Source organism: Dendrobates tinctorius, unplaced genomic scaffold, assembly GCF_039654945.1.
Source record: "Dendrobates tinctorius isolate UK_male_01 unplaced genomic scaffold, ASM3965494v1 ptg000279l, whole genome shotgun sequence".
Lineage (NCBI taxonomy): Eukaryota > Metazoa > Chordata > Amphibia > Anura > Dendrobatidae > Dendrobates > Dendrobates tinctorius.
The window spans coordinates 1186393-1258481 of NW_027361946.1; the positions used below are offsets into that span (position 1 = coordinate 1186393).

General features: G+C 48.6%; 1 protein-coding gene and 1 pseudogene across 1 annotated transcript; both read left to right on the top strand.

Moving 5' to 3' along the window:
* Positions 1 to 18697: 18697 nt before the first annotated feature.
* LOC141072601 (uncharacterized) lies at positions 18698 to 40292 on the top strand (the record flags this gene model as incomplete). The annotated part of the gene is made up of 5 exons (XM_073559895.1): positions 18698 to 18802; positions 35375 to 35471; positions 35583 to 36924; positions 37334 to 37424; positions 40215 to 40292. Coding segments are annotated over exons 1-5 (1713 nt in total), but the record flags the coding sequence as incomplete, so codon positions are not given.
* Positions 40293 to 40937: 645 nt separating this feature from the next.
* LOC141072602 (uncharacterized) lies at positions 40938 to 49270 on the top strand (annotated as a pseudogene).
* Positions 49271 to 72089: the final 22819 nt, after the last annotated feature.

Sequence of the window (72089 nt, forward strand, 5' to 3'; positions counted from 1 at the left end):
AAAAATTTGCTTCCAAAATTGTGCTGATGTAAAGTAAACATGTGGGAAATGTTATTTAGTAACTATTTTGTGTCACATAACTCTCTGGTTTAACAGAATAAAAATTAAAAATTTGAACATTGCGAAATTTTCAAAATTTTTTACCAAATTTCCAATTTTTTTCACAAACGCAAAAAATATCAACCTAAATTTACCACTAGCATGAAGCCCAATATGTCACGAAAAAACATTCTCAGAATCGCTAGAATCCGTTAAAGCGTTCCTTAGTTATTACCTCATAAATGGACATTGGTCAGAATTGCAAAAAATGGGCCAGGTCATTAAGGTCAAAATAGGCTGGGTCATGTAGGGTTAGGAGGTAGCAGAAAGGAGGTAGCAACAAGCTTAGGAAGCTAACAGTCCATTGAGGCATGTGTCTGGGTCGCCCTCCCAGGGCTGTGGGGTACTCGGTACCGGGCCGGTATCGGCGGGATGTGTCACGGCAGCGGCGACCCGGTCCGTGGCCCTGGGCGCCCAATTAATAGGGAAGAATGAATGGTGAAAATGCAATGGATTAGATAAATAGTTTGTGATGCCACCTGTGGTGTTCAGCAATGAAGATGTTAAGCCAACGCTGCATGCAGATCCTCTGGGACCGGTGGTGTGGTGCAGCAAAGATGTTAAAGCTCCCCACAGGTGGAGCTGTAGTCCCAGGGCAGTGTAAAAAGGAGATAATAGTTGGGAGACGTGGATGGTGCAGCGATGTAGCAGTGTTGAGGATGTTGGCGCCGGAATGAGTGGAGGACACAAGGGCTTGTAGTTCCAAAGCTTTACTCACAGTCTGTAGTACGTACAGGTGCCTGCCTCCGTGCTGTGTCTGCCGGGTCAGGGGCTCAGTCAACCTCCAGGTCAGATGGAATGCTCCTTTCCAACACTCCGCCAACATGTGCCTTTCTGAACGTCTCCTCTATAGCGCCTTTGAGTGAAGTACTCCCAGTACTGAGTTACACTGGAGTTCCTCCTGTCAGATGTTCCCAAGAACTATACTTGTACGGCAGACAGCTGTAGCCTGCTTTGGGGACTCCTTACTCCTAAGTCCCGGCTCACTATCAATGTTGCTGTTTTGCCCTCAAGTCTTAGATGGGAGTAGTGCATTTACAGCCCATTACTCCACCGGTGTCTGCTGTAGGACCCTTAGTATCCATACAACCTCGGGGACCGGGCCCCGGCCCTGCGCTTAAAACTTCTAGGCAGGGTTCTCTTCTAACCCACGTCCTCTGTTCCCTTTTACTCCTACGTTCCGTACTAGTCTTTCCTTCTTATGGAAGATCAGGTTTCTCTTCAATGTCTGTCTCTTTCTTTCCTTTCCCATGCCCGCAGACCCAGGTCAATGTGATCTGCTGCAGCACTTGGGTCGCCCCTCACACCCAGGGCAGCGGGGTACTCGGTACCGGGCCGGTGTCTCAGGGGGATGTGTCACAGCAGTGGTGACCCGGTCCGTGGCCCTGGGTGCCCAATATCAATGGCGGTGATGTCAATAGTGTTATAGCTTAGTTGAATGTTTCGTGATGCCACCTGTGGTGTTTGGCAAGTAAGATGTTGAGCCAACGCTGCATGCAGATCCACTGGGACTGATGGTGTGGTGCAGCAAAGATGGTGCAGCTCCCCACAGGTGGAGCTGTAGTCCTAGGGCAGTGTGGGTGCAATGGATGAGGAGAGGCGCAGAATGGTATAGATGCTGGTACCCAGATGTAGCGGTGCTGAAGGTGTTAGCGACGAATGAATGGAGGACACCAGGGCTTGTAGTTTCAAAGCTTTACTCACAGTTCGTGGTACCCCTGGTGCCCGCCTCCGTGCCGTGTCCTCCGGGGTAGACTAAATCAGCCTCCCGGGTAAGTCAGGGTTCTCCTCTCCAACACTTCACCAACATGTACCTTTCCTGAACGACTCCTCTATTGCGCCTTTTAATGTGAAGAGCTCCAGTACCGTAGTTCTCTGGAATTCCTCCTGTCAGATGTTCCTAGAGCCTTACTTGTATGACAGACAGCTGTAGCCGCTATCGGGGACTCCTCTCAGAGTCCTGGCTCACTATTCAGTTGCTGTTGTGCCCCAAGTCTTAGATGGGAGTAGTGCATTTACAGCCAACTACTCCACCGGTGTCTGCTGCAGAACCATAAGTGTCCATACAACCTCGGGGACCGGGCCCCGACCTTGCACTGAGAACTTATAGGCAGGGTTCCTCTTCCAACCCACAACTCCTCTCTGTTCTCCTACTCCTTCGCTCCGCGCTGTTCCTTCTCTCTCTTATGGAAGCTTAGGTTGCAGGTCTACGTCTTTTTCCTTCTCTTCTCTTTCCCGTGCCAGCTGGCTCAGATCACTGAGGCAGCTGCAGCACTCTTTCTAAACTGAACTCAAACTGAACTCAAAACTAACTTCAGAACTGAACTCCTTCTCGCCTGACCTCCTGTCAGACTGACCTACTATCCTCAACTTTCCCTCTCTTTTATACTAACTCCTCCCACCTCCCAGCACATCTCGTGTTACGAAGCAGGGTTCCACGAAGGGTGCTCTGCTACCCCCAGCCTGAATCTGCTAGGCGGACCTACTGAACTAACCTGTGTGTGGGATGCAGGTGTTGGAGTGTGGAAAGGAGTTCCCAACTTACCTAGTTGGTGGGGCACTACACCTTAGGAGAAGGTGCAGTACCTCTGTGTCGACTGAGGCTCAGGGGCGCCACACACTTCCTTCCTCCATCCCTCTCTCAGGGATCTCCTCTCCTCCACTCCAACTCACACACTCCTCTGAACTGAACACTGAACTGACTGAAATCCTAACCCTTCCCACTCTTTTATGTATTCTAACTCCACCCGCCTCCCAGCACGTTTCGTGTTCCAAGCAGGAAGCCGCAATGTGGCTTTGCTGCACTACTTTGTGATGATGGGTGCAGGTGTTGGAGCGTGGTCAGGAAACTCCAACTTACCTGGATGGTGGGGTACCACACCTCACGAGGAGGCGCAGTACCTCTGTGGCAACTGAACCCTCAGGGGGGCCACACTCCCCCCGTTAAACACAGCACGTCCGCGGGCTGCAAGTTAAACAGAGACAAACAATCCTGGAACATACAAAAATTTTATAATGCTGAATAAACATTTCTTATCTAAACTTCCCAATGTGGGAGGCACGGTTTCTCGAACGTTGCAAACAGTTTTAACTAACTATCTAAATTCAAAATTATGCTACCTAATTTAAAGTGCTATAGGAGCAAACTCAATATCAATTCACATTTTCTAGCAACACATCTCCTTGCTGTTACTTGGCATATTCTCTACTTTCTTCCTTACATGACAACCGCTGGTGTCTGGTTCATCACCTGTAACTTCAATTCTTTATTCACATTTAAGGAGTATACCATTTACTATATATTTCTTTCTCATTATAACTCTATAAAATCTGTTATTAGTACTTTTCAATATACACTATCACTTCTTAATTCCTATTCAAAATAACTTTAAGCATTATCAACAAGTGCAATTGTAGACACTGGTCCAGCCAACATGTCTGGAAATGTCCTTATGGCGAGGTAGGACTCTCTTCATGGAAGAAGAACTATGTAAAACCAAGAGAGAGCACCTAAAGAGGCGCAAACTATATACATTAACAGTTCTGGACCATTCAGCGTTCATGATCTCTGCAGTTCAATATGAAAGCTGCCAATATAACTGGGCAACACTGGAAAAACAAAACTAGAACATGATGCTCAAAAATAGAAAACAGGTACAAAAATAGAAAACAGTAAGCACAACGGTGCAAATACCCTCCTGGGTAACGAGAGTTATTTTACTGCAGGTTACTAGTAGTGGTACCCTCCTGGGGTTCTGGAAACTGGTTGCTGGGGCTGTTTCCAGGGGAGATGCTGTGGGTGTCTTGATGAGTTGGTGGATTCATCAGGAACCTTGGGAGTAACTGCTACCTGAGGTACAACAAGGGTGGCGTCTCTCGGTTGTGGGACTGGTGCTGATGTAGCCTGGCTTGTGGGGACAGGTACAAACACTGTCTTTTCGATGACTGTAGTTGGAGAGGCAGCGGGCTTCTTCTGCTTGTGGACCTCAATGAAATCCTCTGGGATTCGGCTTATGTTCATGGCGTACCATCCTCTTAGCCCCTCATGCCGGGTGAAAGTGACGTGTTCTCCCGGGTGCAGGTCTCTGGCAGGGTGTCCTTTCCTCAAGTGGGACTCCACTCACTCTGGTTAAAGAATAAATCAGAGACTTGGCTGGGATCATGGATAAAGCCGAACCCCCTCTCATGGTTCACATTTAGGATGTGTCCCCAACCTGCTGAGTCCCGGGGACCGTAGTGAACGGCACGGACGTGCTCTTTCCGGTCCAAATCAGGGCCCAGCACAGCCAACCTCCGTTGCTCCCTCTCCCTCTGCTCGGCTGCCAGCTGGCGCAGGGTTTCCTGACAAGAGGCCCATGTTTTATCTTCCTCCTCTTCCTCCCGGGACCTGCTCCTGCCCACCGTGGACTGTGGGACCACTGTCAGGGGTTCCGGTGTTTCCCCCCGGGGACTGATATCCCAGTCCCAAACCAAGTCCAGCACTCTCTGTCCGACTGCAGTAGCCGGCGGGCACCCAGTGGCTTCCCCAACTGCAGGGGCAACGGGCCTACCTGGCACTTCCTGGCGTTGTGGTTTCTGCTCCGGTGCAGGTATGGTGCGGTTCCCGGTGGTAGCAGATGGCGACTCCTGGTCCGCGGGGGTCTCCGGTGGGACCTGCGTGGCCGCGTCAGGTCCAGACGGGAACTCTTCTTCAGCTCCCAAAGCCTCATACAACCCCTCTGGTGATGGCGGCAGAGAGGGGACTATGGGTGCTGCCGGTGGTACGGCATCGGTCGCAGGTTCCATAGAGTCTGCCTGGGGGAGATCCGGTGCAGCAGCGATGGGTACTGGTGTTGCGGGTACCGCCGGTGTAGGCCCCTCCTGGGCGTGCTGCCAGTTCATCCTCCATAACGCCTCCTGCCTCAGCTGCAGATGGTGTGTCAGCAGGTTAATCTCTTCTTCCAGCTGCTGGCGGTTCATCTCGGGAATTGGGTTGGAGCCTTCAGCCACGGCGCCGGGGAGATCCAGCATAACCTCCTCGCGCTCCGCAGGCCTCCTCCCTTCTCCTTCCAAGATGGCGTTCTGGCGTTCTTCTTCCTGTCTGTGCTCTTTTCCCGCCACTTGCTTCCGCTCCTCCTTCTGGGGGCGGCATCTTCTTCCAACTCCTCCATACCAAGCCAGTATACGAACCCCTCGGGGGGTGGGCCATGTTGCCGTCGCATAGTAATTCAGGCAGGGGAGGCCCAGGACAGTTCGCGGTCTCTTCTTATGACCTCCCATGTTATCACGCCCTTCTTCACCGCGCCAGCGGCCATTTTTAGCGTTCATTTTGCAATCTATTAAATTGGGTTTTCTGCACATTTTCAAAAACTTTAAGTCTTAGGCACACAGAACCCGATGGCATCGGGTCTCGTCATCCTGTTCGTGACACCAAGTTGGGTCGCCCTCCCAGGGTTGTGGGGTACTCGGTACCCGGCCGGTATTGGCGGGATGTGTCACGGCAGCGGCGACCCGGTCCGTGGCCCTGGGCGCCCAATTAATAGGGGAGATTGAATGGTGAAAATGCAATGGATTAGATGAATAGTTTGTGACGCCACCTGTGGTGTTCGGCAATGAAGATGTTAAGCCGACACTACATGCAGATCCTCTGGGACCGGTGGTGTGGTGCAGCAAAGATGTTAAAGCTCCCCACAGGTGGAGCTGTAGTCCCAGGGCAGTGTAAAAAGGAGATAATAGTTGGGAGACGTGGATGGTGGAGAAATGTAGCAGTGTTGAGAATGTTGGCGCCGGAATGAGTGGATGACACAAGGGCTTGTAGTTCCAAAGCTTTACTCACAGTCTGTAGTACACACAGGTGCCTGCCTCCATGCTGTGTCCTCCGGGTCAGGAGCTCAGTCGACCTCCAAGCAAGATGGAATGCTCCTTTCCAACACTCCGCCAACATCTGCCTTTCTGAACCTCTATAGCGCCTTTGAGTGAAGTACTCCCAGTACTGAGTTACACTGGAGTTCCTCCTGTCAGATGTTCCCAAGAACTCTACTTGTACGGCAGACAGCTGTAGCCTGCTTCTGGGACTCCTTACTCCTAAGTCCCTGCTCACTATCAATGTTGCTGTTTTGCCCTCAAGTCTTAGATGGGAGTAGTGCATTTACAGCCCACTACTCCACCGGTGTCTGCTGCAGGACCCTTAGTATCCATACAACTTCTGGGACCGGGCCCCGGCCTTGCGCTTAGAACTTCTAGGCAGGGTTCTCTTCTAACCCACGTCCTCTGTTCCCTTTTACTCCTACGTTCCGTACTAGTCTTTCCTTCTTATGGAAGATCAGGTTTCTCTTCAATGACTGTCTCTTTCTTTCCTTTCCCGTGCCAGCAGACCCAGGTCACTGTGATCTGCTGCAGCACTTCCTTCCTCCATCCCTCTCTCAGGGATCTCCTCTCCTCCACTCCAACTCACACACTCCTCTGAACTGAACACTGAACTGACTGAAATCCTAACCCTTCCCACTCTTTTATGTATTCTAACTCCACCCGCCTCCCAGCACGTTTTGTGTTCCAAGCAGGGAGCCGCAATATGGCTTTGCTACACTACTTTGTGATGATGGGTGCAGGTGTTGGAGCGTGGTCAGGAGCCTCCAACTTACCTGGATGGTGGGGTACCACACCTCAGGAGGAGGTGCAGTACCTCTATGGCAACTGAACCCTCAGGGGTACCACATGTCCAAGTGACTGGATGATCCCAACCTGGTTTCTCTGAACGTCTTCATGGAATCAGGTGACCGGATGGTCCCAACCAGGCTTTTCCAAACATATCCAAGGGGGTCAGGTGACCAGAGGGTACTGTGAGGATCTGAGGTTGTGGGTTGGAATAATCACCTAGGCAGGTTAACAAAGCAACTATTTTTTATTCCATACATCCATGGTTTTACAACAAATCCAGGTAGATGGCCAAAATACAATGTCCCCAGTCCACAAGATCTCCTCACTGGGGCCAATAGTCCCACTGCTCCCAAACCAAGAGATATCCACTGTCTCCCAACTTTTGGTTGGCCCACATATTTCGTATCTCCCGCCAGTCTAGTCTGTAGTCACAGTCCAGGCTCTTCCAGATGACAAATAACACAAGCGGCGCCCATGTATCTAAGAGCAACAATCCTTAAGGAAGTTTTTGAAAATCCAGATGACAGATCCCTCAGCTGTAGCAGCAGGAGCCGGCCCAGCCAGCAACCGATCTCCAAACGCCATAGGCCATCCATCCCAACCTGGATACTTTCCCCTCAATGTTACTTCAACAACAACATTTCCTTGTCAGTCCTCAATACCCCAAGCCGCCCCCTGGAATTGAGCCCAGCCCTTGGGAAACACTCCCCTCCAAAGCGAACTGTGCATTGATAGGGTTGTCTCACTCAGGCTAAGCCCCATCATTTGGGATTGCATGTGAGATCCTCTGTGGTGAGGGCTCCCGTGGGTCTACTATCTCCATCCACCCAATGGGCCTAGGCTGGTAGAGCAATGGATTAAGGGGATGATTGCTTTACATTTACCCTTAACAGTCTCCTGTCTGGCCTTAGGTATACATGAGATCCAGCCGGCTCCTCTTCCTCTGCTTCCTGTCATTGAATGTAAACATTGATTCCTGAGGATGAACTGGTGAGAAAGCAAATCAGTAATAAACACAGCAAGAAAATATCTAATAAAACAACAATGTCGGCACAACCGGTGCTCAGTGATAGAAAAAGTCTGTATCTAGTAGAACCGTGGACTCTGCTCTACGTCCATTGGTCCAATAGTCCTTAGTCCCTGGCCAGCTCCTCACAGGTCCCAACCTGGTTTCCCCAAACATCTGCATGGCGCCAGGTGACGTGATGGAACCAACCTGGCTTCTTCAAACATATCCATGGGTTCAGTGATAGTCAGTAATCAGATCTGTATTCTCGCAGCTGGGGCCATGGCACGCTAAGCAGGAATCCTGTAGAGAGTCAAGTCTGTGTCCCTCTCGATGGAGCCATGTTTTCCTGGTACAGTGTTCCTTTATGGAGTCATGGTGTCCTAGCTGCTATTCTGCCACGTATGATACAGCGGCATGTCCCAAAGTTCACAACTGTCCTTCAATCCATCATCCTCAAGTCAAGGGGGAGATGGGATGAGTTTAACTCTCATTGAATACTGTATTTAATCAATCTGCATAGATCGTCCTTCTCTGTTTTGCTCTCCTGGTACAATGCACAATCTACGTAATAACAAACATCTGCTGTTCAGTTACTCTTTTTCCCTGTCCCTCAAAGATAGCAGACAATGAGTTGTAGCAAACAGTAACTCAAAAGTCAATATTCAGGATCAAACGAACAATAGTCTCTGTTTCTTAACCCAACAAAGAAAAACACATAAATTCAAAAGTCAACAAAAAGATAATAGCCTATGTCTCCTGGAAAATACTGACTTCTGGATAATTAAGATTATATGCTGTGTCATCACATAGGCGATGGATAGTCACCAGATACTGATGATGGAGGAGACGGGCAGTCACCAGATACTGATGATGGAGGAGACGGGCAGTCACCAGATACTGATGATGGAGGAGACGGGCAGTCACCAGATACTGATGACGGAGAGGACGGGCGGTCACCAGATACTGATCATGGAGAGGACGGGCGGTCACCAGATACTGATGACGGAGAGGACGGGCAGTCACCAGATACTGATGATGGAGGAGATGGGCGGTCACCAGATACTGATGATGGAGGAGATGGGCGGTCACCAGATACTGATGATGGAGGGGTCAGGGTCACCGGATACTGATGTTGGAGGGGACGGCGGTCACCAGATACTGATGATGGAGGGGACGGGCGTTCACCAGATACTGATGATGGAGGAGACGGGGTCACCAGATACTGATGTTGGAGGGGTCGGGGTCACCAGATACTGATGATGGAGGGGACGGGCATTCACCAGATACTGATGATGGAGGGGACGGGGTCACCAGATGCTGATGATGGAGGGGATGGGCGGTCACCAGATACTGATGATGGAGGGGACGGAGTCACCAGATACTGATGTTGGAGGGGTCGGGGTCACCAGATACTGATGATAGAGGGGACGGGGTCACCAGATTCTGATGATGGATAGAATCATAGAATCGTAGAGTTGGAAGGGACCTCCTGGGGCATCTGGTCCAACCCCCTGCTCAAAGCAGGATTCGCTAAATCATCCCAGTCAGATGTCTGTCCAGCCTCTGTTTGAAGACTTCCATTGAAGGAGAACTCACCACTTCTCGTGGCAGCCTGTTCCACTCATTGATCACTCTAACTGTCAAAAAGTTTTTTCTAATATCTAATCTGTGTCTCCTCCCATTCAGTTTCATCCCATTGCTTCTAGTCTTTCCTTGTGCAAATGAGAATAAAGTTGATCCTTCTACAATGTGACAGCCCTTTAGATATTTGTAGACAGCTATTAAGTCTCCTCTCAGTCTTCTCTTTTGCAAACTAAACATTCCCAAATCCTGCAACCTTTCCTCATAAGACAGGGTTTGCAGACCGGTCACCATTCTGGTCGCTCTTTTCTGAACTTGCTCCAGTTTGTTGATGTCTTTTTTAAAATGTGGTGCCCAAAACTGGACACAGTATTCCAGATGAGGTCTGACCAAAGAGGAGTAGAGGGAAATAATGACTTCACGTGATCTAGACTGTATGCTTCTGTTAATACATCCTAGAATTGGATTTGCCTTTTTTGCTGCTGCATCACACTGTTGACTCATATTCAGTCTGTGATCTATTAGTATACCCAAGTCTTTTTCACATGTGCTGTTGCTTAGCCCTATTCCTCCCATTCTGTATATGCTTTTTTCATTTTTATTGCCCAGATGTAGTACTTTGCATTTCTCCCTGTTAAAAACCATTCTGTTAGTTGCTGCCCACTTCTCCAGTTTATTTATATCTTTTGAATCCTCTCTCTCTCTTCTCTAGTATTAGCTATCCCTCCTAGCTTTGTGTCATCAGCAAATTTAATCAGTTTACCCTCAATTCCTTCATCTAAATCGTTGATAAAGATGTTGAACAATACAGGGCCCAGGACAGAGCCCTGTGGTACCCCACTTGAGACATTCTTCCAACTGGATGTGCAGCCATTTACGACCACTCTTTGGGTCCGATCACTAAGCCAGTTATGAATCCACCTAACAGTTGCCTTGTCCATTCCATACTTAGTCATTTTTTCTATAAGGATTGTATGAGAGACTTTGTCAAATGCTTTGCTGAAGTCAAGATATACTATATCTACAGCATTTCCTTGATCCACCCAATCAGTGATTCCGTCATAGAAGGAAATTAAGTTAGTCTGACATGACTTATTAGTTACAAACCCATGCTGACTCTGTTTAATCACTTCATTCTTATCCAGATACTGACATACATGTTGTTTAATAATTTGTTCAAAGATCTTTCCTGGTATAGAAGTCAGACTCACCGGCCTATAGTTGCCTGGGTCCACCTTCTTCCCCTTTTTGAAGATAGGAACAACATTTGCTCTTCTCCAGTCTTCTGGGACTTCTCCTGTTCTCCAAGAATTTTCAAAGATTATGGAGAGGGGTTCAAAAATTTCTTTTGCTATCTCCTTCAGTACTCTGGGGTGTAATTCATCTGGACCTGGAGACTTGAATTCATTTAGGTTAGCTAAGTGTTTCCTCACTATCTTTCTGTTTATAGATATCCTGGATTCTTCTATTCCCTTAATAGGACAGTGAAGAACAGTTGATGTTACATTTCCTTTCTGAGAGAAAACAGATGCAAAATAGGAATTTAAAAGTTCAGCCTTCTCAACATCCTGTCTTACCATTTCATCATTTTCATCCTGTAAAAATCCTATAGCATCTTTGACTTTTCTTTTACTTTTGACATATCCCCAAAATCCTTTATTATTGCTTTTGACATCTCTTGCAAGCCTCAATTCATTGACAGCTTTAGTAATCTGATTTGTGCCCTGCAGGTTCTGCAGACAGCATTATATTCTTCTTTAGATATGCCTCCCTCTTTCCATTTTATAAATATTTTTTTCTTCCTTTTTAGCATGTGCTTAAGTTCTGTGTTCATCCATCCTGGTTTCCTTAAATGCTTCCTATTCTTCCCTCTTTTTGGAATTGTTAACAATTGTGCTTTGAGAATTTCATTTTTCAAGATTTCCCATCCTTCCTGGACATTTTTGTCTTTAAGGATATCCAGCCATTGGATCCCTCCAATTCTCTTTCTGAATCCCTTAAAATCTGCCTTTCTGAAATCTAACCTTGACGTCTGAGTCTTCACAGGTCTTTCTCCTCTAGTTATCCAAAATTCTAAAATAGCATGGTCGCTACCTCCTAGGGTCCCAGCCACTTTTACCTCCTCAACCATTTCCTCCCTGTTTATAAGGATTAGATCCAAGGTAGCAGTTCCCCTTGTTTTCTCCCCTACCTTTTGGAAGATAAAGTTGTCAGCAAGAGAGGATAAGAATTTCCTTGACCTGTTAGTTTTGCCTGAGAGAGATTCCCAACAAATGTCTGGATAGTTGAAGTCTCCCATGACAACTATGTCATATTTTTTGGAGAACTTGGCCATTTGATGCATAAAGAGTTCATCCATATCTTCAGCTTGCACAGGCGGCCTGTAGTAAATGCCTACAATGGTGTCCTTTCCATTGTTCTGTCCTTGTATTCTTACCCAAACAGTTTCCACAGAACTCCCAGTCTCTGAAGCTTCAATCTCTGTGCAGATATGGGACGGGGTCACCAGATACTGATGATGGAGGAGACGGGGTCATCAGATACTGATGATGGAGGAGACGGGGTCACCAGATACTGATGATGGAGGAGATGGGGTCACCAGATACTGATGATAGAGGGGATGGGCGGTCACCAGATACTGATGATGGAGGAGACGGGCGGTCACCAGATACAGATGATGGAGGGGACGGGGTCACCAGATACTGATGATGGAGGAGACGGGGTCAACAGATACTGACGTTGGAGGGGTCGGGGTCACCAGATAGTGATGATGGAGTGGACAGGGTCACCAGATACTGATGATGGAGGGGATGGGCGGTCACCAGATACTGATGATGGAGGGGACGGGGTCACTAGATACTGATGATGGAGGAGACGGGGTCAACAGATACTGACGTTGGAGGGGTCGGGGTCACCAGATAGTGATGATGGAGTGGACAGGGTCACCAGATACTGATGACGGAGGGGATGGGCGGTCACCAGATACTGATGATGGAGGGGACGGGGTCACTAGATACTGATGATGGAGGTGACAGGTAGAGATGAGCGACTTTGCCTTTTTCCGTGTAGTGTCGGGTTTCATGAAACCCGACTTTCTCAAAAGTGGGGTCGAACGAAATCGTCCGATTATCGTGAAAAGTCGAAGGCCGACTGAAACACGAAACCCAATGTAAGTCAATGGGGAATAAAAGTCGGCAGTGAGAGGAGGACAGGAAACACCTACAGTGCCCATTTTAATGCCAAAAACATCAATTCTTATTCCTTAAGCTTGTCAACCTTAATTTACTTTATAATAATAGTTAGGCATTGAAAACTGGGGGTTATTTGGCTAAAGTTGTGGGGGGGGAGGGCCGGCTCCAGATTTTCGTGGACCCTGGGCCAAAGAGTGTCACTGGGCTCCTTTAACACGTGACACAATTCATGATCCTCTGATATGGCAGAGAAATAGCGGTATAGTACAATGAAAAATACTTCACTTTTTACATCTCATGACTGATATCCATTTTTAATAGCTCCAAAAACGGACAGTATATTACTCCACACAGTATTATGGCCACCGCATAGTGCGCTATACAGAGTAATGAGGCCCATCTATTTCTCCATACAGAATCATTGGTCCCATATAATGTTCCATACAGTATATGATAAGCTCCACATAATGCTACAGTATATGTTGGTCCCCATGGATGAAGCTCCACTGTCTTATGGGCCCAAATAATGCTCCAAACATAATGGGCCCCATTTCTACTGCTCTAGTGTATAATGGGCCCTGTAAATGCTGCTCCAGTGTCTGATGTCCACCTTTGGAATGTTCCAGTGTATGGTGGGCTCCATCTATCATTCTCCAGAGTATAGTGCTCCCCAAAAATTGCTCCCAACATTGAAAACAATCAAATAAGTCTCCTCACTAGGGAATCCCTGTACTTGTCTGGACTCCTCGTCGTCCCCATCTTCCATCTCACTGCACTTGGCTGTTTAGGCAGAGGGCGTACATACGTGATGTTATCACGCTCTCTGACCAGAATGTCACTGTCAGGAAACGCGTAAGACGTCACGGTGGTGGAGCAGGGAGAGGTAAGTATTTCAACTTTGCAAATGCTGTGATGCTGAGCTAGCAAGGGGGGCCCACTCGTGGGCGTCGGTACTGGCACTGGGCCCCTCATAGTACGGCGGTGTGTCTGACGGCGGGTGTGCACCACCACCGTCAGAGACACTTGATTGCACTATGAGGGACCCTGTGCCAGTGCCCGCGCCCAAGAGTCGGCCTACCCACCTGTCCAGGGCAACGGCACTCGCACGGTGTCGTGCGCTAGGTGGTGACCCCGGCCATGGGGGGGGAGGCAGCACAGTTAGGGAGTTTTAGAAAGTGGCATATGTTGATGTTGGACATTCAGCTGATGCAAAAGGCGAAATAGGTGAAGTCCCAGGAAGAGGTGGACCAAAGCAAGCCATTTTTCTGTCACCCTATGTGTCATCAGGGGAAGGTGGGACAAAATCCTTGGAAACCCATGCATGGTTCATTTTAATGAAGGTTAGATCATCCACATTTTGGGTTGACAGACGGGTCCTTTTTTCTGTCAGGATTGATCCAGCTGCACTGAAGACTCTTTCCGATAGCACACTTGCAGCTGGGCAAGCGAGCTCCTGTAAGGCATATTGTGCCAATTCAGGCCAGGTGTCCAGTTTAGCGGCCCAATAGTCAAAGGGGAATGACCTGTGTGGGAGAACATCGATATGGGAGGAAAAGTAGTTTGTAACCATAGTTGACAACTGCTGTCTCCTGTCACTTTCCATCGATGTAGTATTACCAGTTGTGTGAGCGGTACTTGAAAAATCAGTCCACAACATTGTCATGAAACCCCTGTCTTCAACGCCACTTCTGCTGTGTGCACCACGAACACCTCTGCCAAGCTGCCCCCGGCCCGTACGGCTCGTGTGAGAACCATCACCGCTGCTGTGTGCTGGGAATGCCTCAAGCAACCGATTTACCAGAGTTGCTTGTTTATTAGCCAATATTAGGTCAAGGTTCTCCTGTGGCATGATGTTTTGTAATTTGCCTTTATAGCGTGGATCCAGGATGCTGGCCAACCAGTAGTCGTCATCGTTCATCATTTTGGCAATGCGGGGGTCCCTTTTTAGGATCTGCAAGGCATAATCTGACATGTGGGCCAATGTTCCCGGTGTCAATGATGCACTGCGAGTGCTGGTTGGAGGAGCACTTTCTGGCAAATCCACATCCCTCCAGTCACGCACAAACCCTGTACCAGACCTTGCCACGCCAACATTTTCACTTGCCCCACGAGATGCATCCTCCTCCCCTAAGTAATCATCCCCATCATCCTCCTCCTCCTCTTCTTCCTCCACCTCGTCCAGGAGAGGTCCCTGAGCAGACAATGGCTGAATGTCATCAAGGATTCCCTCCTCCTCTTCCTCATCATCCTTGGCTGCAGACGCCTGCTCCTTAAGGTGCGTCAAAGTTTGCATGAGCAGACGCATAAGTGGGATGCTCATGCTTAGGATGGCGTCGTCTGCGCTTACCAGCCGTGTGCATTCCTCAAAACACTGAAGGACTTTACAAAGGTCTTTCAGCTTCGACCACTGCACACCTGTCAACTCCATGTCTGCTCTCAAAGTGCCTGGCCGTGTATCCTCCCACAAATGCATTATGGCCTGCCTCTCCTCGCACAGCCGCTCCACCATGTGCAGGGTGGAGTTCCACCTTGTTGCAATGTCGATAATGAGGCGGTGGTTGGGAAGGTGGAGCAATCGCTGCAGCTTCTGCATACGAACGGAGTGTACAGGCGACCGGCGGATGTGCGCGCACAGTCTTCGCACCTTCTGGAGCAGGGCTGTTAACTCCGGATAATTTTTGAGGAAGCACTGCACCACCAGGTTCAAGGTGTGAGCCAAGCAAGGTATGTGGCTGAGTTTTGAAAGGGCTATGGCTGCCACAAAATTACGGCCGTTATCACTAACTACCTTGCCTGCCTCAAGATGTACACTGCCCAGCCATGACTCAGTTTGTCGCTTCAAGTACTCGGCCAGCACCTCGGCGGTGTGTCTGTCGCCCAAACACATCATCTGCAACACAGCCTGCTGACGCTTTCCACTAGCTGCTCGATAGGGGGACACATCGTGTGCAACAGTGGCAGCTGCAGATGGAGTGCTCGTACGACTGCGCTCTGTGGACGAGCTTTCGCTTCTGGAGGAGGAGGAGGGTCGAACGCCTACAGCCAACTGTTTCCTATACCGTGGGCTAGGCAGCACTGTCCCACCACCGCTGTCCCCTGTGGACCCTGCATCCACCACATTAACCCAGTGCGCAGTGATGGACACGTAACGGCCCTGGCCATGCCGACTGGACCATGCATCAGTTGTGAGGTGCACCTTTCCGCTCACTGACTGCTTGAGTGCATGGACAATGCAGTCTTTCACATGATGGTGGAGGGCTGGGATGGCTTTGCGAGAGAAGAAGTGGCGACTGGGTAGGTCATAGCGTGGTACTGCATAGGCCATGAGTTCGCGGAAAGCTGCGCTTTCCACCAACCGAAAGGGCATCATCTCAAACGAGATTAGTTTGGCAATGTGGGCGTTCAAACCCAGTGTACGCGGATGAGAGACTGAGTACTTTCTTGACCTACTCATAGTGTCTGGGAGGGTGAGCTGGACTTGAGAGCTGCATATGGTGGAAGTAGCGGTGGACAGGGCGGACTGAGAGAGGGTTGATGATGGTGATGGAGTTGGTGTTCTTTCTGATGGCCTAGATTCAGTATTTCGTTGATATAACAGTGGGATTCCCTGACTGCTGTGGTCTTGCAACGACACCTCAACATTTGCTGCTGTGCTAACCGGTGGGCTTACAGTGGGGGAAACAATGTAGCGTTGATGACTACCTTCGTTGTGATCAGTTGCACATGTGGCACTTGAGGTTTGGTGTTGTGTCCACGCTTGCAAGTGCATGCTGGTTAAATGTCTAAGCATGCAACTGGTATTCAAATTTTTCAGATTTTCCCCTCGGCTAAAGGTCTTTGCGCACTTCTTACAGATAACCTTGGCCTGATCATGAGGATTTTGGTCAAAAAAGTGCCACACTGCACTCTTCCTACTTTGGCAGACATTTTGCGGCCTAGCACGCTGTGATCTTTTGACCCTCTGGACAAGCTGTCCAGCAACTCTTTTGATGTTTGGAACCTGTCTTTGGAGTGCTCCGGGCCTGCCAGATAACAGCTGTTGCGATGTCGATGTCTGCTGTGGATGCTCCTCATCTGAGCTATTGGAAGCAGCACCCTCTTCCCCCAATGGATGCCAATCTGGGTCAACAACTGGGTCATCCATCACCTCCTCTTCTATGTCATGTGCACCTTCCTCTGTGTCACCGTGTATGGTGGTATAGTGTGCGGGAAGGGGCACCTGAGTCTCATCAGGGTCAGAATCTGGCTCTGTACACTGCGAGGACAATGTAGTGCTCTGAGTGAATGTACCAGCAGAATCATCCATCAGCGGCTGTGCATCAGTGCACTCCATGTCAGATTCATCTTGGCCTGGGTAATTCACCATTTGACTTGATAATCCAGGCATGGTATGTGAAAACAGCTCCATGGAGTAATCAGTAGTATGGCCTGCGTCATCCTTCAATCTTGGTTGGGGTGAAGGACACAAGGAAAGGTGTGGTTCATGAACATGAGCCTCCAATGACGACTCAGTGCTTTTACTTTTTACAACTGAAGAAGAGGAGGCGATAGAGCTGGAGGCTGAGTCAGCAATGTAAGACAAAACTTTTTCCTGATGCTCTGGCTTTAAAAGCGGTTTGCCAACTCCTAGAAAACTAAGCCTTCGAAGCCTTATGGAGCCAGACGATGACGCAGGGTCAGCACCTCCTGCATTCGGTCCTATTTTGCTCTTGTCACTACCATCAAATCCACCACCAACACCATCATTACCAGCTGCCAACCCCCGCCCAATTCCACGGCCTCTTCCACCAGCCTTCCTCATTTTTGGTAGAAATGTAGACAAAATCCAACAAACTATATAGTAATGTAAAACAAGGTACAAGGTGTCTATAGGACAGGGGAGATTTAGAATTTCTGCAGACACTTGTGGACACTGGACACTTTTGGATTGTGTGAGGCCCACTGATATCTGAGCGCTATGTGACAGGCTCGATGGCACAGCTGTGACCAAAGTGACGAGAGGATAAGGGAGATTGGATTGCTTTTAAAAAAGCAGTTTGCGGAGCAGTGGGTAAACAGCAATGCAGGAATGTCAGGAAGCCTTAGAAGGCAGCCCAACAACCAACACCACTGATACACCACTATATAGCCTCCCCTTGCACTGCACACACAGTGACTGGTGTGTTGTGCAGGCCAAATCGCTAGCAGCAGAAGCAGTTTTTTTGTCTTCTTCCCTGCCTAATGCTCTCCCTACAGAATCATACCCCCTGTGACGCCCACCAAAGCAAGCCAATCACTTGCATGCCCTTCTGAAAGATGGTGGTGACCCCTGCCTATGTCATCACGTTGCCCACAGTGTCCGTGGATCCTGATTGGCTGAAAAAGAGCGCAAAACAAACTTTTGAAACGCGACCTTGGCGCGTAAGTCGCCGACCTCGTGGCCGACCTAATCTTAGGGTCGGGTTTCGTTTCATGAAACACGACTTTGACAAAAGTCGGCGACTTTTGAAATTTTTCGACCCGTTTCGCTCAACTCTAGCGAGCACCACTCTTCCCATGCCTTACCATAGACCTGCCAGGTAGCCGGTGTCACTGAGGCTCAGATCAAGGGCATCAGTGATTGGCCATTGTGTCCCAGAGGGAGGGAGGACACAGTAGGCCCGTTGGTTCTGCGGTGGGAAGGAAGACTTTGAAGGCCTGCCAATCGGAAGACAACAGAGAGTTACCCATCTTATCATCCACAGTAGACGTCACTCTGGCTCGGCACCAGATGTTGTGTCTAATGCATAATAGTGTGAGGCGGCGCAACAGCGCGAGGATCGGTGGCGATGAGGAAGACATACTGTTCAAGCATTTAGCGCTTCCCGGGTTTTTTATAAGAAATCTGATATTTGCGTTTTTTAGTTTTTCACCCCATAGTTCGACTGATGTCACTATGGCAAATATTTCCAACAAAACGGGGTTGCTGACCCAGGTGGTAGAGGTCCATATGTCCGGCCATCTGCTTTTACACCATTGGTTGCAGTAGATTGCAACAAAACCATTTGTGAGATCCGCGCCCACCAGTAGACCAAGGGCGCTGTTTAGCATCTCCTGAGACATGACACATGTATGGCCATTGTAGGATTCCAAGAATGTTCTCCAGACGGCCAAGTCAGCTTTCATTGAGCGATTCATTCTGATTCGGTGGCCCGGCTGGGCGATGCCCTTTGTAGCTAATGATAACCTGCGTGAGAAAGCCCTGCCGACCGGCATAACGCGACAAGCAAAGTTGAGTAAACCTAGTAAGGACTGCATCTGCTGGAGGGTGACTTTCTTTACAACGAGGAAACTTTTTACTATCTGAAGTGTTTTTTCTAATTTATCCGCCGGTAAACGAAAAAGCATCTCATTAGTATCTATTTCGATACCGAGGAAAGGGAGACCGTTACATGGACCGAGCGTTTTCTCCGGTGATAGTGGGACACCGAAACGCCTGGAAATAAATTTAAACTTCTGAAGAAGAAAAGAACAGAGTTTAGATTCCCTAGGTGCGACGAACAAAAAGTCATCGAGGTAGTGGATTGTGGAATTGCTGCCTGTTTCGTGACGTACTACCCAGTCTAAGAAGGTGCTGAAAAGCTCGAAATAGTGACAGGAAATGGAGCAGCCCATTGGCAGGCACATATCGAAATAAAAAAGCTGGTCCACCTTACAACCCAACAAATGGAAGCATTCAGGGTGCACGGGTAAAAGACGGAAAGCTGACTTGATGTCGTTTTTTGCCAGTAGGGCGCCGCGCCCCGCCGCTCGCACTAGTTCAACTGCTCTGTCAAACGAAGCGTAGGTTACCGACGAGTCTTCCGGGGGTATTGCGTCATTGACCGAATCGCCTTTTGGGTAGGAAAGGTGATGAATTAGCCGATATTTACCGGGTTCTTTTTTGGGCACAATACCTAGAGGTGAGATTCTGAAATTTTTGAATGGTAATGATTGAAACGGGCCAGCCATCCTGCCGAGTTCGACCTCTTTATGATTTTTTGCTGTAAAATCTCTGGGAACTCTCGGGCTGATTGTAGATTTTTTGCCGATGTTGGTGTTCGGTTAAATTTAAAGGGGATAAAGAAACCGAACTTAAAACTGTCGTATAATTGCTGAGCAGCTTCTTTATTGGGATAAAGGCTTAGCCAGGGGCCCATGGCGGCTACGCTCACCGGGGTTTTGCCTCGTAGCAGTTCCGCTTGCGAGGCGTGTACACCTGGATGCAGGGTGTCCGCCGCCGCAGGCTGAGCAGTCGTGTCTATATCTGCATGCCGCCTGGAAGCGACAGTTTCCATTATTGTATAACATGCAGCCCCTGGTCTCCGTACGACCACAGAGTTCTACCTGCGGCTGCTGAGAAGCTAGTGGCCGATGATGAAAAGGGGGGGTGTTTTTGTGTAAGCAGTAGTCGTAGCCAAACATCTGTGGCTTTAACTCCCCATCCTAGATCTGGTTGCAGGGCCAGCCTCCTGCGGAACTCCTCGTCATAGCGCCTCCAAGCGACACCACCATGAGACTTATAGGAGTTATATATTAAATCCTGGTATATAAATAACTCAGAGCAGCGTTCAGGATGTTTCTGGCCCATTATACATCCTAGGACAGTGAAGGCCTGAAGTCAGTATTCATTGTATGCGCTACTTTACCTCTGTTTCTATCCTATGACCACTCGCCAGACCTCCTTATCCACCGACTGCTGCTCCGCTGACAACACCGACCATATGTCTACATAGTCACTATTCAGGCAGAGAGGACAGAGAGAGACCCCCACCCCAGCAGCTGGATTTAACCCCGGAGTGTGTGGCCGGACGCCCCTTCCTCTCTTTCCATTGGTCAGTGGGGCGTCCTAAATCATGGCATTACCTGGGGAGGGAGTAGTGGGAGGGGAGGCACTGCACGGAGTTCACTTATCAAATCCATGGGGGCGCTACAGTCAGAGACACCATCCTCATTCAGAATAGTGCCTGCCAATACTGATGATGGAGGTGACGGGCGGTCACCAGATACTGATGATGGAGGTGACGGGCGGTCACCAGATACTGATGATGGAGGAGACGGGCGGTCACCAGATACTGATGATGGAGGTGACGGGCGGTCACCAGATACTGATGATGGAGGTGACGGGCGGTCACCAGATACTGATGATGGAGGTGACGGGCGGTCACCAGATACTGATGATGGAGGTGACGGGCGGTCACCAGATACTGATGATGGAGGTGACGAGCGGTCACCATATACTGATGATGGAGGCGACACTCGGTCACCAGATACTGATGATGGAGGAGACGGACGGTCACCAGATACTGATGATGGAGGAGACGGACGGTCACCAGATACTGATGATGGAGGTGACGGGCGGTCACCAGATACTGATGATGGAGGTGACACTCGGTCACCAGATACTGATGATGGAGGAGACGGGCGGTCACCAGATACTGATGATGGAGGCGACACTCGGTCACCACATACTGATGATGGAGGAGACGGACGGTCACCAGATACTGATGATGGAGGAGACGGACGGTCACCAGATACTGATGATGGAGGCGACACTCGGTCACCAGATACTGAGGATGGAGGAGACGGACGGTCACCAGATACCGATGATGGAGGTGACGGGCGGTCACCAGATACTGATGATGGAGGAGACGGGGGTCACCAGATACTGATGATGGAGGTGACGGGCGGTCACAAGATACTGATGATGGAGGAGACGGGGGTCACCAGATACTGATGATGGAGGTGACGGGCGGTCACCAGATACTGATGATGGAGGTGACGGGCGGTCACCAGATACTGATGATGGAGGAGACGGGCGGTCACCAGATACAGATGATGGAGGAGACGGGCGGTCACCAGATACTGATGATGGAGAAGACGGGCGGTCACCATATACTGATGATGGAGGTGATGGGCGGTCACCAGATACTGATGATGGAGGAGACGGGTGGTCACCAGATACTGATGATGGAGGTGACGGGCGTTCACCAGATACTGATGATGGAGGTGACGGGCGGTCACCATATACTGATGATGGAGGAGACGGGCGGTCACCAGATACTGATGATGGAGGTGACGGGCGGTCACCACATACTGATGATGGAGGAGACGGGCGGTCACCAGATACTGATGATGGAGGCGACACTCGGTCACCAGATACTGATGATGGAGGTGACTGGTGGTCAGCAGATACTGATGGTGGAGGAGACGGGCGGTCACCAGATACAGATGATGGAGGTGACTGGTGGTCACCAGATACTGATGATGGAGGTGACGGGCGGTCACCAGATACTGATGATGGAGGTGACTGGTGGTCAGCAGATACTGATGGTGGAGGAGACGGGCGGTCACCAGATACAGATGATGGAGGTGACGGGCGGTCACCAGATACTGATGATGGAGGTGACGGGCGGTCACCAGATACTGATGATGGAGGTGACGGGCTGTCACCAGATACTGATGATGGAGGTGACGGGCGGTCACCAGATACTGATGATGGAGGTAACGGGCGGTCATCAGATACAGATGATGGAGGTGACGGGCGGTCATCAGATACTGCTGATGGAGGAGACGGGCGGTCACCAGATACTGATGATGGAGGCGACACTCGGTCACCAGATACTGATGATGGAGGTAACGGGCGGTCACCAGATACTGATGATGGAGGTGACGGGCGGTCACCAGATACTGATGATGGAGGAGACGGGCGGTCACCAGATACAGATGATGGAGGTGACGGGCGGTCATCAGATACTGCTGATGGAGGAGACGGGCGGTCACCAGATACTGATGATGGAGGCGACACTCGGTCACCATATACTGATGATGGAGGTGACGGGCAGTCACCAGATACTGATGATGGAGGGGACGGGGGTCACCAGATACTGATGATGGAGGTGACGGGCGGTCACCAGATACTGATGATGGAGGTTGCGGGCGGTCACCAGATACTGATGATGGAGGTGACGGGCGGTCACCATATACTGATGATGGAGGTGACGGGCGGTCACCATATACTGATGATGGAGGTGACGGGCGGTCACCAGATACTGATGATGGAGGAGACGGGCGGTCACCAGATATTGATGATGGAGGAGACGGGCGGTCACTAGATACAGATGATGGAGGTGACTGGTGGTCAGCAGATACTGATGATGGAGGAGAAGGGCGGTCACTAGATACAGATGATGGAGGTGACTGGTGGTCACCAGATACTGATGATGGAGGTAACTTGGTGGTCACCAGATACTGATGATGGAGGTGACTGGGGGTCACCAGATACTGATGATGGAGGTGACTGGGGGTCACCAGATACTGATGATGGAGGTGACTGGGGGTCACCAGATACTGATGATGGAGGAGACGGACGGTCACCAGATACAGATGATGGAGGAGACGGGCGGTCACCATATACTGATGATGGAGGAGACGGGCGGTCACCAGATACTGATGATGGAGGTGACGGGCGGTCACCATATACTGATGATGGAGGTGACGGGCGGTCACCAGATACTGATGATGGAGGAGACGGGCGGTCACCAGATATTGATGATGGAGGAGACGGGCGGTCACTAGATACAGATGATGGAGGTGACTGGTGGTCACCAGATATTGATGATGGAGGAGACGGGCGGTCACTAGATACAGATGATGGAGGTGACTGGTGGTCACCAGATACTGATGATGGAGGTAACTTGGTGGTCACCAGATACTGATGATGGAGGTGACTGGGGGTCACCAGATACTGATGATGGAGGTGACTGGGGGTCACCAGATACTGATGATGGAGGAGACGGACGGTCACCAGATACAGATGATGGAGGAGACGGGCGGTCACCATATACTGATGATGGAGGAGACGGGCGGTCACCAGATACTGATGATGGAGGTGACTGGTGGTCAGCAGATACTGATGATGGAGGCGACACTCGGTCACCAGTTACTGATGATGGAGATGACAGGCGGTCACCAGATACTGATGATGGAGGTGACGGGCGGTCACCAGATACTGATGATGGAGGCGACACTCGGTTACCAGATACTGATGATGGAGGTGACGGGCGGTTGCCAGATACTGATGATGGAGGAGACGGGCGGTCACCATATACTGATGATGGAGGAGACGGGCGGTCACCAGATACTGATGATGGAGGAGATGGGCGGTCACCAGATACTGTTGATGGAGGAGACGGGCGGTCAGCAGATACTGATGATGCAGGTGACGGGCGGTCACCATATACTGATGATGGAGGAGACGGGGGGTCACCAGATACTGATGATGGAGGTGACGGGCGGTCTCCAGATACTGATGATGGAGGCGACACTCGGTCACCATATACTGATGATGGAGGTGACGGGCGGTCACCAGATACTGATGATGGAGGTGACAGGCGGTCTCCAGATACTGATGATGTAGGTGACGGGCAGTCACCAGATACTGATGATGGAGGGGACGGGGGTCACCAGATACTGATGATGGAGGTGACGGGCGGTCACCAGATACTGATGATGGAGGTTACGGGCGGTCACCAGATACTGATGATGGAGGGGACGGGGGTCACCAGATACTGATGATGGAGGTGACAGGCGGTCTCCAGATACTGATGATGGAGGTGACGGGCGGTCACCAGATACTGATGATGGAGGTGACAGGCGGTCACCATATACTGATGATGGAGGGGACGGGGGTCACCAGATACTGATGATGGAGGTGACGGGCGGTCACCAGATACTGATGATGGAGGTTACGGGCGGTCACCAGATACTGATGATGGAGGTGACTGGGGGTCACCAGATACTGATGATGGAGGAGACGGGCGGTCACCAGATACAGATGATGGAGGAGACGGGCGGTCAGCAGATACTGATGATGGAGGAGACGGGCGGTCAGCAGATACTGATGATGGAGGTGACGGGCGGTCAGTAGATACTGATGATGGAGGTGACTGGTGGTCAGCAGATACTGATGATGGAGGTGACGGGCGGTCATCATATACTGATGATGGAGGAGACGGGCGGTCACCAGATACAGATGATGGAGGAGACGGGCGGTCAGTAGATACTGATGATGGAGGTGACTGGTGGTCAGCAGATACTGATGATGGAGGTGACGGGCGGTCATCATATACTGATGATGGAGGAGACGGGCGGTCACCAGATACTGATGATGGAGGCGACACTCGGTCACCAGATACTGATGATGGAGGTGACGGGCGGTCAACAGATACAGAAGATGGAGGAGACGGGCGGTCAGTAGATACTGATGATGGAGGTGACGGTCGGTCACCATATACTGATGATGGAGGAGACGGGCGGTCACCAGATACTGATGATGGAGGTGACGGGCGGACACCAGATACTGATGATGGAGGAGACGGGCGGTCACCAGATTCTGATGATGGAGGCGACACTCGGTCACCAGATACTGATGATGGAGGTGACGGGCGGTCACCAGATACTGATGATGGAGGTGACGGGCGGTCACCAGATACTGATGATGGAGGAGACGGGCGGTCACCAGATACTGATGATGGAGGAGACGGGCGGTCACCAGATACTGATGATGGAGGTGACGGGCGGTCACCAGATACTGATGATGGAGGTGACTGGTGGTCAGCAGATACTGATGATGGAGGAGACGGGCGGTCACCAGATACTGATGATGGAGGTGACGGGCGGTCACCAGATACTGATGATGGAGGTGACTGGTGGTCAGCAGATACTGATGATGGAGGAGACGGGCGGTCACCAGATACAGATGATGGAGGAGACGGGCGGTCAGTAGATACTGATGATGGAGGTGACTGGTGGTCAGCAGATACTGATGATGGAGGTGACGGGCGGTCACCATATACTGATGATGGAGGAGACGGGCGGTCACCAGATACTGATGATGGAGGCGACACTCGGTCACCAGATACTGATGATGGAGGTGACGGGCGGTCACCAGATACTGATGATGGAGGAGACGGGCGGTCACCAGATACTGATGATGGAGGCGACACTCGGTCACAAGATACTGATGATGGAGGAGACGGGCGGTCACCAGATACTGATGATGGAGGAGACGGGCGGTCATCAGATACTGATGATGGAGGAGACGGGCGGTCAGCATATACTGATGATGGAGGTGACGGGCGGTCACCAGATACTGATGATGGAGGAGACGGGCGGTCACCAGATACTGATGATGGAGGCGACTCTCGGTCACCAGATACTGATGATGGAGGTGACGGGCGGTCACCAGATACTGATGATGGAGGAGACGGGCGGTCACCAGATACTGATGATGGAGGCGACACTCGGTCACCAGATACTGATGATGGAGGTGACGGGCGGTCACCAAATACTGATGATGGAGGTGACGGGTGGTCACCAGATACTGATGATGGAGGGGACGGAGGTCACCAGATACTGATTATGGAGGTGACGGGCGGTCACCAGATACTGATGATGGAGGTGACGGACAGTCACCAGATACTGATGATGGAGGGGACGGGGGTCACCAGATACTGATGATGGAGGTGACGGGCGGTCACCAGATACTGATGATGGAGGTGACTGGGGGTCACCAGATACTGATGATGGAGGTGACGGGCGGTCACCAGATACTGATGATGGAGGAGACGGGCGGTCACCAGATACTGATGATGGAGGCGACACTCGGTCACCAGATACTGATGATGGAGGTGACAGGCGGTCACCAGATACTGATGATGGAGGTGACGGGCGGTCACCAGATACTGATGATGGAGGCGACACTCGGTCACCAGATACTGATGATGGAGGTGACGGGCGGTCACCAGATACTGATGATGGAGGAGACGGGCGGTCACCAGATACTGTTGATGGAGGAGACGGGCGGTCACCAGATACTGATGATGGAGGAGACGGGCGGTCACCAGATACTGATGATGGAGGAGACGGGCGGTCAGCAGATACTGATGATGGAGGTGACGGGCGGTCACCAGATACTGATGATGGAGGAGATGGGCGGTCACCAGATACTGATGATGGAGGCGACACTCGGTCACCAGATACTGATGATGGAGGTGACGGGCGGTCACCAGATACTGATGATGGAGGAGACGGGCGGTCACCAGATACTGATGATGGAGGCGACACTCGGTCACCAGATACTGATGATGGAGGAGACGAGCGGTCACCAGATACTGATGATGGAGGTGACGGGCGGTCAGCAGATACTGATGATGGAGGAGACTGGTGGTTAGCAGATACTGATGATGGAGAAGACGGGCGGTCAGTAGATACTGATGATGGAGGTGACTGGTGGTCAGCAGATACTGATGATGGAGGTGACGGGCGGTCACCATATACTGATGATGGAGGAGACGGGCGGTCACCAGATACTGATGATGGAGGCGACACTCGGTCACCAGATACTGATGATGGAGGAGACGGGCGGTCACCAGATACTGATGATGGAGGTGACGAGAGGTCACCAGATACTGATGATGGAGGTGACACTCGGTCACCAGATACTGATGATGGAGGTGACGGGCGGTCACCATATACTGATGATGGAGGTGACGGGCGGTCTCCTGATACTGATGATGGAGGTGACGGGCGGTCACCATATACTGATGATGGAGGTGACGGGCGGTCACCATATACTGATGATGGAGGTGACGGGAGGTCACCATATACTGATGATGGAGGAGACGGGTGGTCACCAGATACTGATGATGGAGGAGAAGGGCGGTCACCATATACTGATGATGGAGGAGACGGGTGGTCACCAGATACTGATGATGGAGGTGACGGGCGGTCACCATATACTGATGATGGAGGTGATGGGCGGTCACCAGATACTGATGATGGAGACGGGTGGTCACCAGATACTGATGATGGAGGTGACGGGCGGTCACCAGATACTGATGATGGAGGTGACAGGCGGTCACCAGATACTGATGATGGAGGTTACGGGTGGTCAGCAGATACTGATGATGGAGGTGACAGGCGGTCACCAGATACTGATGATAGAGGTTACGGGCGGTCACCAGATACTGATGATGGAGGTTACGGGCGGTCACCAGATACTGATGATGGAGGAGACGGGCGGTCACCAGATACTGATGATGGAGGGGACAGGCGGTTACCAGATACTGATGATGGAGGTGACGGGCGGTCACCAGATACTGATGATGGAGGAGACGGGCGGTCACCAGATACTGATGATGGAGGCGACACTCGGTCACCAGATACTGATGATGGAGGAGACGGGCGGTCACCAGATACAGATGATGGAGGAGACGGGCGGTCAGTAGATACTGATGATGGAGGTGACGGGCGGTCATCATATACTGATGATGGAGGAGACGGGCGGTCACCAGATACTGATGATGGAGGCGACACTCGGTCACCAGATACTGATGATGGAGGTGACGGGCGGTCAACAGATACAGAAGATGGAGGAGACGGGCGGTCACCAGATACTGATGATGGAGGAGACGGGCGGTCACCAGATACTGATGATGGAGGAGACGGGCGGTCATCAGATACTGATGATGGAGGAGACGGGCGGTCAGCAGATACTGATGATGGAGGTGACGGGCGGTCACCAGATACTGATGATGGAGGAGACGGGCGGTCACCAGATACTGATGATGGAGGCGACACTCGGTCACCAGATACTGATGATGGAGGTGACGGGCGGTCACCAGATACTGATGATGGAGGAGACGGGCGGTCACCAGATACTGATGATGGAGGTGACGGGTGGTCACCAGATACTGATGATGGAGGGGACGGAGGTCACCAGATACTGATGATGGAGGTGACTGGGGGTCACCAGATACTGATGATGGAGGTGACGGGCGGTCACCATATACTGATGATGGAGGTGACGGGCGGTCACCATATACTGATGATGGAGGAGACGGGCGGTCACCAGATACTGATGATGGAGGAGACGGGCGGTCACTAGATACTGATAATGGAGGTGACTGGTGGTCAGCAGATACTGATGATGGAGGTGACGGACAGTCACCAGATACTGATGATGGAGGGGACGGGGGTCACCAGATACTGATGATGGAGGGGACGGGCGGTCACTAGATACTGATGATGGAGGTGACTGGTGGTCAGCAGATACTGATGATGGAGGTGACGGACAGTCACCATATACTGATGATGGAGGAGACGGGCGGTCACCAGATACTGATGATGGAGGAGACGGGCGGTCACCAGATACTGATGATGGAGGCGACACTCGGTCACCAGATACTGATGATGGAGGTGACGGGTGGTCACCAGATACTGATGATGGAGGTGACGGGTGGTCACCAGATACTGATGATGGAGGTGACTGGGGGTCACCAGATACTGATGATGGAGGAGACGGGCGGTCACCAGATACAGATGATGGAGGAGACGGGCGGTCAGTAGATACTGATGATGGAGGTGACTGGTGGTCAGCAGATACTGATGATGGAGGTGACGGGCGGTCACCATATACTGATGATGGAGGTGACAGGCGGTCACCAGATACTGATGATAGAGGTTACGGGCGGTCACCAGATACTGATGATGGAGGTTACGGGCGGTCACCAGATACTGATGATGGAGGAGACGGGCGGTCACCAGATACTGATGATGGAGGGGACAGGCGGTTACCAGATACTGATGATGGAGGTTATGGGCGGTCACCAGATACTGATGATGGAGGAGACGGGCGGTCACCAGATACTGATGATGGAGGAGACGGGCGGTCACTAGATACTGATGATGGAGGTGACTGGTGGTCAGCAGATACTGATGATGGAGGTGATGGGCGGTCACCAGATACTGATGATGGAGGTGACGGGCGGTCACCAGATACTGATGATGGAGGTGACTGGGGGTCACCAGATACTGATGATGGAGGTGATTGGTTGTCAGCAGATACTGATGATGGAGGAGACGGGCGGTCAGTAGATACTGATGATGGAGGTGACTGGTGGTCAGCAGATACTGATGATGGAGGAGAAGGGCGGTCACCAGATACTGATGATGGAGGTGACGGGCGGTCACCAGATACTGATGATGGAGGTGACTGGGGGTCACCAGATACAGATGATGGAGAAGACGGGCGGTCAGTAGATACTGATGATGGAGGTGACTGGTGGTCAGCAGATACTGATGATGGAGGTGACGGGCGGTCACCATATACTGATGATGGAGGAGACGGGCGGTCACCAGATACTGATGATGGAGGTGACTGGTGGTCAGCAGATACTGATGATGGAGGTGACGGGCGGTCACCATATACTGATGATGGAGGAGACGGGCGGTCACCAGATACTGATGATGGAGGTGACTGGTGGTCAGCAGATACTGATGATGGAGGTGACGGGCGGTCACCATATACTGATGATGGAGGAGACGGGCGGTCACCAGATACTGATGATGGAGGTGACTGGTGGTCAGCAGATACTGATGATGGAGGTGACGGGCGGTCACCATATACTGATGATGGAGGTGACTGGGGGTCACCAGATACTGATGATGGAGGTGACGGGCGGTCACCAGATACTGATGATGGAGGTGACTGGGGGTCACCAGATACTGATGATGGAGGAGACGGGCGGTCACCAGATACAGATGATGGAGGAGACGGGCGGTCAGTAGATACTGATGATGGAGGTGACTGGTGGTCAGCAGATACTGATGATGGAGGTGACGGGCGGTCACCATATACTGATGATGGAGGAGACGGGCGGTCACCAGATACTGATGATGGAGGTGACTGGTGGTCAGCAGATACTGATGATGGAGGTGACGGGCGGTCACCATATACTGATGATGGAGGAGACGGGCGGTCACCAGATACTGATGATGGAGGTGACTGGTGGTCAGCAGATACTGATGATGGAGGTGACGGGCGGTCACCATATACTGATGATGGAGGTGACTGGGGGTCACCAGATACTGATGATGGAGGTGACGGGCGGTCACCAGATACTGATGATGGAGGTGACTGGGGGTCACCAGATACTGATGATGGAGGTGACTGGTGGTCACCAGATACTGATGATGGAGGAGTCGGGCGGTTACCAGATACTGATGATGGAGGTGCCATTTTTAGATGTCTCCACAGGTGTTCTATGGGATTCAGGTCTGGACTCATTGCTGGCCACCTTAGAAGTCTCCAGTGCTTTCTCTCAAACCATTTTCTAGTGCTTTTTGAAGTGTCTTTTGGGTCATTGTCCTGCTGGAAGACCCATGACCTCTGAGGGAGACCCAGCTTTCTCACACTGGGCCCTACATTATGCTGCAAAATTTGTTGGTAGTCTTCTGACTTCATAATGCCATGCACACGGTCAAGCAGTCCAGTGTCAGTGGCAGCAAAGCAACCCCAAAACATCAGGGAACCTCCGCCATGTTTGACTGTAGGGACCGTGTTTTTTTTTTTTTTTTGAATGCCTCTTTTTTTCTCCTGTAAACTCTATGTTGTTGCCTTTGCCCAAAAAGCTCTACTTTTGTCTCATCTGACCAGAGAACATTCTTCCAAAACGTTTTAGGCTTTTTCAGGTAAGTTTTGGCAAACTCCAGCCTGTTTTTTTATGTCTCGGGGTAAGAAGTGGGGTCTTCCTGGGTCTCCTACCATACAGTCCCTTTTCATTCAGATGCCGACGGATAGTACGGGTTGACACTGTTGTACCCTCGGACTGCAGGGCAGCTTGAACTTGTTTGGATGTTAGTCGAGGTTCTTTATCCAACATCCGCACAATCTTGCGTTGAAATCTCTTGTCAATTTTTCTTTTCCATCCACATCTAGGGAGGTTAGCCACAGTGCCATGGGCTTTACACTTCTTGATGACACAGCGCACGGTAGACACAGGAACATTCAGGTCTTTGGAGATGGACTTGTAGCCTTGAGATTGCTCATGCTTCCTCACAATTTGGTTTCTCAAGTCCTCAGACAGTTCTTTGGTCTTCTTTCTTTTCTCCATGCTCAGTGTGGTACACACAAGGACACAGGACAGAGGTTGAGTCAACTTTACTCCATGTCAGCTGGCTGCAAGTGTGATTTAGTTATTGCCAACACCTGTTAGGTGCCACAGGTAAGTTACAGGTGCTGTTAATTACACAAATTAGAGAAGCATCACAGGATTTTTCGAACAGTGCCAATACTTTTGTCCACCCTCTTTTTTATGTTTGGTGTGGAATTATATCCAATTTGGATTTAGGACAATTCTTTTTGTGTTTTTTCATTTAAGACAAATGAAATGAAGGTAATAATAACAAAGAATTTGTGTTTGCAATAATTTTCAGGAAGAAACTGAGTATTATCTGACAGAATTGCAGGGGTGTCAATACTTTTGGCCACAACTGTATATACTGGCAGCTGACGATATCTCTGGAACAATAATACATTAGGTGTCTCTGTTTCTTGTGTCTGCAGTACTCTTTATTGTCCTTTAGGTGGCGCTCCAGGCAAACACTTTGTCCCTTTCCTTGCATTTCTCACTTCTGCTCCTTTGGATGTTTTTTACCTTTTATTTTTTGGTTTTCACTATTTTCGGAGACTTTTGTATTTTATTCTTTATATTTATCTTCTTCAGGGTCAGATCCACGGCCGCTGGCTCCGGGGCGCACCGCGAGTATCGTGCTGTGATCTGGACCTTATAGGGCAAATATAAAGATGCCGGACCGAGAAAGAGAGAGAACGAGACAGAAAGAGACAGAGAAAGAACGAGAGAAAGAGACAGAGAAAGAGAGAACGAGACAGAAAGAGACAGAGAAAGAACGAGAGAACGAGACAGAAAGAGAGAACGAGACAGAAAGAGACAGAGAAAGAGAGAACGAGGCAGAAAGAGACAGAGAAAGAGAGAACGAGACAGAAAGAGACAGAGAAAGAGAGAACGAGGCAGAAAGAGACAGAGAAAGAGAGAACGAGACAGAAAGAGACAGAGAAAGAACGAGAGAAAGAGACAGAGAAAGAGAGAACGAGACAGAAAGAGACAGAGAAAGAGAGAGAACGAGGCAGAAAGAGACAGAGAAAGAGAGAACGAGGCAGAAAGAGACAGAGAAAGAGAGAACGAGGCAGAAAGAGACAGAGAAAGAGAGAGCGAGGCAGAAAGAGACAGAGAAAGAGAGAGAGCGAGGCAGAAAGAAACAGAGAACGAGAGAACAAGACAGAAAGAGACAGAGAAAGAGAGAACGAGGCAGAAAGAGACAGAGAAAGAGAGAAAGAGACAGAAAGAGACAGAGAAAGAGAGAACGAGGCAGAAAGAGACAGAGAAAGAGAGAACGAGACAGAAAGAGACAGAGAAAGAGAGAACGAGACAGAAAGAGACAGAGAAAGAGAGAACGAGGCAGAAAGAGACAGAGAAAGAGAGAACGAGACAGAAAGAGACAGAGAAAGAGAGAACGAGACAGAAAGAGACAGAGAAAGAGAGAACGAGGCAGAAAGAGACAGAGAAAGAGAGAACGAGACAGAAAGAGACAGAGAAAGAGAGAACGAGGCAGAAAGAGACAGAGAAAGAGAGAACGAGACAGAAAGAGACAGAGAAAGAGAGAACGAGGCAGAAAGAGACAGAGAAAGAGAGAACGAGGCAGAAAGAGACAGAGAAAGAGAGAAAGAGACAGAAAGAGACAGAGAAAGAGAGAACGAGGCAGAAAGAGACAGAGAAAGAAAGAGACAGAGAAAGAGAGAGAACGAGGCAGAAAGAGACAGAGAAAGAAAGAGACAGAGAAAGAAAGAGACAGAGAAAGAGAGAGAACGAGACAGAAAAAGACAGAGAAAGAGAGAACGAGACAGAGAAAGAGACAGAGAAAGAGAGAACGAGACAGAAAGAGACAGAGAAAGAGAGAACGAGACAGAGAAAGAGAGAACGAGACAGAAAGAGACAGAGAAAGAGAGAGCGAGGCAGAAAGAGACAGAAAAAGAGAGAACGAGGCAGAAAGAGACAGAGAAAGAGAGAACGAGGCAGAAAGAGACAGAGAAAGAGAGAACGAGACAGAAAGAGACAGAGAAAGAGAGAACGAGACAGAAAGAGACAGAGAAAGAGAGAACGAGACAGAAAAAGACAGAGAAAGAACGAGAGAAAGAGACAGAGAAAGAGAGAACGAGACAGAAAGAGACAGAGAAAGAGAGAACGATTTAGAGAAAGAGAACGAGACAGAAAGAGACAGAGAAAGAGAGAGCGAGGCAGAAAGAGACAGAGAAAGAGAGAACGAGACAGAAAGCGACAGAGAAAGAGAGAACGAGACAGAAAAAGAGACAGAGAAAGAGAGAGAACGAGGCAGAAAGAGACAGAGAAAGAGAGAGAACGAGGCAGAAAGAGACAAAGAGAGAACGAGACAGAGAAAGAGAGAACGAGACAGAAATAGACAGAGAAAGAGAGAGAACGAGACAGAAAGAGACAGAGAAATAACGAGAGAAAGAGACAGAGAAAGAGAGAACGAGACAGAGAAAGAGACAGAGAAAGAGAGAGACAGAGAAAGGGAGAACGAGACAGAAAGAGACAGAGAAAGAGAGAACGAGACAGAAAGAGACAGAGAAAGAGAGAACGAGGCAGAAAGAGACAGAGAAAGAGAGAACAAGACAGAAAGAGACAGCGAAAGAGAGAACGAGGCAGAAAGAGACAGAGAAAGAGAGAACGAGGCAGAAAGAGACAGAGAAAGAGAGAACGAGGCAGAAAGAGACAGAGAAAGAGAGAACGAGACAGAAAGAGACAGAGAAAGAGAGAACGAGGCAGAAAGAGACAGAGAAAGAGAGAACGAGGCAGAAAGAGACAGAGAAAGAGAGAACGAGGCAGAAAGAGACAGAGAAAGAGAGAACGAGGCAGAAAGAGACAGAGAAAGAGAGAATGAGACAGAAAGAGACAGAGAAAGAGAGAGAACGAGGCAGAAAGAGACAGAGAAAGATAGAACGAGGCAGAAAGAGACAGAGAAAGAGAGAACGAGGCAGAAAGAGACAGAGAAAGAGAGAACGAGACAGAAAGAGACAGAGAAAGAGAGAGAACGAGGCAGAAAGAGACAGAGAAAGAGAGAGAACGAGGCAGAAAGAGACAGAGAAAGATAGAACGAGGCAGAAAGAGACAGAGAAAGAAAGAGACAGAGAAAGAGAGAGAACGAGGCAGAAAGAGACAGAGAAAGATAGAACGAGGCAGAAAGAGACAGAGAAAGAGAGAACGAGGCAGAAAGAGACAGAGAAAGAGAGAACGAGACAGAAAGAGACAGAGAAAGAGAGAGAACGAGGCAGAAAGAGACAGAGAAAGATAGAACGAGGCAGAAAGAGACAGAGAAAGAGAGAACGAGGCAGAAAGAGACAGAGAAAGAGAGAACGAGGCAGAAAGAGACAGAGAAAGAGAGAACGAGGCAGAAAGAGACAGAGAAAGAGAGAACGAGACAGAAAGAGACAGAGAAAGAGAGAGAACGAGGCAGAAAGAGACAGAGAAAGAGAGAACGAGGCAGAGAAAGAGACAGAGAGAGAACGAGACAGAAAGAGACAGAGAAAGAACGAGAGAAATAGACAGAGAAAGAGAGAACGAGACAGAAAGAGACAGAGAAAGAGAGAACGAGACAGAAAGAGACAGAGAAAGAGAGAACGAGGCAGAAAGAGACAGAGAAAGAGAGAACGAGGCAGAAAGAGACAGAGAAAGAGAAAACGAGACAGAAAGAGACAGAGAAAGAGAGAACGAGGCAGAAAGAGACAGAGAAAGAGAGAACGAGGCAGAAAGAGACAGAGAAAGAGAGAACGAGACAGAAAGAGACAGAGAAAGAACGAGAGAAAGAGACAGAGAAAGAGAGAACGAGACAGAAAGAGACAGAGAAAGAGAGAACGAGACAGAAAGAGACAGAGAAAGAGAGAACGAGACAGAAAGAGACAGAGAAAGAGAGAACGAGGCAGAAAGAGACAGAGAAAGAGAGAACGAGGCAGAAAGAGACAGAGAAAGAGAAAACGAGGCAGAAAGAGACAGAGAAAGAGAACGAGACAGAAAGAGACAGTGAAAGATAGAACGAGGCAGAAAGAGACAGAGAAAGAGAACGAGACAGAAAGAGACAGAGAAAGAGAGAACGAGACAGAAAGACAGAGAAAGAGAGAACGAGGCAGAAAGAGACAGAGAAAGAGAGAACGAGGCAGAAAGAGACAGAGAAAGAGAGAACGAGACAGAAAGAGACAGAGAAAGAGAGAACGAGACAGAAAGAGACAGAGAAAGAGAGAACGAGGCAGAAAGAGACAGAGAAAGAGGGAACGAGGCAGAAAGAGACAGAGAAAGAGAGAACGAGACAGAAAGAGACAGAGAAAGAGAGAACGAGGCAGAAAGAGACAGAGAAAGAGAAAACGAGGCAGAAAGAGACAGAGAAAGAGAGAACGAGGCAGAAAGAGACAGAGAAAGAGAGAACGAGGCAGAAAGAGACAGAGAAAGAGAGAACGAGACAGAAAGAGACAGAGAAAGAGAGAACGAGACAGAAAGAGACAGAGAAAGAAAGAACGAGGCAGAAAGAGACAGAGAAAGAGAGAACGAGACAGAAAGAGACAGAGAAAGAGAGAACGAGGCAGAAAGAGACAGAGAAAGAGAGAACGAGGCAGAAAGAGACAGAGAAAGAGAGAACGAGACAGAAAGAGACAGAGAAAGAGAGAACGAGACAGAAAGAGACAGAGAAAGAGAGAACGAGACAGAAAGAGACAGAGAAAGAAAGAACGAGGCAGAAAGAGACAGAGAAAGAGAGAACGAGACAGAAAGAGACAGAGAAAGAGAGAACGAGGCAGAAAGAGACAGAGAAAGAGAGAACGAGGCAGAAAGAGACAGAGAAAGAGAGAACGAGGCAGAAAGAGACAGAGAAAGAGAGAACGAGGCAGAAAGAGACAGAGAAAGAGAGAACGAGACAGAAAGAGACAGAGAAAGAGAGAACGAGACAGAAAGAGACAGAGAAAGAGAGAACGAGGCAGAAAGAGACAGAGAAAGAGAGAACGAGACAGAAAGAGACAGAGAAAGAGAGAACGAGACAGAAAGAGACAGAGAAAGAGAGAACGAGACAGAAAGAGACAGAGAAAGAGAGAACGAGACAGAAAGAGACAGAGAAAGAAAGAACGAGGCAGAAAGAGACAGAGAAAGAGAGAACGAGGCAGAAAGAGACAGAGAAAGAGAGAACGAGACAGAAAGAGACAGAGAAAGAGAGAACGAGACAGAAAGAGACAGAGAAAGAGAGAACGAGGCAGAAAGAGACAGAGAAAGAGAGAACGAGGCAGAAAGAGACAGAGAAAGAGAGAACGAGGCAGAAAGAGACAGAGAAAGAGAGAACGAGGCAGAAAGAGACAGAGAAAGAGAGAACGAGACAGAAAGAGACAGAGAAAGAGAGAACGAGACAGAAAGAGACAGAGAAAGAGAGAACGAGGCAGAAAGAGACAGAGAAAGAGAGAACGAGACAGAAAGAGACAGAGAAAGAGAGAACGAGGCAGAAAGAGACAGAGAAAGAGAGAACGAGACAGAAAGAGACAGAGAAAGAGAGAACGAGGCAGAAAGAGACAGAGAGAGAGAACGAGACAGAAAGAGACAGAGAAAGAGAGAACGAGACAGAAAGAGACAGAGAAAGAGAGAACGAGACAGAAAGAGACAGAGAAAGAGAGAACGAGGCAGAAAGAGACAGAGAAAGAGAGAACGAGACAGAAAGAGACAGAGAAAGAGAGAATGAGACAGAAAGAGACAGAGAAAGAGAGAACGAGGCAGAAAGAGACAGAGAAAGAGAGAACGAGACAGAAAGAGACAGAGAAAGAGAGAACGAGACAGAAAGAGACAGAGAAAGAGAGAACGAGGCAGAAAGAGACAGAGAAAGAGAGAACGAGACAGAAAGAGACAGAGAAAGAGAGAACGAGGCAGAAAGAGACAGAGAAAGAGAGAACGAGACAGAAAGAGACAGAGAAAGAGAGAATGAGACAGAAAGAGACAGAGAAAGAGAGAACGAGGCAGAAAGAGACAGAGAAAGAGAGAACGAGACAGAAAGAGACAGAGAAAGAGAGAACGAGACAGAAAGAGACAGAGAAAGAGAGAACGAGGCAGAAAGAGACAGAGAAAGAGAGAACGAGACAGAAAGAGACAGAGAAAGAGAGAACGAGGCAGAAAGAGACAGAGAAAGAGAGAACGAGGCAGAAAGAGACAGAGAAAGAGAGAACAAGACAGAAAGAGACAGAGAAAGAGAGAACGAGACAGAAAGAGACAGAGAAAGAGAGAACGAGACAGAAAGAGACAGAGAAAGAGAGAACGAGGCAGAAAGAGACAGAGAAAGAGAGAATGAGACAGAAAGAGACAGAGAAAGAGAGAATGAGACAGAAAGAGACAGAGAAAGAGAGAACGAGGCAGAAAGAGAAAGAGAAAGAGAGAACGAGACAGAAAGAGACAGAGAAAGAGAGAACGAGGCAGAAAGAGACAGAGAAAGAGAGAACGAGACAGAAAGAGACAGAGAAAGAGAGAATGAGATAGAAAGAGACAGAGAAAGAGAGAATGAGACAGAAAGAGACAGAGAAAGAGAGAACGAGGCAGAAAGAGACAGAGAAAGAGAGAATGAGACAGAAAGAGACAGAGAAAGAGAGAACGAGGCAGAAAGAGACAGAGAAAGAGAGAACGAGACAGAAAGAGACAGAGAAAGAGAGAACGAGACAGAAAGAGACAGAGAAAGAGAGAACGAGGCAGAAAGAGACAGAGAAAGAGAGAACGAGGCAGAAAGAGACAGAGAAAGAGAGAATGAGACAGAAAGAGACAGAGAAAGAGAGAACGAGACAGAAAGAGACAGAGAAAGAGAGAACGAGGCAGAAAGAGACAGAGAAAGAGAGAACGAGGCAGAAAGAGACAGAGACAGAGAAAGAGAGAACGAGACAGAAAGAGACAGAGAAAGAGAGAACGAGGCAGAAAGAGACAGAGAAAGAGAGAACGAGGCAGAAAGAGACAGAGAAAGAGAGAACGAGACAGAAAGAGACAGAGAAAGAGAGAACGAGACAGAAAGAGACAGAGAAAGAGAGAACGAGGCAGAAAGAGACAGAGAAAGAGAGAACGAGACAGAAAGAGACAGAGAAAGAGAGAACGAGGCAGAAAGAGACAGAGAAAGAGAGAATGAGACAGAAAGAGACAGAGAAAGAGAGAACGAGACAGAAAGAGACAGAGAAAGAGAGAACGAGGCAGAAAGAGACAGAGAAAGAGAGAACGAGGCAGAAAGAGACAGAGAAAGAGAGAACAAGACAGAAAGAGACAGAGAAAGAGAGAACGAGACAGAAAGAGACAGAGAAAGAGAGAACGAGACAGAAAGAGACAGAGAAAGAGAGAACGAGGCAGAAAGAGACAGAGAAAGAGAGAATGAGACAGAAAGAGACAGAGAAAGAGAGAATGAGACAAAGAGACAGAGAAAGAGAGAACGAGGCAGAAAGAGAAAGAGAAAGAGAAAGAGAGAACGAGACAGAAAGAGACAGAGAAAGAGAGAACGAGGCAGAAAGAGACAGAGAAAGAGAGAACGAGACAGAAAGAGACAGAGAAAGAGAGAACGAGGCAGAAAGAGACAGAGAAAGAGAGAATGAGATAGAAAGAGACAGAGAAAGAGAGAATGAGACAGAAAGAGACAGAGAAAGAGAGAACGAGGCAGAAAGAGAAAGAGAAAGAGAGAACGAGACAGAAAGAGACAGAGAAAGAGAGAACGAGACAGAAAGAGACAGAGAAAGAGAGAACGAGGCAGAAAGAGACAGAGAAAGAGAGAACGAGACAGAAAGAGACAGAGAAAGAGAGAACGAGGCAGAAAGAGACAGAGAAAGAGAGAACGAGGCAGAAAGAGACAGAGAAAGAGAGAATGAGACAGAAAGAGACAGAGAAAGAGAGAACGAGACAGAAAGAGACAGAGAAAGAGAGAACGAGGCAGAAAGAGACAGAGAAAGAGAGAACGAGACAGAAAGAGACAGAGAAAGAGAGAACGAGACAGAAAGAGACAGAGAAAGAGAGAACGAGACAGAAAGAGACAGAGAAAGAGAGAACGAGGCAGAAAGAGACAGAGAAAGAGAGAACGAGGCAGAAAGAGACAGAGAAAGAGAGAATGAGACAGAAAGAGACAGAAAAAGAGAGAACGAGACAGAAAGAGACAGAGAAAGAGAGAACGAGGCAGAAAGAGACAGAGAAAGAGAGAACGAGACAGAAAGAGACAGAGAAAGAGAGAACGAGGCAGAAAGAGACAGAGAAAGAGAGAACGAGGCAGAAAGAGACAGAGAAAGAGAGAACAAGACAGAAAGAGACAGAGAAAGAGAGAACGAGACAGAAAGAGACAGAGAAAGAGAGAACGAGACAGAAAGAGACAGAGAAAGAGAGAACGAGGCAGAAAGAGACAGAGAAAGAGAGAATGAGACAGAAAGAGACAGAGAAAGAGAGAACGAGGCAGAAAGAGACAGAGAAAGAGAGAACGAGGCAGAAAGAGACAGAGAAAGAGAGAACGAGACAGAAAGAGACAGAGAAAGAGAGAACGAGACAGAAAGAGACAGAGAAAGAGAGAACGAGACAGAAAGAGACAGAGAAAGAGAGAACGAGACAGAAAGAGACAGAGAAAGAGAGAACGAGACAGAAAGAGACAGAGAAAGAGAGAACGAGACAGAAAGAGACAGAGAAAGAGAGAACGAGGCAGAAAGAGAAAGAGAAAGAGAGAACGAGACAGAAAGAGACAGAGAAAGAGAGAACGAGACAGAAAGAGACAGAGAAAGAGAGAATGAGACAGAAAGAGACAGAGAAAGAGAGAACGAGGCAGAAAGAGACAGAGAAAGAGAGAACGAGACAGAAAGAGACAGAGAAAGAGAGAACGAGACAGAAAGAGACAGAGAAAGAGAGAACGAGACAGAAAGAGACAGAGAAAGAGAGAACGAGGCAGAAAGAGAAAGAGAACGAGAGAACGAGACAGAAAGAGACAGAGAAAGAGAGAACGAGGCAGAAAGAGACAGAGAAAGAGAGAACGAGACAGAAAGAGACAGAGAAAGAGAGAATGAGGCAGAAAGAGACAGAGAGAGAATGAGACAGAAAGAGACAGAGAAAGAGAGAACGAGACAGAAAGAGACAGAGAAAGAGAGAACGAGACAGAAAGAGACAGAGAAAGAGAGAACGAGGCAGAAAGAGAAAGAGAGAACGAGGCAGAAAGAGACAGAGAAAGAGAGAATGAGACAGAAAGAGACAGAAAAAGAGAGAACGAGACAGAAAGAGACAGAGAAAGAGAGAACGAGGCAGAAAGAGACAGAGAAAGAGAGAACGAGACAGAAAGAGACAGAGAAAGAGAGAACGAGGCAGAAAGAGACAGAGAAAGAGAGAACGAGGCAGAAAGAGACAGAGAAAGAGAGAACAAGACAGAAAGAGACAGAGAAAGAGAGAACGAGACAGAAAGAGACAGAGAAAGAGAGAACGAGACAGAAAGAGACAGAGAAAGAGAGAACGAGGCAGAAAGAGACAGAGAAAGAGAGAATGAGACAGAAAGAGACAGAGAAAGAGAGAACGAGGCAGAAAGAGACAGAGAAAGAGAGAACGAGACAGAAAGAGACAGAGAAAGAGAGAACGAGACAGAAAGAGACAGAGAAAGAGAGAACGAGACAGAAAGAGACAGAGAAAGAGAGAACGAGACAGAAAGAGACAGAGAAAGAGAGAACGAGACAGAAAGAGACAGAGAAAGAGAGAACGAGGCAGAAAGAGAAAGAGAGAACGAGACAGAAAGAGACAGAGAAAGAGAGAACGAGACAGAAAGAGACAGAGAAAGAGAGAATGAGACAGAAAGAGACAGAGAAAGAGAGAACGAGGCAGAAAGAGACAGAGAAAGAGAGAACGAGACAGAAAGAGACAGAGAAAGAGAGAACGAGACAGAAAGAGACAGAGAAATAGAGAACGAGACAGAAAGAGACAGAGAAAGAGAGAACGAGACAGAAAGAGACAGAGAAAGAGAGAACGAGGCAGAAAGAGACAGAGAAAGAGAGAACGAGGCAGAAAGAGAAAGAGAACGAGAGAACGAGACAGAAAGAGACAGAGAAAGAGAGAACGAGGCAGAAAGAGACAGAGAAAGGGAGAACGAGACAGAAAGAGACAGAGAAAGAGAGAATGAGGCAGAAAGAGACAGAGAAAGAGAGAACGAGACAGAAAGAGACAGAGAAAGAGAGAACGAGACAGAAAGAGACAGAGAAAGAGAGAACGAGGCAGAAAGAGAAAGAGAGAACGAGGCAGAAAGAGACAGAGAAAGAGAGAATGGAAAGAGACAGAGAAAGAGAGAACGAGGCAGAAAGAGACAGAGAAAGAGAGAACGAGGCAGAAAGAGAAAGAGAACGAGAGAACGAGACAGAAAGAGACAGAGAAAGAGAGAACGAGGCAGAAAGAGACAGAGAAAGAGAGAACGAGACAGAAAGAGACAGAGAAAGAGAGAATGAGGCAGAAAGAGACAGAGAAAGAGAGAACGAGACAGAAAGAGACAGAGAAAGAGAGAACGAGACAGAAAGAGACAGAGAAAGAGAGAACGAGACAGAAAGAGACAGAGAAAGAGAGAACGAGGCAGAAAGAGAAAGAGAGAACGAGACAGAAAGAGACAGAGAAAGAGAGAACGAGACAGAAAGAGACAGAGAAAGAGAGAATGAGACAGAAAGAGACAGAGAAAGAGAGAACGAGGCAGAAAGAGACAGAGAAAGAGAGAACGAGACAGAAAGAGACAGAGAAAGAGAGAACGAGACAGAAAGAGACAGAGAAATAGAGAACGAGACAGAAAGAGACAGAGAAAGAGAGAACGAGACAGAAAGAGACAGAGAAAGAGAGAACGAGGCAGAAAGAGACAGAGAAAGAGAGAACGAGGCAGAAAGAGAAAGAGAACGAGAGAACGAGACAGAAAGAGACAGAGAAAGAGAGAACGAGGCAGAAAGAGACAGAGAAAGGGAGAACGAGACAGAAAGAGACAGAGAAAGAGAGAATGAGGCAGAAAGAGACAGAGAAAGAGAGAACGAGACAGAAAGAGACAGAGAAAGAGAGAACGAGACAGAAAGAGACAGAGAAAGAGAGAACGAGGCAGAAAGAGAAAGAGAGAACGAGGCAGAAAGAGACAGAGAAAGAGAGAATGGAAAGAGACAGAGAAAGAGAGAACGAGGCAGAAAGAGACAGAGAAAGAGAGAACGAGGCAGAAAGAGAAAGAGAACGAGAGAACGAGACAGAAAGAGACAGAGAAAGAGAGAACGAGGCAGAAAGAGACAGAGAAAGAGAGAACGAGACAGAAAGAGACAGAGAAAGAGAGAATGAGGCAGAAAGAGACAGAGAAAGAGAGAACGAGACAGAAAGAGACAGAGAAAGAGAGAACGAGACAGAAAGAGACAGAGAAAGAGAGAACGAGGCAGAAAGAGACAGAGAAAGAGAGAATGGAAAGAGGACGGCCTTCTTCCGGCAGTGCCGTGGGGTAAGACAGGGCTGCAGCCTGAGCCCAACTCTATTTAACATCTACATAAATGGACTGGCAGCGGCCCTGGAATCCTCCTCTGCCCCAGGTCTCAGCCTGCACGACCGAGAGGTGAAGATCCTGCTGTATGCAGATGACCTCCTGCTGCTTTCCCCAACCGAGAGAGGCCTCCAAGATAGCTTGGCCTTGCTGGAAACATTCAGCACCACATGGGCGCTGCCCATCAACCAAAAGAAGACCAAAGTCATGGTGTTTCAAAAGAGGAGTTCTAAAGAAACCTGCACTTCCTCCCTCACACTAAATGGTGCCACGCTAGAGAAGACAAGCAGCTATACCTACCTCGGTCTGGAGCTAAGCCAAACCGGGAGCCTCCAGCAAGCAGCAGAGACCCTGAAAGGGAAATCATGCAGAACCTTCTATGCCATCAGAAGACAAATGTACCACCTCAAACCACCGGTGAGAGTCTGGCTCAAGATATTCGACAGCGTCATCACACCTATACTGCTATATGGCAGCGAGGTATGGGGTCCAGCAACCTATCCAGACCAGAAAAAGTGGTATTGCAGCCCAACCGAAGTCTTCCATCTGGAGTTCTGCAAATATCTCCTCCAGGTACATCGCAGCACCTCAAACATAGCCTGTCGGGCAGAGCTGGGCCGATTCCCCTTATGGCTCACTATACACAAGAGGGCGCTATCACACCAGGCGCATATACAGAACAGCAACCCCAGCTCCTACCATCATAAAGCCCTGCTGAGCCAGAGCCAAGAGCAAGCCAGGAACCTCGGCAGCCAGCTCAACCAAAGTCAGCAACACACCACAACTAAAGCCCAAATAAAAGAGATCTCAGAGAGCTGCAAGATGCAATACATAGAGGGTTGGAAGAGTGAATTGGAGAACTCCCAGAAACTCACCATCTACCGGTCACTGCGGAGGGACTACACTCTGGCTCCATACCTGGAAAGGCTACGCCACCCCAAAGACAGGCAGACCCTGAGTATATACAGATTAAGCGCCCACAACCTAGAGGTGGAAACAGGGCGGCACCGACAGACATACAAGCCACGAGAGAACAGACTGTGCCAGCACTGCCAGCAGGGGGCTCTGGAAGATGAGGCGCATTTCCTGCTGCACTGCAACAAATACTCAGCAGTGAGGGACTCCCACTTCCAGAAACTTACCACCCATACCCCAGACTTCCCATCCATGGACGAGGAGAGGAAACTCTGCATCCTGCTGGGGGAAGAAGAATCAATGGTGGAGGTCGCCGCCCAATATGTCACCACATGTCATAAGATGAGAGCAACTAAAGACCTCCAAATGGACAATCACTCCCCATCCCCACTACCCTAATCCACTCACCTGCCACACTTGTTTTCTTGCTTTGGCAACACTAATTGTATTTTGGTCCTGCCAATAAAGCCTATTTGAATTGAGAACGAGACAGAAAGAGACAGAGAAGGAGAGAACGAGGCAGAAAGAGACAGAGAAAGAGAGAACGAGGCAGAAAGAGACAGAGAAAGAGAGAACGAGGCAGAAAGAGACAGAGAAAGAGAGAGAACGAGGCAGAAAGAGACAGCGAAAGAGAGAACGAGGCAGAAAGAGACAGTGAAAGATAGAACGAGACAGAAAGAGAGAACGAGGCAGAAAGAGACAGAGAAAGAGAGAATGAGGCAGAAAGAGACAGAGAAAGAGAGAACGAGGCAGAAAGAGACAGAGAAAGAACGAGAGAAAGAGAGAAAACGAGACAGAACGAGAGAGAAAACGAGACAGAGAAAGAACGAGAGAAAGAGAGAACGAGAGAGAGAGAATGAGACAGAAAGAACGAGAGAAAGAGAGAGAACGAGACAGAGAACGAGACAGAAAGAGACAGAGAAAGAACGAGAGAGAGAACGAGACAGAAAGAGACAGAGAAAGAGAGAGAACGAGAGAGAGAATGAGACAGAAAGAGACAGAGAAAGAACGAGAGAAAGAGAGAACGAGAGAGAATGAGAGAGACAGAATGAGACAGAAAGAACGAGAGAAAGAGAGAGAACGAGACAGAGAACGAGAGAGAACGAGACAGAAAGAAACAGAGAAAGAGAGAACGAGGCAGAAAGAGACAGAGAAAGAACGAGAAAGAGAACGAGAGAGAGGACAAGACAGAAAGAGACAGAGAATGAACAAGAGAAAGAGAGAGAACGAGAGAAAGAGAGAATGAGAGAGACAGAATGAGACAGAAAGAACAAGAGAAAGAGAGAGAACGAGACAGAAAGAAACAGAAAGAGAGAACGAGGCAGAAAGAGACAGAGAAAGAACGAGAAAGAGAACGAGAGAGAGGACAAGACAGAAAGAGACAGAGAATGAACAAGAGAACGAGAAAAAGAGAGAGAACGAGAGAGAGAATGAGACAGAAAGAACGAGAGAAAGAACGAGAGAGCGAGAAAACGAGACAGAGAGAAAGAGAGAATGAGGCAGAAAGAGACAGAGAAAGAACGAGAGAGAGAGAAAACGAGACAGAGAAAGAGAGAATGAGGCAGAAAGAGACAGAAAGAACAATGAGATAAAGAGAGGAAACGAGACAGAGAGAAAGAGAGAACGAGATAGAACGAGACAGAAAGAGACAGAAAGAACGAGAGAAAGCGAGAGAACGAGACAGAGAAAGAACAAGAGAAAGAGAGAATGAGAGAGAACGAGACAGAAAGAACGAGAGAAAGAGAGAGAACGAGACAGAGAACGAGACAGAACGAGACAGAAAGAGACAGAGAAAGAACGAGAGAAAGAGAGAGAACAAGAGAGAGAACGAGACAGAAAGAGACAGAGAAAGAACGAGAGAAAGAGAGAGAATGAGAGCGAGAATGAGACAGAAAGAACGAGAGAAAGCGAGAGAACGAGGCAGAAAGAGACAGAGAAAGAACGAGAGAGAGGACGAGACAGAAAGAATGAGAGAACGAGAGAGAATGAGAGAGAGAGAAGGAGAGAGAACGAGGCAGAAAGAGACAGAGAAAGAACAAGAGAACGAGAGAAAGAGAGAGAACGAGAGAGAGAATGAGACAGAAAGAGAGAGAATGAGACAGAAAGAGAGAGAATGAGACAGAAAGAGACAGAGAAAGAACGAGAGAGAGAGAAAACGAGACAGAGAGAACGAGAGAGAGAAAATGAGGCAGAAAGAGACAGAGAAAGAACCAGAGAGAGAGAACGAGAGAGAAAGAACGAAAGAGAGAACGCGAGAGAACGAGGCAGAAAGAGACAGAGAAAGAACGAGAGAGAACGAGTGAGAACGAGAGAGAGAACGAAAGAGAATGAGACAGAAAGAACGAGAGAAAGAGCGAGAGAAAGAGAGAACGAGGCAGAATGAGACAGAGAAGGAAAGAACGAGACAGAAAGAGACAGAGAAAGAACAAGAGAGAGAACGAGAGAGAGAATGAGACAGAAAGAACGAGAGAAAGAGCGAACAAGAGAGAGCGAGGCAGAATGAGACAGAGAAAGAACGAGAGAGGACGAGAGAGAATGAGAGAAAGAGACAGAGAGAGAACAAGAGAAAGAGAGAGAATGAGACATAGAACGAGAGAAAGAGAAAGAATGAGACAGTGAAAGAAAGAGAAAACGAGAGAAGGAACGAGAGAAATAGAGAAAACGAGAGAACGAAAGAGAGAGAGAACGAGGCAGAGAAAGAATGAGAGAAAACAAGAAAGAGAGAGAACGAGAGAAAGAGAGAGAACGAGAGAAAGAGAGAGAACGAGAGAAAGAGAGAGAACGAGAGAGAGAACGAGAGAAAGAGACAGAGAAAGAATGAGAGAGAGAACAAGAGAAAGAATGAGACAGAGAAAGAAAGAGAGAAAATGAGAGAAAGAGAGAACGAGGCAGAGAAAGAGAGAGAAGGAGAAAAAGAGAGAGAGAGAAGGAGAGAAAGAGATAATGAGACAGAGAGCACGAGAGAGAGAACGAGAGAAAGAGACAGAGAAAGAACGAGAGAATGAGAGAGAGAACAAGAGAAAGAATGAGACAGAGAAAGAAAAAGAAAACGAGAGAAAGAACGAGAGAGAGAGAGAAAGAGAGAGAACGAGAGAGGGAGAACGAGAGAAAGAGAGAGAACGAGAGAGGGAGAACGAGAGAAAGAGAGAGAACGAGAGAGGGAGAACGAGAGAAAGAGAGAGAACAAGAGAAAGAGATAATGAGACAGAGAGCACAAGAGAGAGAACAAGAGAAAGAGAGAAAATGAGAGAAAGAGAGAGCGAGACAGAAAGAATGAGAGAAAGAGAGAGAATGAGACAGGAAGAGAGAGAATGAGAGAAAGAGACAGAGAAAGAGCGAGAGAGAGAACAAGAGAACGAGAGAGAGAATGAGAGAAAGAGACAGAGAAAGAGCGAGAGAGAGAACAAGAGAACGAGAGAGAGAATGAGACAGAGAAAGAACGAGAGAGAATGAGACAGAGAAAACGAGAGAAAGAATGAGAGAGAGAACGAGAGAAAATGAGAGAAAGAGAGAACGAGACAGAAAAAATCAGAGAAAGAGAGAATGAGACAGAGAAAGAACGAGAGAGAGAGAAAGAGAGAGAATGAGGTGGAGAAAGAACGAGAGAAAACAAGAAAGAGAGAAAACGAGACAGAAAGAACGAGAGAAAGAGAGAGAGTGAGAGAAAGAGACAGAGAAAGAATGAGAGAAAGAGACAGAACGAGAGAGAACGAGAGAAAGAGAGAACGAGAGGGAGAACGAGAGAGAGAGAATGAGACAGCAAGAACGGGAGAGAACAAGACAGAAAGAGACAGAGAAAGAACGAGAGAGAGAACGAGAGAGAGAATGAGACAGAAAGAACGAGAGAAAGAGCGAACAAGAGAGAGCGAGGCAGAATGAGACAGAGAAAGAACGAGAAAGAACGAGAGAGAATGAGAGAAAGAGACAGAGAGAGAACAAGAGAAAGAGAGAGAATGAGACATAGAACGAGAGAAAGAGAAAGAATGAGACAGTGAAAGAAAGAAAACGAGAGAAGGAACGAGAGAAATAGAGAAAACGAGAGAACGAAAGAGAGAGAGAACGAGGCAGAGAAAGAATGAGAGAAAACAAGAAAGAGAGAGAACGAGAGAAAGAGAGAGAACGAGAGAAAGAGACAGAGAAAGAACGAGAGAATGAGAGAGAGAACAAGAGAAAGAATGAGACAGAGAAAGAAAGAAAGAGAGAAAATGAGAGAAAGAGAGAATGAGACAGAGAAAGAGAGAGAACGAGACAGAGAACGAGAGAGAACGAGACAGAAAGAAACAGAGAAAGAGAGAACGAGGCAGAAAGAGACAGAGAAAGAACGAGAAAGAGAACGAGAGAGAGGACAAGACAGAAAGAGACAGAGAATGAACAAGAGAAAGAGAGAGAGAATGAGACAGAAAGAGACAGAGAAAGAACGAGAGAAAGAGAGAATGAGAGAGACAGAATGAGACAGAAAGAACGAGAGAAAGAGAGAGAACGAGAGAGAACGAGACAGAAAGAAACAGAGAAAGAGAGAACGAGGCAGAAAGAGACAGAGAAAGAAAGAGAACGAGAGAGAGGACAAGACAGAAAGAGACAGAGAATGAACAAGAGAACGAGAAAAAGAGAGAGAACGAGAGAGAGAATGAGACAGAAAGAACGAGAGAAAGAACGAGAGAGAGAGAAAACGAGACAGAGAGAACGAGAGAAAGAGAGAATGAGGCAGAAAGAGACAGAGAAAGAACGAGAGAGAGAGAAAACGAGACAGAGAGAAAGCGAGAATGAGGCAGAAAGAGACAGAGAAAGAACAATGAGATAAAGAGAGGAAACGAGACAGAGAACGAGATAGAACGAGACAGAAAGAGACAGAAAGAACGAGAGAAAGCGAGAGAACGAGAACAAGAGAAAGAGAGAATGAGAGAGAACGAGAGAGAACGAGACAGAAAGAACGAGAGAAAGAGAGAGAACAAGACAGAGAACGAGAGAGAACGAGACAGAAAGAGACAGAGAAAGAACGAGAGAAAGAGAGAGAATGAGAGCGAGAATGAGACAGAAAGAACGAGAGAAAGCGAGAGAACGAGGCAGAAAGAGACAGAGAAAGAACGAGAGAGAGGACGAGACAGAAAGAATGAGAGAACGAGAGAGAATGAGAGAGAGAGAAGGAGAGAGAACGAGGCAGAAAGAGACAGAGAAAGAACAAGAGAACGAGAGAAAGAGAGAGAACGAGAGAGAGAATGAGACAGAAAGAGAGAGAATGAGACAGAAAGAGAGAGAATGAGACAGAAAGAGACAGAGAAAGAACGAGAGAGAGAGAAAACGAGACAGAGAGAACGAGAGAGAGAGAAAATGAGGCAGAAAGAGACAGAGAAAGAACCAGAGAGAGAGAACGAGAGAGAAAGAACGAGAGAAAGAGAGAATGCGAGAGAACGAGGCAGAAAGAGACAGAGAAAGAACGAGAGAAAGAGAGAACGAGAGAGAACGAGGCAGAAAGAGACAGAGAAAGAACGAGAGAGAACGAGAGAGAACGAGTGAGAACGAGAGAGAGAACGAAAGAGAATGAGACAGAAAGAACGAGAGAGAACGAGAGAGAACGAGTGAGAACGAGAGAGAGAACGAAAGAGAATGAGACAGAAAGAACGAGAGAAAGAGCGAGAGAAAGAGCGAGAGAAAGAGAGAACGAGGCAGAATGAGACAGAGAAGGAAAGAACGAGACAGAAAGAGACAGAGAAAGAACAAGAGAGAGAACGAGAGAGAGAATGAGACAGAAAGAACGAGAGAAAGAGCGAACAAGAGAGAGCGAGGCAGAATGAGACAGAAAGAACGAGAGAGGACGAGAGAGAATGAGAGAAAGAGACAGAGAGAGAACAAGAGAAAGAGAGAGAATGAGACATAGAACGAGAGAAAGAGAAAGAATGAGACAGTGAAAGAAAGAGAAAACGAGAGAAGGAACGAGAGAAATAGAGAAAACGAGAGAACGAAAGAAAGAGAGAACGAGGCAGAGAAAGAATGAGAGAAAACAAGAAAGAGAGAGAACGAGAGAAAGAGAGAGAACGAGAGAAAGAGACAGAGAAAGAACGAGAGAATGAGAGAGAGAACAAGAGAAAGAATGAGACAGAGAAAGAAAGAAAGAAAGAAAGAGAGAAAATGAGAGAAAGAGAGAACGAGGCAGAGAAAGAGAGAGAACGAGAGAAAGAGAGAGAGAAAGAGATAATGAGACAGAGAGCACGAGAGAGAGAAAGAGAGAGAACGAGAGAAAGAGACAGAGAAAGAACGAGAGAATGAGAGAGAGAACAAGAGAAAGAATGAGACAGAGAAAGAAAGAGAAAACGAGAGAAAGAACGAGAGAGAGAGAGAAATGAGAGAAAGAGAGAATGAGACAGAGAAAGAGAGAAAGAGAGAGAACGAGAGAGAGAGAACGAGGCAGAGAAAGAACAAGAGAGAGAGAACGAGAGAAAGAGAACGAGAGAAAGAGATAATGAGACAGAGAGCACAAGAGAGAGAAAGAGAGAGAACGAGAGAGAACGAGAGAAAGAGACAATGAGACAGAGAGCACGAGAGAGAGAACGAGAGAAAGAGAGAAAATGAGAGAAAGAGAGAGCGAGACAGAAAGAATGAGAGAAAGAGAGAAAACTAGACAGAGAAAACAAGAAAGAAAGAACGAGAGAAAGCGAGAGAATGAGACAGGAAGAGAGAGAATGAGAGAAAGAGACAGAGAATGAGAGAGAGACCGAGGCAGAGAAAGAGCGAGAGAGAGAACAAGAGAACGAGAGAGAGAATGAGACAGAGAAAACGAGAGAAAGAATGAGAGAGAGAACGAGAGAAAACGAGAGAAAGAGAGAGCGAGACAGAAAAAATCAGAGAAAGAGAGAATGAGACAGAGAAAGAACGAGAGAGAGAGAAAGAGAGAGAATGAGGTGGAGAAAGAATGAGAGAAAACAAGAAAGAGAGAGCACAAGACAGAAAGAATGAGAGAAAGCAAGAGAACAAGAGAAAGAGAGAACGAGAGTGAGAACGAGGCAAAGAAAGAACGAGAGAAAACAAGAAAGAGAGAAAACGAGACAGAGAGAACGAGACAGAAAGAGAGAGAGAGAAAGAGACAGAGAAAGAACGAGAGAATGAGAGAGAATGAAACAAAGACAGAACGAGAGAGAGAGCGAGAGAGAGAACTGATTCACACTGTAGGAACGGAGAAAGCGCAAATAGGGTCTTATCTGATAAGCAGGGTATGAACAGTACTAGATTTCTACCTGATATAGGAGAGGTATAGCGCATGGAATTGTCAGTCAGCTGCCGCACATCCACATATCAAACCAGTGACTGCAGAAACATATGAGGACGTTGTGACCAGATACAGTCTTCCTGTCAGTGGATGTGGTTCCCAGGTCCAGTCCTCCAGTCTGTGGATATGGTTGTCAGGTCCAGTCCTCCAGTCTGGATGTGGTGTCCAGGTATAGTCATCCTGTCAGTGGATGTGGTGCCCAGGTATAGTCCTCCAGTCAGTGGATATGGTTCTCAGGTCCAGTCCTCCAGTCTGGATGTGGTGTCCAGGTACAGTCCTCCAGTCTGTGGATATGGTTCTCAGGTCCAGTCCTCCAGTCTGGATGTGGTGTCCAGGTATAGTCATCCTGTCAGTGGATGTGGTGCCCAGGTATAGTCCTCCAGTCAGTGGATATGGTTCTCAGGTCCAGTCCTCCAGTCTGGATGTGGTGTCCAGGTACAGTCCTCCAGTCTGTGGATATGGTTCTCAGGTCCAGTCCTCCTGTCTGGATGTGGTGTCCAGGTATAGTCATCCTGTCAGTGGATGTGGTGCCCAGGTCCAGTCCTCCAGTCTGTGGATATGGTTGTCAGGTCCAGTCCTCCAGTCTGGATGTGGTGTCCAGGTACAGTCCTCCTATCTGTGGATATGGTTCTCAGGTCCAGTCCTCCAGTCTGGATGTGGTGTCCAGGCATAGTCATCCTGTCAGTGGATGTGGTGCCCAGGTATAGTCCTCCAGTCAGTGGATATGGTTCTCAGGTCCAGTCCTCCAGTCTGGATGTGGTGTCCAGGTATAGTCATCCTGTCAGTGGATGTGGTGCCCAGGTATAGTCCTCCAGTCAGTGGATATGGTTCTCAGGTCCAGTCCTCCAGTCTGGATGTGGTGTCCAGGCATAGTCATCCTGTCAGTGGATGTGGTGCCCAGGTATAGTCCTCCAGTCAGTGGATATGGTTCTCAGGTCCAGTCCTCCAGTCTGGATGTGGTGTCCAGGTATAGTCATCCTGTCAGTGGATGTGGCGCCTAGGTACAGCATTCCAGTCAGAGAATGTGGTACTCAGGTATAGTCCTCCAGTCTGTGGATGTGCCCAGGTACAGTGTTCCAGACTGTGGACGTGGTGTCCAGCTACAGCCCTAAAGTCTATGGACATTTCGCCCAGGTACAATCCTCTAGTACACGAATGTGGTGCATTGCCCAGGTCCAGTCCTCCAGTCTGTGGATGTAGATCCCAGGTATAGTCTGTGGATCTGGTGCCCAGATTTAGTACACCAGATTGTGGATGTGGTGTCCAGGTGCAGTCCTCCAGTCTGTCCATGTTATGCCCAGGTACAGTCCCCCAGTGTGTCAATGTTGTGCCCATGGCCAATCCTCCAGTCTATGGATGTGGTGCTGTCATGGAATATGATGTAAGTCTTATTGTTCAATCACGCACACTGAGCAATGCTACAGATCCGCGGTTTTGTTAGACACAAAAAGCGCTGCGAGCAAGGCAATGCAGATGGGCTGTCCCGCTGGGGCAAGACTGCCGAGATGCACATAGGAGAGTACCAAGAGGTCCTGCCTCCGTAGCGCAGTCCAAAAGGGGAGGTGTCATGGAATATGACATAAGTCTTATTGTTCAATCACGCACACTGAGTACTGCTACAGATCCGCGGTTTTGTGTTCTGACATGCTACAGTCCTGACCCTCCTTGCAGCTTCCCCCGTCACGATCCCAACGCTGACATCGGTATGTCACGGACGGAGGGACGCGACGCACTGCCGACACACGGCTATTACATGCACCAGGGGAAGAGTCTTGAGGAGATCATTTGCATATTCCCAGTGCCTTCTGGGATAAGTGAAGAGTCTCCGCGAGCTCAACGATCACTGGGTTTTGGCCGCTGCAGGTGAAAAGAGGAAATCGGAAAACCAAAAAATTTTGGCTCATATTTCATCGTTTTCAAGAAATCTCAAGATGGAAGAGGCCAGGAGCCATCTGGTGAGCTGCATTTCTTGCTACATGTTCACAGATTTACCAGTGGAAAAGCCAAACTTCACATGCCACAAATGCAAGCTTGTGTCCCTGTTGGAGGAAAAGTTGCAAAATCTCGAAGAGAGGTTAGCTACGTTGAAGATCATTAAGGAAGGTGAAGAGTTCTTGGACAGAGCAGAATTATCTCTTCATGTTACAGAAAGAGAAGAAATTCGAAGTGCACCTGAAGAAACAGAGGAATGGAGACATGTGACCCAGAGAAGCAGGAGGATCAGGAGGCAGTCAGCACCCATACTGCTCAGGAACCAGTACCAGGCTCTCACGCAGGAAAACGATGAAGAAATACATCAGGAGAAGACTTTGCCCACAAACAGCAACCTTGTACGCCTTCAGAGTCCTCCTGGATGGAGAAAGAAAAATGTTGTGAAGAAGAAACGGAGAGTGGTGGTCATGGGGGATTCCCTGTTGAGAGGAACAGAGGCCGCTATCTGCAGACCGGATGTAACCTCAAGAGAAATGTGCTGTCTTCCAGGTGCAAAAATTAAAGATGTGTCTGACAGGATATCAGGACTCTTCAGACCTACAGATGACTACCCATTCCTGCTACTACATGTGGGGACAAATGGCACCGCAAGAAACGACCTGGAAACCATCTGCAGAGACTTTGAAGACTTAGGCAAGAAAGTGAAAGAACTGGGAGCGCAGGTGGTCTTCTCTTCCATCCTCCCAGTGGATGGCCATGGAACAAGGAGGTGGAATAAGATTCTGCAGGTGAACAACTGGCTACGTCGATGGTGCCGTCAGCAAGGATTTGGATTTCTGGATCACGGAGTGAATTACCTATACGATGGACTACTTGCTAGAGATGGGGTGCACCTTACGAAGACTGGAAAACATGTATTTGGAAGTCGCCTTGCTACACTTGTAAGGAGAGCTTTAAACTAGAACAACAAGGGAAGGGAAGCAAAAGACCAGAAAAAGCCATACACCTGACAAATGCTATTGAGAACTCTGCTATTAGAAGTGGAAAGGAAGAACAAAGACAAAAGAATCTAATTAATAAAAATATTGGAGAAAGAGAAACCAATCACAAACTAAAATGTTTCTATACTAATGCACAAAGCATGGGCAACAAACAAGGAGAATTGGAACTACTAACACAGGAAAAGAAATATGATGTCATTGGAATCACTGAAACTTGGTGGGACAATACACATGATTGGAATACAAGACTAGAAGGATACAACTTATTTGCAAGAAATAGACTTGATAAACGAGGAGGAGGTGTCGCATTGTATGTTAGAAACGCGTATATCTGCACAGAGATCCAAGCTTCAGAGACTGGGAGTTCTGTGGAAACTGTTTGGGTAAGAATACAAGGACAGAACAATGGAAAGGACACCATTGTAGGCATTTACTACAGGCCGCCTGTGCAAGCTGAAGATATGGATGAACTCTTTATGCATCAAATGGCCAAGTTCTCCAAAAAATATGACATAGTTGTCATGGGAGATTTCAACTATCCAGACATTTGTTGGGAATCTCTCTCAGGCAAAACTAACAGGTCAAGGAAATTCTTATCCTCTCTTGCTGACAACTTTATCTTCCAAAAGGCAGGGGAGAAAACAAGGGGAACTGCTACCTTGGATCTAATCCTTATAAACAGGGAGGAAATGGTTGAGGAGGTAAAAGTGGCTGGGACCCTAGGAGGTAGCGACCATGCTATTATAGAATTTTGGATAACTAGAGGAGGAAGACCTGTGAAGACTCAGACGTCAAGGTTAGATTTCAGAAAGGCATATTTTAAGGGATTCAGAAAGAGAATTGGAGGGATCCAATGGCTGGATATCCTTAAAGACAAAAATGTCCAGGAAGGATGGGAAATCTTGAAAAATGAAATTCTCAAAGCACAATTGTTAACAATTCTGAAAAGAGGGAAGAATAGGAAGCATTTAAGGAAGCCAGGTTGGATGAACACAGAACTTAAGCACATGCTAAAAAGGAAGAAGAAAATGTTTATAAAATGGAAAGAGGGAGGCATATCTAAAGAAGAATATAATGCAGTCTGCAGAACCTGCAGGGTACAAATCAGATTACAAAAGCTGACAATGAATTGAGGCTTGCAAGAGATGTCAAAAGCAATAATAAAGGATTTTAGGGATATGTCAAAAGTAAAAGAAAAGTCAAAGATGCTATAGGATTTTTACAGGATGAAAATGATGAAATGGCAAGACAGGATGTTGAGAAGGCTGAACTTTTAAATTCCTATTTTGCATCTGTTTTCTCTCAGAAAGGAAATGTAACATCAACTGTTCTTCACTGTCCTATTAAGGGAATAGAAGAATCCAGGATATCTATAAACAGAAAGATAGTGAGGAAACACTTAGCTAACCTAAATGAATTCAAGTCTCCAGGTCCAGATGAATTACACCCCAGAGTACTGAAGGAGATAGCAGAAGAAATTTTTGAACCCCTCTCCATAATCTTTGAAAATTCTTGGAGAACAGGAGAAGTGCCAGAAGACTGGAGAAGAGCAAATGTTGTTCCTATCTTCAAAAAGGGGAAGAAGGTGGACCCAGGCAACTATAGGCCGGTGAGTCTGACTTCTATACCAGGAAAGATCTTTGAACAAATTATTAAACAACATGTATGTCAGTATCTGGATAAGAATGAAGTGATTAAACAGAGTCAGCATGGGTTTGTAACTAATAAGTCATGTCAGACTAACTTAATTTCCTTCTATGATGGAATCACTGATTGGGTGGATCAAGGAAATGCTGTAGATATAGTATATCTTGACTTCAGCAAAGCATTTGACAAAGTATCTCATACAATCCTTATTGAAAAAATGACTAAGTATGGAATGGACAAGGCAACTGTTAGGTGGATTCATAACTGGCTTAGTGATCGGACCCAAAGAGTGGTCGTAAATGGCTGCACATCCAGTTGGAAGAATGTCTCAAGTGGGGTACCACAGGGCTCTGTCCTGGGCCCTGTATTGTTCAACATCTTTATCAATGATTTAGATGAAGGAATTGAGGGTAAACTGATTAAATTTGCTGATGACACAAAGCTAGGAGGGATAGCTAATACTAGAGAAGAGAGAGAGAGGATTCAAAAAGATATAAATAAACTGGAGAAGTGGGCAGCAACTAACAGAATGGTTATTAACAGGGAAAAATGCAAAGTACTACATCCGGGCAATAAAAATGAAAAAAGCATATACAGAATGGGAGGAATAGGGCTAAGCAACAGCACATGTGAAAAAGACTTGGGTATACTAATAGATCACAGACTGAATATGAGTCAACAGTGTGATGCAGCAGCAAAAAAGGCAAATGCAATTCTAGGATGTATTAACAGAAGCATACAAAAATCTTGTAAGGTCCAATAAATCTAGGCTTAAACTTAGGAGAAGCCACCTTCATAGCGATATTTTTTGATGATAACCAAACCATATCACCAACCTTAAACTGGGGACCAATGGTCCTATGTCGGTTGGAAAACCGCTGGGCCTTTTCCTGGGAGAGAGATAACTTATCCACCACTTGGTCCCAGATCTGGTGCATTCTCTCCACCACAGTGTCAACACCTGGGCAGGCAGAGGGCTCCACCTGCCGTGAAGAAAATCGAGGATGAAACCCAAGTTAAAAAAAAGGTGACATCAAAGTGGCAGAACTAGCTCTATTATTTAAAGCAAATTCGGCCAAGGGCAAAAATGAAACCCAATCATCCTGATCGGCGGAAATAAAACATCTCAAATACGACTCCAAGGTCTGGTTTGTTCTCTCCGTCTGCCCATTGGTCTGAGGGTGAAAAGCAGAGGAGAAGGACAACTGAATTCCCAGCTTGGAACAGAAAGTGCTCCAAAATCTAGACACAAATTGAACTCCTCTGTCGGATACAATGTTCTCAGAAATCCCGTGCAAGCGAACCACCTGTTGCAAAAACAGGGGCACCAACTCAGAGGAAGATGGCAACTTAGGGAGTGGTACAAGATGAAACATCTTAGAGAACCTATCACAAATCACCCAAATAACAGTCATTCTCTGAGAGACAGGCATATCAGAGATGAAATCCATTGAAATATGGGTCCATGGCCTCCTGGGGACCGTCAAAGGCATCAACAACCCACTAGAGCGAGAACAAGGTTTAGACCGGGAGCAAGTCCCACAGGACTGCACAAAATTCCTGACATCACGAGACAAGGCGGGCCACCAAAAAGACCGACTCACCAGATCTCTAGTACCAAAAATACCTGGATGACCAGCTAATGCAGAGCAATGAACTTCAGACATCACTCTCTTCTTCCACTGGTCAGGAACATACAACTTTCCACTGGGACAACGCTCAGGTTTGTCCTCCTGGAACTCTTCCAGAGCACGTCTCAAATCGAGCGAGATGGCAGAAAGAACTACCCCTTCGCCTAAGATGGTAGCAGGCTTGGTCACCACAGGAGAATCAGTAAAGAAGCTCCTAGAGAGGGCGTCTGCCTTGACATTCTTAGTGCCAGGAAGAAAAGAGACCACAAAATCAAAACGTGTAAAAAACAAGGCCCACCTAGCCTGTCTAGGGTTCAAGCATTTGGCCGACTCCAGGTAAATCAAATTCTTGTGGTCAGTGAGGACCACGACTTGGTGTTTAGCTCCCTCCAACCAATGTCTCCACTCCTCAAATGCCCATTTCATGGCTAACAGTTCCCGATTCCCCACATCATAGTTACGTTCAGATGGGGAGAACTTTCGGGAAAAGAAAGCACAGGGATTCATATTAGATGTTACAGGATCCTTTTGGGACAAAACAGCTCCTGCACCAATCTCAGAAGCGTCCACCTCTACCTGGAATGGGAGTGAGACATCAGGTTGCCGCAAAACCGGGGCAGAAGTGAATCTTCGCTTCAGCTCCTGAAAGGAAGAAACAGCCTCCGGAGGCCAATTCAATAGATCAGCACCCTTTTTAGTCAGATCAGTCAATGGCTTGGCAATACTAGAAAATTTTGCTATAAATTTCCGATAAAAATTAGCAAAACCCAAAAACTTCTGGAGGGCCTTCAAAGAAGTGGGCTGAACCCAATCATAAATGGCCTGTACCTTGGCCGGGTCCATTTCAATAGTTGACGGAGACAAAATAAATCCCAAAAATGAAATTCTCTGTACCCCAAAAAGGCATTGCGATCCTTTGACATACAGGGAATTCTCCCTCAAGATCCGGAACACAGTCCGAATATGTTCCACATGAGAATCCCAATCCTTGGAGAAGATCAAAATATCATCCAGATAGATAATCAAAAATTTATCCGCAAAGTCTCGGAAAATGTCTTTCTTGAAGCACTGGAAGACAGAAGGGGCATTAGTGAGCCCAAAAGGCATCACCATGTACTCAAAATGTCCCTCCGGAGTATTAAACGCCGCTTCCATTCATCCCCATGCTTAATGCGGATAAGATTATACGCCCCCCTGAGGTCAAGCTTGGTAAACCAGCAAGCACCTTTAACTCTGGAGAATAGATCCGAAATCAGGGGTAACGGATACTGATATTTAATAGTAATTTTGTTGAGGGCACGATAATCAATACAAGGCCTTAATGAACCATCCTTTTTGGCCATGAAAAAAAAACCGGCACCTAAGGGTGAAGAGGATGGTCTAATATGACCCTTCTCCAACGCCTCCTTAATATAGGATCGCATAGCCTCATGCTCGGGTACAGATAAATTGAAGAGCCGACCCTTAGGAAATTTACACCCCGGGCTCAGTTCAATTGCACAGTCATAACTCCTATGAGGAGGCAAAGACGCAGACTCATTCTTACTAAATACATCATAAAAGTCCGCCAAATAGTCAGGAACATCATGCGACTGAAGAGAGATGGAAAAAACCGGAGCCTCACTAAGGGCACACCGACAACCCCAACTCGCCACAGACACAGATTTCCAATCCAAAACTGGATTATGAATTTGCAACCAGGGAAACCCCAGAACAATGGTATCATGCAAATTATGCAACACCAAAAATCTGCAATTTTCTTGATGGTCTGGGGCGACCCGCATTACCATCTGGGTCCAAAACTGAGGTTTATTTTTTGCCAAAGGAGTAGCATCAATCCCCCTCAAAGGGATAGGCGTCCGCAGAGGTGTCATCGGAAATCCACAACGTTTAGCAAAATCCAAGTCCATTAGATTCAGGGCTGCTCCCGAATCCACAAAAGCCTTGGCGGAAAATGTGGACAGGGAGCAGATCAGAGTAATTGCCAGAAGAAACTTAGGTTGAACACCACCCACAGAAAACGTGTGTGCAAAACGTTTCTCTCGTTTAGGACAGACAGAAATAATATGCAAGGCATCTCCACAAAAAAAACACAGCTTATTACGCCTTCTGAACTCCTGATGTTGCTCCCTGGACAAAACTCTATCACATTGCATAGGTTCAGACACTTGTGCAACAGGTGGCAACACCTCTCGTGCAGTCCTGCGTTCACGTAAACGCCGATCAACCTGAATGGCTAATGACATAGAATCGTCAAGACCAGAGGGAACAGGAAATCCCACCTTAGTATCTTTTACGGTTTCTGACAAACCCTTCTGAAAGAGAGCTGCCAAGGCATTATCATTCCAGGTAGTAAGGACCGCCCACTTTCAGAATTTTTGACAGTACAATTCTGCAGAATCTCGACCTTGGCTCAATGCCAACAGGGTCTTTTCAGCCTGATCAATAGCATTAGGTTCGTCATACAACAACCCCAAGGCTTGAAAAAATGCGTTCACATTAGCTAGAATAGGATCATCTGGTTTCAAAGAAAATGCCCAATCCTGGGGATCGCCACGCAGCAAAGAGATGACAATTTTAACCTGCTGCGCGGAGCTCCCTGACGAGTTAGGCTTCAAGGCAAAAAATAATTTACAATTATTTTTAAAGTTCAAAAATTTAGACCGATCCCCAAAAAACACATCAGGAGTAGGGATCTTTGGTTCAGCAACATGTGAATGAGCAAGGTAGGCGGAAATTCCCCCCACTTCCGCAGCAAGCTGCTCCACACGATCAGACAATTGCTTTATCTCCATTGAGAGAAAAAAATCCCCTTACCTGGGACCCAGACCACACTTCGCCGCCACCAGCTCCCGATTTCTCTTATTAATTTATTAACTTAATAGAGGGGTTCAAAGCCAACCCAATTCAGTAGCATAATTATCTTAAAGGCACGTAAATTCGCTTTTAGAGCATGGAGACAGAGCTAATAAGTTGTATAGTTTATTCCCAAAGATGGGCAGTGTTACAAAGATGAAAAGGTTTTACAAAGTTGAGACATCAGATATGTACAATGCAAATATAAAATAAACGGGATTAAAAAAAAACAGAGATTAACAGTTACATTTGCTTAGATAGACTTAGGCTAACCATGTGGGGAGGTGGGTACAGATGTTTCCCTGCATCTGGGATCCTAGCAGCACGGGATCTCCAGCAAGAATGACCTCCCGACTGAGTGAGTGTACTCTATAGTTCTGGGTCATGACATCATAAAAGGGCCATCTAGTGATGGTCCTCCCCCTGCTCTTGGAGTTAGAATCTGACTACTAAACTTATCATAACTATATCTCGCAGAGGGTACCCCTTATAAACATGCATATAGTATCATTTTCTTTAGCCTGTCGAAGGCAATAATTCAAAACCAAACATGCAGTTATTATGTCACACCGTTTAGGAGAAATCCATTTCTCGGATTTTGTAGGGGCTAGAACTTAGCAAGAACCACCATAGTGAAGCCGTATCGGAGCACGTCGCAGAAATGTCCGTTTCATTTTTCTGTCGCAAATGGGGTCCGAGCTATGGCTTTGCTAATATCTCCCATACTTGATTTCACCGCATGGTGAAGACAAAGAACATTCTTTCCACTTAGCTAATTAACATTACTTAGCTGAGGAGGGAGAATGTTGGCACAGGAAGTGTCTGGTGTCCTTTTACAGATGCAGGCGCAGAGCTGCAATGTGTGTGAGCTGTGGGTGAGGAAGGGGGGTTGCAGCTGTGTGACAGGCAAAGTCTCATCTGTAGTTTAAAGAATGGAAGATTCTGGAATGTTCTGGAGAAGTCATATCTTCTATTATCCTTACACCCCCCTTTACAGCTATACTATAATTGTTTCATTTTGTGACATCTTTTTCTACTTTTGTAAACACTGACTATTCTTTTTGGAGTAAAATATAAAAATTTACTAGCTTTGTTCTCCTTGCTCTAATAACTTACGGCCACGTCCTTCGACTAAGCAAACTCTACTGATTTGGTTTTGCTCCTGACCCGATATTAAGTCAAATCAGGGGCTGGTGGCAGCAAAGTGTGTTCTGGGGTAGTGGTGAGACCCTGGCAGTGACAGACAGAGTTTGATAAGTGTATATCCCGCCTGGGACCGGGAATAGTCTTTTCGCACTTACTGCAGTGTGTCCAATAGCCAGTGCGCAGCAAGGCAGCCTTTCTGGTGACTACTTATCCTAGGTGCAGTTCCCTGACTGATCTGAGGGTAAGTGAGGTGCCAGAGAGCTGCAAGTTCCAAACCAGAACTGGAAAGAGGGATCTACATAAATCCCTCCTGAAGAAGAACTGGGAGCAACCAAACACCACCAGTTCATGACATGTGCACAGGCACATTCCTCCAGACTGTGGATGTGGTGCCCTGGTCCAGTCTGTGGATATTTTGCCCAGTTTCAGCCATCAAATATGTAGATGTGGTGATCAGTTACAGTCTTCCAGTCTGTGGATGTGGTACCCAAGTACAATCCTCCAGCCTGTGGATGTGGTGCCAGGTACAGTCCTCCAGTCTGTGGATGTGAGGTCCAGTCCTCCAGCCATTGGTTGTGGTACACAGGCCCAGGTCCAGTCGTTTAGTCTGTGGATGTGATGTCCAGTTCCAGTCCGTGCAAGTGGTCCAGTCTTCCAGTTTGTAGATGTGGTGCATAGGTCCAGTCCTCCAGTCTGTGAATGTGTTGCCCAGGTCTAGTCCTCCAGTCTGTGGATGTGGTGACCAGGTTCAGTCCTCCCGTCTGTGGATGTGGTGCCCAGGTCCAATCTGCGGATGCTGTGCCCAGTTCGAGTCCTGAAGTCTGTGGATGTGGTGCCCAGGTGCAATCCTCCAGACTGTGGATGTGGTTCCAGGTACAGTACTCCAGTCTGTGGATGTGGTGTCCAGGTCAAATCCTTCAGTCTGTGGATCTGGTGCCCATCCAGCCTCTGGATGTGGAGCACAGTTCATTCCTCCAGTCTGTGAATGTGGTGCCAAGTTACATTCCTCTAGTTTGTGGATGTGTGGTTCCCATATACAGTCCTCCAGTCTGTAGATGTGGTGCAGGGGTCTAGTTCTCCAGTCCATAGATGTGGTGCTCAGGTACAGTCCTCCACACTGTTGATGTGGTGCCCAGGCTCAGACCTCCAGTTTGTGGATGTGGTTCTAGGTGCAACCCTTCAGTCTGTGGATGTGGTGCCCAGATCCAGCCCTCTAGTCTGTGTATGTGGTGCCCAAGTAAAATCCCCCAGCCTGTATATCTGGTGACCAGGTTAGTACTCTAGTCTATAAATGTGGTGCCAATGTCCAGTCCTCCAGTGTGTAGATGTGGTGCCCAGGTACAGTCTTCCAGTCTGGAAATGTAGTGCCCATGTACAGTCCACCAGTCTGTAGATATGGTACTCAGGTCAAGTCCTCCAGTGTGTGGATGCGTTGCCCAGGTCAAGTCCTCCAGTCTGTAAATGTGGTGCCCGGGTCAAGTCCTCAGTCTGTGGATGTGATGTCCAGGTCCAGTCCTCCAGACTGTGGATGTGGGGTGCAGGTCCAGTCCTACAGTCTGTGGATGTGGTGTCCAGATACAGCCCTCTAGTCTATGAATGTGGTTCCCAGGTACTGTCCCCAAGTCTGAGGATGTCGTGCCCAGGCACAGTCCTCTAGTCTATGAATGTGGTGCCCAGGTACAGTCCTCCGGTCCGTAGATGTGATGCCTATGTCCAGTCTTCCAGTCTGTGGATGTGGTGCCTAGGTCAAGTCCTCCAGTCTGTGGATATGGTGCCCAGGTCTAGTTCTCCAGTTTGTGGATGTGGTGCCCAAGTCTAATCCTTCAGTCTGTGGATGTATTGCCCATGTGTAGTCCTCCAGTCTATGGATGTGGTGCCCAAGTCTAGTCCTTCAGTCTGTGGATGTGGTGTCCACGCCCAGTTCTCCAGTCTGTGGTGCCCAGGGCCAGTCCTCCAGACCCTGGATGTGGTGTCCACGCCCAGTCCTCCAGTGTGTGGATGTGGTGCAAACGACCAGTCCACCAGTCTGTGGATGTGGTGTCCAGTTCCAGTCCGTGGAAGTGGTATCTAGGTCTAGTCTTTCAGTGTGTAGATGTGGTGACTAGGTCCAGTCCTCCAGTTTGGAGACGTGTTGCCCAAGTCAAGTTTTGCAGTCTGTAGATCTGGTGGCCAGGTCCAGTCCTCCAGTCTGTGGATGTGGTGCCCAGGTCCAGTCCTCCAGTCTGTGGATGTGGTGCCCAGGCCCACTCTTGCAGTCCATGGATGTGGTGCCCAGGTCAAGTCAACCAGTCTGTAGATGTGCTGCCCAGGTCTAGTCCTCCAGTCTGTGGATGTGTTGCCCATGCCCACTCCACCAATCTGTGAATGTGGTGTCCATGTCCAGTCCACCAGAATGTGGATGTGATGCCCAGGTCCAGTCCTCAAGTCTGTGGATGTGGTGTCCAGTTCCAGTCCATGGATGTGGTGCTTAGGTCCGTCGTGCACTCTGTGGATGTGGTGCCTAGGTCCAGTCCTCCAGTCTGTGGATGTGTTGCCCAGGTCTAGTACGCCTCCAGTCTGTGGATGTGGTTCCCAGGCCTAGTCCTCCAGTCCATGGATGTGGTGTCCATGCCCAGTCCTCCAGTCTGTGGATGTGGTACCCAGGTCCAGTCCTCCAGACCCTGGATGTGGTGTCCATGCCCAGTCCTCCAGTCTGTGGATGTGGTGCCCACATTCAGTCTTCCAGTCTGTGGATGTGGTGTCCACTTCTAGTCCATGGAAGTGGTGTCTAGGTCATGTCCTCCAGTCTGTGGATGTGGTGCTAAGGTCCAGTCCTTCAGTCTGTGGATATGTTGCCCAGGTCTAGTCCTCCAGTCTGTGGATGTGGTTCCTAGGTCCAGTCCTCAAGTCTGTAGATGTGGTGATCTGGTCTAGTCCATTAGTCTGTGGATGTGGTGTCCATGCCCAGTCCTTCAAACTGTGGATGTGGTGCCCAGATCTAATCCTCCAGTCTGTGGATATGATGCTTAGGTACAGTCCTCTAGTTTATGAATGTGGTGCTTAGGTAGACACTTCCACTCTGTAGATCTGGTGCCCAGGTACAGTCCTCCAGTCTGGCATGTTGTGCCCAGGTATAGTCCTCTAGTCTAGTCTATATTTGTGGTGCCCAGCTCCAGTTTTACAGTCTATGAGTGTGGTTCCCAGGACCAGTCCTCCTGTGTGTAGATGTGGTTTTCAGGTACAGTCCTCAAGACTGTGAATGTGGTGCCCAGGTACAGTCCTCAATTATGTGGATGTGGTGCCCAGATGCAGTCCTCCAGTCTGTGGATGTGGTGTTCATGCCCAGTTCTCCACTCCATGGATGTGGTGCCCATGCTCAGTCCAGTCTATGAATCTGGTGCCTAGATCCAGTCATCCAGTCATTGGTTGTGGTACATAGGTCCAGTCCTCCAGTCTATGGATGTGGTGCCCAGGTCTAGTTCTTCAGTGTGTGGAAGTGGTGACAAGGTCTATTTCACTAGTCTGTGGATGTGATGCCCATGCTCAGTCCTCCAGTCTGTGGATTTGGTGCCCAAGTCCAGTCCTCCAGTCTGTGGATGTGGTGCCCAAGTCCTGTCTTCCAGTCTGTGGATGTGGTGCCCAGATCCAATCTTCCAGTCTGTGGATGTGTTGCTCACGTACATTATTATAGGTTATGAATGTGGTGCTTAGATCCTGACATCCACTGTGTAGATCTGGTGCCCAGATACAGTCCTCCAGTCTGTGGATGTGGTGCCCAGGTGCAGTACTCCAGTCTGTGGATGTGGTGCCCACAGCTGGACAGACATCTAACTGGGATGATTTAGCGAATCCTGCTTTGAGCAGGGGGTTGGACCAGATGGCCCAGGAGGTCCCTTCCAACTCTACCATTCTATGATTCTATGATTCTGGTGCCCAAGTCCAGTCATCCAATCTGTGGATGTGGTGCAGATATCCAATCCTCCAGTCTGTGGATGTGGTGCTCAGGCACAGTCTTCTAGGTTATGAATAAGGTGCTTAGGTGCAGACTTCCACTCTGTACATCTGGTGCCCAGAAACAGTCCTCCTTTCTGTGCATGTGGTGCCAAGGCCCAGTCCTCTAGTCCATGGATGTGGTGCCCAGGCCTAGTCCTCCAGTCTGTAGATGTGTTGCCCAGATCCTGTACTTCAGTCTGTAAATGTGTTGCCCAGGTCTAGTCCTCCAGTCTGTGGATGTGGTGTCCAGGTCCAATCCTTCAGTCTGTAGATGTGTTGCCGAGGTCTAGTCCTCCAGTCTGTGGATGTGATGCCAAGGCCCAGTCTTCCAGTCTGTGGATGTGTTGCCCAGGTCTAGTCCTCCAGTCTGTGGATGTGGTTCCTAGGTCCAGTCCTCAAGTCTGTAGATGTGGTGATCTGGTCTAGTCCTTCAAACTGTGGATGTGGTGCCCAGATCTAATCCTCCAGTCTGTGGATATGATGCTTAGGTACAGTCCTCTAGTTTATGAATGTGGTGCTTAGGTAGACACTTCCACTCTGTAGATCTGGTGCCCAGGTACAGTCCTCCAGTCTGGCATGTTGTGCCCAGGTATAGTCCTCTAGTCTAGTCTATATTTGTGGTGCCCAGCTCCAGTTTTACAGTCTATGAGTGTGGTTCCCAGGACCAGTCCTCCTGTGTGTAGATGTGGTTTTCAGGTACAGTCCTCAAGACTGTGAATGTGGTGCCCAGGTACAGTCCTCAATTATGTAGATGTGGTGCCCAGATGCAGTCCTCCAGTCTGTGGATGTGGTGTTTATGCCCAGTTCTCCAGTCCATGGATGTGGTGCCCATGCTCAGTCCAGTCTATGAATCTGGTGCCTAGATCCAGTCATCCAGTCATTGGTTGTGGTGCATAGGTCCAGTCCTCCAGTCTATGGATGTGGTGCCCAGGTCTAGTTCTTCAGTGTGTGGAAGTGGTGACAAGGTCTATTTCTCCAGTCTGTGGATGTGATGCCCATGCTCAGTCCTCCAGTCTGTGGATTTGGTGCCCAAGTCCAGTCCTCCAGTCTGTGGATGTGGTGCCCAAGTCCTGTCTTCCAGTCTGTGGATGTGGTGCCCAGATCAAATCTTCCAGTCTGTGGATGTGTTGCTCACGTACAGTATTATAGGTTATGAATGTGGTGCTTAGATCCTGACATCCACTCTGTAGATCTGGTGCCCAGATACAGTCCTCCAGTCTGTGGATGTGGTGCCCAGGTGCAGTACTCCAGTCTGTGGATGTGGTGCGCACGTATAATCCTCCAGTCTGTGGATCTGGTGCCTAGGTCCAGTCCTCCAGTCTGTGGATGTGGTGTCCAGGCCCATTCCTCAATTTTTAGGATGTGCTGCCCAGATTCAGTCCTCCAGTTTGTGGATGTGGTGCCCAGGTACAGTCCTCCAATCTAACAATGTGGTGTCCAGGCACCTATCTCCAGTTTGTGGATGTGGTGCCTAGGTGCAGTCCTCCAGTCTCTAGATGTGGTGCCCAGGTCCAGTCCTCCAGTCTTTGGATGTGGGGCCCAGGTCCAGTCCCCAGTCTGTGGATGTGGTGCCCAGGCCCAGTCCTCCAGTCTGTGGATGTTGTGTACAGTTCCAGTCCGTGAATGTGGTGCCTATGTCCAGTCTTCCAATTTATGGATGTGTTGCCCAGGTCTAGTCCTCCAGTCTGTGAATGTGGTGCCCCGGTCCAGCCCTTAAGTCTGTGGATGTGGTGCCCAGGTCCAGTCCTCCAGTCTGTGGATGTTGTGTACAGTTCCAGTCCATAGATGTGGTTCCTATGTCCAGTCTTTCAGTTTGTGGATGTGGCGCCTAGGTCCAGTCCTCCAGTCTGTGGATATGGTGCCCAGGTCTAGTTCTCCAGTTTGTGGACGTGGTACCCAGGTCCAGTTCTTCAGTCTGTGGATGTATTGCCCATGTCTAGTCGTCCAGTCTGTGGATGTGGTGCCCATGTCTAGTGCTCCAGTCTGCGGATGTGGTGTCCATGCCCAGTCCTCCAGTCTGTGGTGCCCAGGTCCAGTCCTCCAGACCCTGCATGTGGTGTCCATGCCCAGTCCTCCAGTCTGCGGGTGTGGTGCCCATGACCAGTCCACCAGTCTGTGGATGAGGTGTGCAATTCCAGTCTGTGGAAGTGGTGTCTAGTCTTCCAGTGTGTAGATGTGGTGCCTAGGTCCAGTGTTCTAGTTTGTGGATGTGTTGCCTGTGTCCACTCCACCAATATGTGGATGTGGTGTCCAGGTCCAGTCCTCCAGTCTGTGGATGTGGTGTCCAGTTCCAGTCCATGGATGTGGTGCTTAGGTCCGTCGTGCACTCTGTGGATGTGGTGCCTAGTTCTAGTCCTCCAGTCTGTGGATGTGTTACCCACGTCTAGTCCTCCTCCAGTCTGTGGATGTGGTGCCCAGGTCTAGTCCTTCAGTCCATGGATGTGGTGTCCATGCCCAGTCCTCCAGTCTGTGGATGTGGTGTCCTCGCCCAATCCTCCAGTCTGTGGATGTGGTGCCCACATCCAGTCTTCCAGTCTGTGGATGTGGTGTTCAGTTCCAGTCCATGGAAGTGGTGTCTAGTTCATGTCCTCCAGTCTGTGGATGTACTGCTAAGGTCCAGTCCTTCAGTCTGTGGATATGTTGCCCAGGTCTCCCAGGTCTAGTCCTCCAGTCTGTGGATGTGGTTCCTAGGTCCAGTCCTCAAGTCTGTGGATGTGGTGCCCTAGTCTAGTCCATCAGTCTGTGGATCTGGTGTCCATGACCAGTCCACCAGTCTGTGGATTTGGTGCCCAAGTCCAGTCCTCCAGTCTGTGGATGTGGTGCCCAGATCCAATCTTCCAGTTTGTGGATGTGTTGCTCACGTACAGTATTATAGGTTATGAATGTGGTGCTTAGATCCTGACATCCACTCTGTAGATCTGGTGCCCACATACAGTCCTCCAGTCTGTGGATGCGGTGCCCAGGTGCAGTACTCCAGTCTGTTGATGTGGTGCGCATGTATAATCCTCTAGTCTAATCTATTAATGTGGTTTCCAGGTACAGTCCTCTAGTCTGTAAGATGTGGTGCTCAGTTCCAGTCTCCCACCAGTCTGTGGATGTGGTGTGCAGGCATAGTCCTCTATTCTATTATTGTGGTGCCCAAGTGAAGTCCTCCCTTCTGTGGATGTGGTGCCCAGGTCCATTCCTTCAGTCTGTGGATATAGTGCCCAGGTACAGTCCTCTAGTCTGATAATGTGGAGATCAGGTATAGTCCTCCAGTCTGTGGATGTGGTGCCTAGGTCCAGTCCCCCAGTCTGTGGGTGTGGTGTCCAGGCCCATTCCTCAATTTTTAGGATGTGCTGCCCAGATGCAGTCCTCCAGTTTGTGGATGTGGTGCCCAGGTACAGTCCTTCAATGTAACAATGTGGTGTCCAGGCACCAACCTCTAGTCTGTGGATGTGGTGCCCAGGTGCAGTCCTCCAGTTTGTGGATGAAGTGCCTAGGTGCAGTCCTCCAGTCTCTAGGTGTGGTGCCCAGGTACAGTCCTCCAGTCTTTGGATGTGGTGCCCAGGTCCAGTCCCCTGTCTGTGGATGTGGTGCCCATGTTCAGTCGTCCAGTCTGTGGATGTGGGGCCCAGGTCCATTCCTCCAGTCTTTAGAAATAGTGACCAGGTATAGTCCTCTAGTCTATGAGTGTGGTGCCCAGGTACAGTCCTCCAGTCTGTGGATGTGGTGGTTAGGTATAGTACTCCAGTTTGTGGATGTGGTTTCCTGGTCCAGTCCTCCAGTCTGTGGATGTGGTGCCTAGGTCCAGACCTCAAGTCTGCAGATGTGTTGCCCAGGTCTAGTCCTACAGTCTTTGGATGTGGAGTCCATGCCCAGTCCTCCATTCTGTGGATGTGGCTCCAAGGTCCAGTCCCCCAGTTTGTGGATGTGCTGCCCATGCTCAGTCCTCCAGTCTGTGGATGTGGTGCCCAAGTCCAGTCGTCCAATCTGTGGATGTGGTGCCCAGATCCAATCCTCCAGTCTGTGGATGTGGTGCTGAGGTAGAGTCTTCTAGGTTATGAATGAGGTGCTTAGGTCCAGAATTTCACTCTGTACATCTGGTGCCCAGAAACAGGCCTCCAGTCTGTGCATGTGGTGCCAAGGCCCAGTCCTCTAGTCCATGGATGTGGTGCCCAGGTCCAGACCTCCAGTCTGTAGATGTGTTGCCCAGGTCTAGTCCTCCAGTCTATGGATGTGGTGTCCAGGTCCAATCCTTCAGTCTGTAGATGTGTTGCCGAGGTCTAGTCCTCCAGTCTGTGGATGTGATGTCAAGGCCCAGTCTTCCAGTCTGTGGATGTGGTGCCCAGGTCCAGTCCTCCAGTCTGTGGATGTGATGTCAAGGCACAGTCCTCCAGTCTGTAGGTGTGGTGCCCAGGCCCAGTCCTCCAGTCCATGTATGTGGTTCCCAGGACCAGTCCTCCAGTCTGTAGATGGATAGTCCAGGTCCAGTCCTCCAATCTGTTGATGTGGTGTACAGGTCCAGTCCTCCACTTGGTGGATGTAGAGCCCAGGTCCAGTCCTCCAGCCTGTGGATGTGGTGTACAGGTCCAGTCCTCCAGTCTGTGGATGTGGTGCCTAGGTCCAGTCTTCCAGTCTGTGCATGTGGTACCCAGGTGTAGTCCTTCTGTCTGTGGATGTGGTGTCAAGGTCCAGTCCTCCAGTCTGTGAATGTGTTGCCCAAGTCTAGTCCTCCAGTCTGTGGATGTGGTGCCCAGGCCCAGTCCTCCACCCTGTGAATGTGGTGCCCAGGACAAGTCCTCCAGTGCATGGATGTGGTGCCCAGGTCCAGTTCTCCAAATAGTAGATGTGGTGCCCAGATCCAGTCCACCAGTCTGTAGATGTGTTGTCCAGATCTAGTCCTTCAGTCAGTAGATGTGGTGTCCAGGTCCAGTCCTCCAGTCTGTGGATGTGGTGGCTAGGTCCAGTCCTCCAGTCTGTGGATGTGGTGCCTAGGTCCAGTCTTCCAGTCTGTGCATGTGGTGCCCAGGTGTAGTCCTCCTGTCTGTGGATGTGGTGTCAAGGTCCAGTCCTCCAGTCTGTGAATGTGTTGCGCAAGTCTAGTCCTCCAGTCTGTGGATGTGGTGCCCAATCCTCCAGCCTGTGAATGTGGTGCCCAGGACAAGTCCTCCAGTGCATGGATGTGGTGCCCAGGTCCAGTTCTCCAATCAGTAGATGTGGTGCCGAGGTCCAGTCCTCCAGTCTGTAGATGTGTTGTCCAGATCTAGTCCTTCAGTGAGAAGATGTGGTGTCCTGGTCCAGTCCTCCAGTCTGTGGATTTGTTGCCCAAGTCCAGCTCTCCAGTTTGTGGATGTGGTGCCCAGGCCCAGTCCTCCAGTCCACGGATGTGGTGCCCAGGTCCAGTCCTCCCGTCAGTAGATGTGGTGTCCAGGTCTAGTCCTCCAGTCTGTGGATGTGGTGTCCATGTACAGTCCTCCAGTCAGTAGATGTTGTGTCCAGGTCCAGCCCTCCAGTCTGTAGATGTGGTGTCCAGGTCTAGTCCTCCAGTCTATAGATGTGTTGTCCAGGTCCAGTCCTCCAGTCTGTGGATGTGGTGCCCAGGTCCATTCCTCCAGTATTTAGATGTAGTGAACAAGTATAGTCCTGTAGTCTATGAATGTGGTGCTCAGGTACAGTCCTCCAGTCTCAGGATGTGGTGCTCAGATATAGTCCTCCAGTCTTTGGATGTGGTGCCCAGGTCCAGTCCTCCTTTCTGTGCATGTGGTGCCCAGGCCCAGTCCTCCAGTTTGAAGAGGTGTTGCCCAGGTCTAGACCTCCAGTCTGTGGATGTGGTGTCCATGCCCAGTCCTCCAGTCTGTGGATGTCGTGCCCAGATCCAATCCTCCAGTCTGTGGATGTGGTGCTGAGGTAGAGTCTTCTAGGTTATGAATGAGGTGCTTAGGTCCAGAATTTCACTCTGTACATCTGGTGCCCAGAAACAGGCCTCCAGTCTGTGCATGTGGTGCCAAGGCCCAGTCCTCTAGTCCATGGATGTGGTGCCCAGGTCCAGACCTCCAGTCTGTAGATGTGTTGCCCAGGTCTAGTCCTCCAGTCTATGGATGTGGTGTCCAGGTCCAATCCTTCAGTCTGTAGATGTGTTGCCGAGGTCTAGTCCTCCAGTCTGTGGATGTGATGTCAAGGCCCAGTCTTCCAGTCTGTGGATGTGGTGCCCAGGTCCAGTCCTCCAGTCTGTGGATGTGATGTCAAGGCACAGTCCTCCAGTCTGTAGGTGTGGTGCCCAGGCCCAGTCCTCCAGTCCATGTATGTGGTTCCCAGGACCAGTCCTCCAGTCTGTAGATGGATAGTCCAGGTCCAGTCCTCCAATCTGTTGATGTGGTGTACAGGTCCAGTCCTCCACTTGGTGGATGTAGAGCCCAGGTCCAGTCCTCCAGCCTGTGGATGTGGTGTACAGGTCCAGTCCTCCAGTCTGTGGATGTGGTGCCTAGGTCCAGTCTTCCAGTCTGTGCATGTGGTACCCAGGTGTAGTCCTTCTGTCTGTGGATGTGGTGTCAAGGTCCAGTCCTCCAGTCTGTGAATGTGTTGCCCAAGTCTAGTCCTCCAGTCTGTGGATGTGGTGCCCAGGCCCAGTCCTCCACCCTGTGAATGTGGTGCCCAGGACAAGTCCTCCAGTGCATGGATGTGGTGCCCAGGTCCAGTTCTCCAAATAGTAGATGTGGTGCCCAGATCCAGTCCACCAGTCTGTAGATGTGTTGTCCAGATCTAGTCCTTCAGTCAGTAGATGTGGTGTCCAGGTCCAGTCCTCCAGTCTGTGGATGT